This window comes from Leptonychotes weddellii, chromosome 4, assembly GCF_054177405.1.
Source record: "Leptonychotes weddellii isolate Sample4059 chromosome 4, ASM5417740v2, whole genome shotgun sequence".
Classification (NCBI taxonomy): Eukaryota; Metazoa; Chordata; class Mammalia; order Carnivora; family Phocidae; genus Leptonychotes; species Leptonychotes weddellii.
Window position 1 is genome coordinate 116,415 of NC_138372.1, and position 66,683 is coordinate 183,097.

The 66,683-nt window shown below is 59.6% G+C and overlaps 4 protein-coding genes across 19 annotated transcripts in view; 3 read left to right on the forward strand and 1 right to left on the reverse strand.

Moving 5' to 3' along the window:
* Positions 1-1,143: 1,143 nt before the first annotated feature.
* On the reverse strand, positions 1,144-6,060 carry HES4 (hes family bHLH transcription factor 4). 4 transcript variants are annotated; one of them, XR_004075368.2, is made up of 4 exons: positions 5,643-6,060; positions 5,452-5,539; positions 3,821-5,351; positions 1,144-1,359 (listed from the first exon to the last, which is right to left on the reverse strand). XR_004075368.2 is itself a non-coding variant. In XM_031027149.2 (4 exons), the coding sequence occupies exons 1-4, from the start codon at positions 5,925-5,927 to the stop codon at positions 4,966-4,968; spliced, it is 678 nt and encodes a 225-aa protein (XP_030883009.1). In that variant the 5' UTR covers positions 5,928-6,059; the 3' UTR covers positions 1,144-4,965. The 4 variants fall into 4 exon arrangements, 3 of the variants coding, with proteins under 3 accessions (XP_030883009.1, XP_081673358.1, XP_081673357.1); XM_031027149.2 differs by having other exon boundaries at positions 1,144-5,351; positions 5,643-5,738; positions 5,820-6,059; XM_081817232.1 differs by having other exon boundaries at positions 1,144-5,351; positions 5,643-5,750; positions 5,820-6,059.
* A 13,080-nt stretch (positions 6,061-19,140) lies between these two features.
* ISG15 (ISG15 ubiquitin like modifier) lies at positions 19,141-20,267 on the forward strand. The gene is made up of 2 exons (XM_006732425.3): positions 19,141-19,279; positions 19,702-20,267. The coding sequence occupies exons 1-2, from the start codon at positions 19,277-19,279 to the stop codon at positions 20,206-20,208; spliced, it is 510 nt and encodes a 169-aa protein (XP_006732488.1). The 5' UTR covers positions 19,141-19,276; the 3' UTR covers positions 20,209-20,267.
* A 2,212-nt stretch (positions 20,268-22,479) lies between these two features.
* AGRN (agrin) lies at positions 22,480-57,240 on the forward strand. Of its 9 annotated transcripts, none has more exons than XM_081817233.1 (38): positions 22,480-22,871; positions 25,042-25,303; positions 38,095-38,142; positions 42,474-42,689; positions 42,759-42,983; positions 43,072-43,296; positions 43,489-43,695; positions 44,866-45,084; positions 45,160-45,354; positions 45,440-45,640; positions 45,722-45,870; positions 45,950-46,055; positions 46,679-46,795; positions 46,878-47,042; positions 47,225-47,368; positions 47,473-47,597; positions 47,671-47,776; positions 47,857-48,204; positions 48,285-48,422; positions 48,837-48,964; positions 49,114-49,228; positions 49,313-49,432; positions 49,560-49,916; positions 50,191-50,383; positions 50,539-50,754; positions 51,192-51,421; positions 51,508-51,642; positions 51,858-51,954; positions 52,065-52,229; positions 52,349-52,460; positions 52,920-53,036; positions 53,209-53,401; positions 53,492-53,579; positions 53,797-53,820; positions 54,461-54,493; positions 54,739-54,963; positions 55,449-55,552; positions 55,924-57,240. In XM_081817233.1, the coding sequence occupies exons 1-38, from the start codon at positions 22,665-22,667 to the stop codon at positions 56,079-56,081; spliced, it is 6,213 nt and encodes a 2,070-aa protein (XP_081673359.1). In that variant the 5' UTR covers positions 22,480-22,664; the 3' UTR covers positions 56,082-57,240. The 9 variants fall into 9 exon arrangements, with proteins under 9 accessions (XP_081673359.1, XP_081673361.1, XP_081673364.1 ...); XM_081817234.1 differs by having other exon boundaries at positions 22,481-22,871; positions 47,875-48,204; XM_081817235.1 differs by lacking the exon at positions 54,461-54,493.
* A 2,535-nt stretch (positions 57,241-59,775) lies between these two features.
* The window catches only part of LOC102736656 (tyrosine-protein phosphatase non-receptor type 11-like), a 12,540-nt gene continuing 5,632 nt past the window's right edge, over positions 59,776-66,683 (forward strand). For 4 of the 5 annotated variants that reach the window (XM_081817241.1, XM_081817243.1, XM_081817244.1 and 1 more), the window contains exons 1-2: positions 59,776-59,856; positions 65,437-65,559. In XM_081817241.1, the coding sequence (XP_081673367.1) occupies positions 59,843-59,856; positions 65,437-65,559 (137 nt within the window). In that variant the 5' untranslated portion in view covers positions 59,776-59,842. Of the gene's footprint in view, positions 59,857-63,227; positions 63,414-65,436; positions 65,560-66,683 lie in introns of those variants that run through there. The other variant, XM_081817242.1, reaches the window with a different exon arrangement.

Consider the following 66,683-nt stretch of genomic DNA (forward strand, 5'->3'; position numbering starts at 1 on the left):
GCACCCATCCAGTTGGGGCTTGCTAGGAAACTGCTTCCAGGTCAAAGTCAGGCCAATCCACTCTCTTATGACAATAGTTGCAGGGACTATTTCTGGGGTTACTCTCACCAAGAGTCCAGTCCTCACCCCCACCTAACCTCTTCCACAATTCCATTCTCAGGAAGGCAGGTGGGGGCAACTGGTGACTATGGATACATTAGTTGTTTATTGCTATTGTTATTTAAGTTTTACAACTTATTGTCATTGTTATTTTACAACTTACTGTTATTTATTGCTGCCTAACAAATTAACCTACAGTTTAGCAGCTTAAAATGACAAAATGTTGCTTATCTCACACAGTTTCTGAGAGAGAGAAATCCAGGAGCTGCTCACCTGGGTGGTTCTGGCTCAGGATCTCTCCTGAAGTTGCTGTCAAGATGTTGACAGTGGCTGGGATCTCACCTGAAGGCTCAAGGAGTTGGAGAATCTACTTCCAAACTCACTCTCCCTCAGGTCCACACTGTTGGCCTCTCCATAGTAGAGACAGCTGGCCTCTCCCAAAGTGAATAATGTGACAGAAAGAGACACAGCAAGACGTACTTGCAAACTAACATTAAAGAGATATCACATCACCTCTACAGGGCCCAATCGGTCATGAGGGCCAACCTCAGCACATTTACAAAGCTGCAAACCAGAGGGGGATCGCTGGTGGCCTTCTAAGAAGCTGTCGACCCCAGGGCCTGTTTCCTTGACCATGGCACATCCCAGGATGGAAATAGTCCCCAGCGCTCTAGGGAGCAGCGACAGAGCACAGCTGTGGGACACTTTAGGTTCAGCTTCCTGCTCTGGAAAGCTTGCCAGGTGATGGGAGGAGGCTGTGGAGGCCTGGAGATAATCAGGGATCCACTGGAGCTTTGATCGGGGAGCTAACACAAACCAGGGCTCCAAACAGCCCAGCCCTCCCCCCACTCTGAATTTCCAATTGACCGCAGTTTCACGGGCCGACTTCTGTCACCATAGGGACCGATTCTTTCTCCAAATTTCTAACACCCATGATTTGCTGTCATTGTTCAGTCCCCAAGCCCTGGCCCCACAGGCAGATAGGACACAGACACACAGGGATCCCATACCCACAGAGGCAGGCAGTTCTGCTGACCATGCACATGAATTTAGCAAACATTTATTGGCTCTTGGTCTTTGCCAGGAACTGGGCTGGAAGGAGACCCCAGACACTGAACGAGACTCCACCTCCCGGTGGAGGGGAAATGATCAGGAGGCCTTCTAGCCTCCTCCCCAGGAGGAGGTCCTGATTCCTCCCCCACCCCTACCACATAGCCTTGACAGGAGAAGGTGCTTCATCTATTATTCAGCAGGAAGTGTCTGTAAGACAAAAGCCAAGATAAAAATAGCTGGGTGGGTGGCTCCGAGATCAGGGACAGGGAAATAACCAGGAGCCCGTCTTGGGGCAGTGAAGGAGAGGGGCGGAGCAGGAAATGGGTGGAAGAGTGGGGAGGGTAGGAAGGAGAACCCCTGGTGTGAGGGGGTTACTCCCACGTTTAGGCCAGAAATCTCCCCACTGAGGTCTGTAGGAAAGCACTTGAGGGGGTCCACTGGACTGGGTGTGGGGGGAGTTGGGGTTCCTTCCACAGCTGGAGACAAGGATGCTGTTTGTTTGTTTTAAGATTTTATTTATTTGACAGAGAGAGCAAGAGAGCACAAGCAGGGGGAACAGAAGAGGGAGAGGGAGAAGCAGGTTCCCCCACTGAGCAGGGAGAGGGTTGAGGGACTCGATACCAGGACTCTGGGATCATGACCCAAGCCGAATGCAGACAATTAACCATCTGAGCCACCCAGACGCTGAGGATGCTGTTCTGAAGACCCAGGTGCCCTCAGCTGCTAAAAAGGGGCAGCCTGGGGAGAAGGCCAGCTTCAGCCTGAGCTGTGCTTCCTCAGACCTCCCTAATCTAAACAAAAACGACACCCTTCTCAGCCAGAGGTGCCTGTGGTGGCTCAGTTGGTTGAGCGGTTAAGCAGCTGACTTTAGCTCAGTTCATGATCTCAGGGTCCTGGGGTGAAGCACCCCCACCTCCACCCCACGAGCCCTGAGTCAGGAGTCTGCTTGTCCCTCTGGCCCTCCTCTCTCTCTCTCACACACACACACACACGTGTGCACGCTCTCTCTCAAATAAAATAAAATCTTAAAAAAAAATAGACACCCCTCTCAGCCGCAAAAAACAATGGAATCTTGCCATTTATGACAACATAGATAGACCTAGAAGGTATTATGCTAAGTGAAATAATTCAGACAGAAAAAAATAAATACCATATGTTTCACTTATACGTGGAATCTATAAAACAAGACAAGCAAACAAACAAAAAATACTCTTGGGGTGCCTGGCTGACTTAGCTGGTGGAGCATACAACTCTTGATCTCGGGGTTGTGAGTTCGAGTCCCATCCTGGGTGTAGAGATTACTTAAAAATAAAATCTTAAAAAAAAAAAAATACTCCTAAATACATAGAACAAACTGGTGGTTCTCAGAGGAAAGGTGGATGGGGGATGGGTGAAACAGGCAAAGGGGATTAGAAGGTACAAACTTCCATGTATATAATAAATAAATCACAAAGATGAAAAATACAGAATAGGGAATATGGGCAATAATCCTGTACCCTGACAGATGGTGACCACTCTTATAGTGGTGAGCACGGTCTAAGGTATGCAATTGTCGAATCAGTGTGTTGTGCACCTGAAATTAATGTAACACTGTATATCCACTATACTTCAAAAACCCTTCCCAAACCTCCTGACTCCGTCTTTCATTCAGTTAATCAGGTCAGTATGAATCCAACTGTTCCGAGCAGGTGTTGGGGACAAAGTGAGTGACAGACATGGCCTTAGCCTCTGGAGCCCACAGAGCCTGGGATGGCTGCCTCCAGTGGGAAAGTGGGGAAAGAATTCCAGCGGGGAGGTTGAGTTCAAAGGGACAGACAGCAGGAGGGAGCTTGCCTGTCTGAGGAACTGTGTGTGGTCCCCCACAGGGCCTGAGAGGTCCTTCATGGGTCCTCATTCCAAAGCTCCCTTTGGCAAGTGTTGAGATTACCAGAAATAAGAAGTAAAATGCGGCACGGGAGTGGGGGTGGGAAGGACAGGAAGTAAGGCAGGGAGGGAATGGGAGCCCATGGATCTGGTCTAGAGTTATCACTGCCCTGTCATGGGAGGAGGGAGAGCATGATGGCCCAAGTTCCAGGTGATTTCCCCAGGTGGCCCTTTTTCCTTTAACCACACAGGCAGGGAGGTCCCTCTTTTTCCTGCAGGATGTGTGGGCCCCAGCTTTGTACAGACCCTAAACACCCCCCTACCCACCCCCCAGGCTTCACATCCCAAAGCACCCCCCCCAGCTTCTGCACTGAGGCCCTGAGCAGCTCCCCTTTCCCAGCCAAGCTGAGCTTCTAGCTTCAGCAACAGACTCTGTGCTAGTCTCCTGCCCAAGAGGGCTTCCCAGGCATGATCAACTATTCCTCCCCCACATTACTGCTGATGCCACAGCTCTGAAGAAAGAAGACCTTCCTTCAGAGTTCCCCTGGGCTCCCCCAGGGCCAGGATCACAGAGTGTGTCTATGTCCAAGGATACAGTACCTGGCCCATGTGGTTGCCACCATCTAGGACCACTGACCCAGGCCATTGAGTCTTGGGGTGATGGGCAAGGAAACCAGAGGGCAGGGGGTGACTTGCTTGGTGGGGATCTGGAGGTCCCCGCAGGAGAGCCCAGGTGAATCCTGCCTGTGACACAGCCATGGAAGCCACTGGAGGAGAAGCAGGCTAACCTCTAGCAGTGACTCACCCTCTTTCTCCTTGATGGGCCCTGGCCAGGCAGGCGGCCGGCAACCATCTGATGAATTCAGCTGCACTTGGGAAATAAGTCTTGGCTCAGCCTCAGATGGGCTCAGGATGAGACACTCCAGTCTCAGCTTGTATGATTCAGATCACCCCCTCATTACAACCGGAGTCCAGTGCCCAGCAGCAGCTCAGGGAGACCTGGGACCGCAGGACGGTGACTCCAGGGCTGATGTCCGATGCTGCTCAGCATTACTGCCCAGGACTGTAGGGCTGCCACACAGCGGGTGCTCAGAGCAGAGACATGGGCAGGACGACCCTCCAATCTTTCCCCACCAGGGGGGAGACCTCCCCTCCCAGGGCACACAGCAGGACTGGACTCTGGTAGGAGAGTTACCACCCCCCCCAAATCTTGGCACTAAGTGCTCTTGGCCAGTCTTGCCCCAGTTCCCTGTCCTCAGGACTCAGTCACCCTCTCCTGCTGGCACTCGTCTCCTGACCAGACACTGGCCTGGGGCAGGCTCAGTCCAGGCAGCTTTGTGTTGAACCATGAGAATAAAGTAGGAAGCGGACCAAGCCAGAACTGAAGCCTCAGGGCATGATCACCTCTCGCCATGCCCAGTGGCCCAGGACAAGAGTGTGACAATGTCTTCACCTTCCAAGGTCCACAGGAGTGGGAGTGGGATAAGGTACCTTAAAAAACAAACAAAAATCCTTGCCCAGTGATGCCACCAGACTGGTTTCCAACAATGGGATACGTTGTGGGAAATGTGATGACTGTCACTTTCCTGAGTGGCTTCCCACATCACCCACACTTCCAGGAGGGTGGCTGGCTACTGCACAGAGGCAGGTCCACCGACCAAGCCCTGGGCTAGAGGACCGGCCGGCACGGGGTCTTTACAAGAGCCTGGGGAAGGGCCACCCGCAGGCCCACCCCAGAAGTCCAGCACAACGCAACCAGCAGAGAGCCCCCCACCCCCACCCCAGAACTAAGGGCTGAAAGAAACGCCAGACTAAAGTCTTCACAAAGACAAAAAAATATCAAAACTCTCTCGACCTGGCCTCTGGAAACAAATATTCTCTGGTACACTCAGCAAAGGCCACGGCCCTAGAACGGGGTGCAGCCTCCGTTACAGTCTGAGGGTCGAGGCCTCACCGCAGCCACGGCCTCCATGGCGCGCCCCGGTTCTGCAGCCCCGCCCTAGGGGCGTTGGGGGGCTCCCCAGTCAGGCCTGGAGAGAGCCGCAACGCGAAGGCAGACCCAGGGCGCAGCAGGGGTAAGGGGCGGTCGAATGCCAGGAGCGGCGGGCAACCGGCGTAGAGCTCGGGCGCCCGGGCCTCCGCAGCGGGGGACGGTGGAGCCGGGCGGCGCGACGGCCCCAGCTGGCCCAGGCAGGCGGCCAGGTGGCCAAGCAGGCGAGAACGCACGTCGGCCGGGACGCCCTCGCAGCCGGCCAAGAAGCGATTCACCTCCGCTAGACACTCATTGAAGCCGGCGCGGTACTTGCCCAGGACGGCGGGGTCAGCGCTGAGCGCGGCTGCGGGGGCGGCAGGGGACAGGCGGTCGGTTCCCGCTCGGGTGGTCTTGTGCGCCTCCCGGTCACCCCCCCCCCCACGTCACTGCTGCCCTCGCCTCACCTGTCACCTGCACACGTCGCAGGCTCTGCAGGTGCCTCACGGTCATCTCCAGGATGTCTGCTTTCTCCAGCTTCGAATGGCGGGAACTCTGGGGGTAGGGCGGGTGGAGGAGGCTTGCAACCCATTAGTGCGCCAAGACTTCCGAGCTCCGCACCTCCGCCCCTCGACCTCACCTCCCGACCCCCACTTACATCCTTCCTGAAGGCGTCCAGGATGAGGGTCTTGAGCTGCGCGAGGCTTTCGTTGATGCGCGCTCGGCGCCGCTTCTCCATGACCGGCTTGGAGGACTGTGGGTCGGGCTGTGGCTGAGTCCCGCATCCGTCCGTCCCACCCCACGCCTCCCAACCCACGCCCCGCCAGGTCCCCACCTTTCGGTGCTCAGCCGCGCTTCGGGGCTTATTCGGGGTTCTGTTGGCGCTGGCCGGCGCTCCTGCCAGCGGCGAGGCTCTCGGCTTCCCTGGGGTGTCTGCAGGCATGGTGCGCCCCCGCGCCTCCGGAGCCAGGCGGACTGCGCCGCCGCGGGCTGGCGGGCGCGTGGCGTCCCCTGTTCTTCTCAATCAGGTCCCAGGCTGCAGGCCCGCGCGAAGACTTGCCAGCCGCTCGGCTATTTAAGGCCGCGCGGCCGCAGGGTGTGTGAACCCCGCTCGGCATTCTTTCCCACACTCTCGCCAGCCAATGAGAGGCTGCGCTCCGCCCGCCCGCCCCCGCCGCCCCCGCCCCCCCTCCCCCCCCCGGCCCGGGCCCTGCGCTGGGCCGCCCACCCCCGGCTGCCACCCCCGCCAAATGTCAGTCACGCCTAGGCTCCCTGCCCACCAACCCGGCCCGCGACAAAGGCAAGCAGAGGCGCCCTGCCCGCGCCCGCCTCTAGCTACGCCGGGACGAAGCGGGAAAATCGCCGGGCCCCCTCCTCTGCGGCCGCGTCCCGAGCTCTGCGCCGGGACGGGGCCTCTTTGGACTGCCCGGGGCAGCGCATCTCCCAGGCTGGGCGCGAGGCTCCCATTCAGACCCAACGGGGCCCGGGGTGGAGATGGGGCGCAGAGTTCGCGGCGGGCGGCGCGGGAAATCTGAAAGGAGAAGTCGCAAGGGGGAATTGGGTCAGGCGCCCCTGAGGAGTAGGCGAGGCTTGGCCCACGTGCCTCTACCGTTTTCCTCCGCAGTCGCGGGTCCCCGCTCGGGGCCAAGGGTCTCTGCACAGCCTCATCTGACCTGCCGCGTGCTCGGCCTCTCAGGACCCCCACCACCTGCACACCTACTCAAGGCCTATTACACAGTGAACGTGGAACACCAGCCTCTGGGCAGGAGAGAGGTCAGCTGGCTGAAGTCTTGAGGCAGGCAGGGTGGTGTCACAGGACAACTAAATTATGGCATAGAACGATGAGGGTGATATTGCAGGACAGGTAGAGCGATGTCACGGATCAGGCAGAAAGATGTCACGCAACAGAATGTAAGGGTATCACTGGCCAGGCTTGCAATGCCACCAGATAATCAGAGGTGACTTCTCAGGGTGAAGGGCAGTGATGATACAAGCCAGATGAGGTGATGTCACGGAGCCGCAGATATCCCACTCTTCTAGATCACACAATAGTGGGCTAAGTATCAGCAAAGTAGGGCTCACAAAAAATGAGCAGCAATTGTTAAAACCTGTTTATTTTGAAGTGGCACAGCGGGAGAAACAGGACTATATTATTTTCCTGTTCGATATTGTTTTCATTTTGAATTATGTCACAGGGCCATAGTCTTTTGAGTACTCAGGGTCCCCAGTCCACTGTGGCCTTGCAGCAGTGTGGCATCCATCCCATAGACATTTCCGGAGGCCCACTGTGGGCCTGGCCAGCCGCTGGAGCTGGGGAAGCCCCTCCTGGGGCTTCTAATCAGGTGCTGGGGGAGATGGCAAGCAAAAATAATCATTCTGTTATAAGTGATAGACATGGGTGGGCTGGGGCACCTGGGTGGCTCAGTTGGTTAAGCGACTGCCTTCGGCTCGGGTCATGATCCTGGAGTCCCGGGATCGAGTCCCATGTCGGGCTCCCTGCTCAGCAGGGGGTCTGCTTCTCCCTCTGCCCTCTTCCCTCTCGTGCTCTGTCTCTCATTCTCTCTCTCAAATAAATAAATAAAATCTTTAAAAAAAAAAAAAAAGAAAAGAAATGGGTGGGCTGCTGGGGGAGAGGAAACCCTTCTTTTGATGGGGTGTTCGGAAGTCTTCTCTGTGGTGGGATCTTCTGGGGAGAAGGCAGCTCTGCAAGGCCCCAGGGGGAGGGAATGGCATCCCCAGGGTGGCAAAGGGGCCATGGGGGCCGAGGGAGGTGGGGAAGGGGCAGGCAGAGGCACAGGGACCTGGAGGCTCCTGACCCCAGGAGTGGTCTGGGAGAGCCTTGGGGGGCTTTTCTGAGCAATGAAGTGAGCCGAATGGCGAGCCTCGATGGGTCAGCTCAACTGCTGTGGGTCTACATAGTGGGTGTCCACGGCTGGCCCCTGTCCCAATCGATACCCATTTCCGGGTCCCACTCTGGCCCCCACCAGAGGCCTTCTTTCCTTTCTGAGGCTGATTCTAGTGTAGTGTCAAGCGAAGTCCCCGCCTGCCCTCCACCGATGCCCCCCCTCCTCCGGCGCCGGGGCGGGGCATGGGGCAGCTCAGGTCCTCACCACCACACAATCACTTCTACACAGGCACCTAGATGAGGCTACCCATTTTTCCCCTTTCCCGCCTAGAGGAGCGTGCGGGGGAGTGGAGGGGCCTTGGAAAGCAGCTGGGGTCAGGAAGGAATCTGAGGAGGGGCCGCTGCTAGCACAAAGAGCCCTGGGAGCGCCGACCGGTCCAGTGCAGGGGCAGCTGGGACCAGTCCTGCTGTCCAGGAGGTCGCGGAGATTGCAGAGGACAGAAGCCCGCGAGCGCCCCCAGTGGCCACTGGAGACGACTCCTCCCCTTGGGAGTTGCCCGGTGCTGCTGGGCTCTGGGCGGCCCCCAGCCTTGCGCGCAGGTCAGACAGGCAGGAGTTCAGACGGAAAGGAGAGGCCTGAGGAACGACGTTCTTGCTATCCTTTCCCTGACTAGTTGTTAGATGGGATGACTTACCTTCCTGTACCTGCTTCCGCACCTGTAGAGTGGGTCATCTATTTATCCCAGGATTATTGGGAAGATAAATGAGATCTATTCTGAAGGTACCCAGCATGTAGTGAGAACTGGGTATATGTCAGCTACCTCGTTGTTACTGCCTCAGGGAAGCCGGGTGGGCTAGAACTGAACAGAGGGGAGACTGAGGCAGGGAGGAGATGCCTGTACTCAGCTTCATCATATGCCCCATAGTGCTCTCCACACTTTGAGCACCCCCTAGGCTCATCCTCAGAGGCCTGCCAGAAAGGAAAGGATGCTCCCCATCCAGGGTCTCCAGGGGCCTGTGTCTTGGCCTTCCCAGCCTCAGTCCCAGCAAGGAGCCCTCCAGAGGCAAGAGCAAGGTACGCTTTCCCAATATTGTAATCACCTACACCCCCACTGTGTCTTTCCCACAGGGCCACACCCCCACGGTCTGTATGGTCATGTCCCTCTGGGCCCTTGTCCCTCAAACTTTCTCTGTAAGGAAGCACAAACTGGCCCCATGGACAGGCCACAAGGAGAGGTCCCATGGAAAGGCCTTGTGTGGGTGTTGCAGCCAGCGGCCCAGTGGTCTCAGCTGCCACACACATTAGTGAAACACCTCCAAATGACCCTAACCTGAAGTTGCTGTCGCCACTCATTTCACATCTTCCCAGCTGCCCCTGCATGCTCTGTTCCAGTTCTGGATTCACAGAGTGGGACAGTTGTTTACTATGACATTTGTTACATAGCGGTAGTAACTGGAATAGCTGGGATGGACCAAGCCCTGGACCCAGGGACAGTGGCCTTTTCCTCCCACCCACCCCTTCTTCCCTGTCCTTTTTCCTTATTTTCTTTTTTTTTCCCCAGAGATTTTATTTGTTTCTTTGACAGAGAGAGACACAGCGAGAGAGGGAACACAAGCAGGGAGAGTGGGAGAGGGAGAAGCAGGCCTCCCACCGAGCAGGGAGCCCGATGCGGGGCTCGATCCCAGGACCCTGGGATCATGACCTGAGCCGAAGGCAGACACTTAACTGACTGAGCCACGCAGGCGCGCCTTTCCTTATTTTCTTTAGCATTTACAGATGCTCAGTGGCTTTGAACCGTGGCTTTCCATCTGATGAGATGCTTCTTGGGAGCCATCAAAGGCCTGTCTGTCTTCCTGGACCCAGGCCCGAGTGGGCCAAGCCCCAAAAGGCTGATGGCCCAGGGGGCATCTGCAGGGTCCACTGATGGCCATTGCGGGGGAGCAAAGCAGGAAAGTCAGTGGGGGAGTTTGTGAGGAAAGACAGAGGTGTCTTCTAGGCCAGACATGGGGCTCTAGCCTCGTGGGGGTGGAGGTCTCACATCTGGCCACTGAAACAGCATTCCACATGACAACATGCAACCCATGGCTTCGAGGGCTTGCGAAGTGCTGTTTGTGCACACCCCACCCCCCAACCTCTGACACGGGGATGCCAACTGCATTTACACCCTGGCCCTCACATTCCTCTGGCACATAGATTCCAGTACATCAGAGACACCATAGACCACCACCCGCCCCTGTCCCCCATGCACCCTTCTTAGAGTCTGCTCCCACCTCTCCTGCCAAGAGGCATCAGCCCATTGATTCAGGCAGCTGGGACCAGAGCTGTCAAGTGACCAGGCTAGAACCATTGTAGGTTCTCTCCTGCAAAGTGGCAGCTGGGGGCTAAGTCTTTCATCAGTGTTTGCTGGAGTCCAGCAAATGACAAAGGCCAGGGCTGATGGAAACCAGGATGCAAGGTAGCGACGAGGTAATCAAATGCCCAGGACCCAGGTAGAGGCCAGGAGCACAGCTTGCTGATGTTGAGGTTTGAGGTTCCAGGACAGTCCTCATCCTCCGTGGCCAAGAGGGTGTCTTCCACCCTTACAGGCTATGGACCTGACACAGCTTCCCTCAGCTACCCTGAATAGTGGGCAGGGAGAGCATTCGCTCCCCACCCAGCACATGCTGAGTGACAGCATCTTCCCCATGGTCTGGGCATTGTTAATATCTTTCTCCAAAATCTGAGTGCTGACACCTCTCCATATTTGGGAAGTCATATCTCTCCAACCTGGGAAATGACAGAATCTCCTCCCAATTCCTGTCTGCATAGGATGGCTCCTGTGGGTACTGCTGTTCACTGTTCTTGGACCACTGCACCTGGGGAAAGGTGAGCTTCCTTGTCCTTCCTCTTTGGAACTTCCAGACCAGTCTCTTCTCTACCACAAAAGCCCCAGCTTTCAACCTTGTATTATCACACCTTACCTTGTTGAAGTTGTCTCGGCGCCTGGGGGCCTTGTCTCATTTCCCATGTGTTTTAGTCCTGATTCCGTCACTTTCCCCACCCACTCCTACCATAGTTTCTGGTGATTTCAAAATCCACAAAGATGATTCTCCAACCTTCTGGACATCCTCCCCTTCAGCAGTCCTTTCACCTCTCCACTTGGCCACTCACTTCCCTGGCCAGGGTCCTTCTCACAACTGCAACCCTTCCACGGCCTAACCTCAAGGCTCACATTCCCTGACAACTTCCCAGCCTCGAAGCTCACGTCCTCCACCCCCCTTCATCCCCGCTGAAATCAGCAGTCCTTGGATAAGACCGAGGTTGGTGCTTCGTCATCCTCTGATGTCTTTTCCCCTGTCTGGATCAAGAGAAACGTATCTGGCCAGCCATCGTGCCTGCTCCCTAACCCTCCTCTTGCTTCATCATATTCACTTGGCCAAACCGTAACCTGTGTTAAATCCCAGCTATCTTCGTGGCTTGACAACCCCCTGCCGGTTCCTTTGCACAGTTGATGGATCTGGGTGGTGCTGGTGGCTTCCCCAGGGCCTCACTCATGCACCTGCTATCAGTTGAGGGTCAGCTGGGCTTCGAGGATGGAAGTGGCACCATGTATGGACACTAGAGTTGTGGTCACTGGACTTCTGGCTCTCTGCCATGTGGCCCCGTCCTGCACAAGCTGGACCAGCTTCCTCATATGGCTTGGCTAACATTTCAGAAGGGTGAAGTAGACACTCAGGGTCTCCTGAGGCCTGGGCTCCAGAACTGACACAGTGAAACTTCTGCCACATTTCATCAGCTGAAACAAGGCCAGCCAGATTCAAGAATAAGATGCCATGGTCATGCTTCTCTGTCAGTCATGTGAACCCTCTGGCATCCTGGAGCTGCCTGTGGCCAGAGATGCGCCGAGCCTCTGATCGTCCTTGCTTTACGCTCTGGACCATGGGCCTTAGGTGGCCCTGATGCTGCCCAGGCATCTCACATTTCCTGGCCACTCCCCACTGTGCTCCTGAACAACTCTAGCACACTTTTGGTCCCTCTCCTCGAGCCCACACTGCCTCCTCCTTGTCCTGCTCTCATCTGATGTAGAGCTGAGGCCGGCAAGTCATATTGTCCCCTGGTTGAGCCCCAGAGCTCTGCAGGCACGGGTGCCCCCTGCACTAGACAGGTACCTAGCACCCTCCCCTCTCTCCGCATCCTCAGTTCCTCTCCCTGTGAGTCCATGCCCATCATACTGCTCATGTTAGAAAAGCACGACACGACATCAACTTCTCAGGGCCCACTTGACTCTCCACCTCCCGCAGCTTCTCTGTGGCAAAGCTCCTGGAACAACCACCTACCATGTCAGCTGAGCTCCTCTCCTCCCTCTTGAACTCTCTGTCAGTCTGCCCCAAGACCATGGAGACCACGCTCAGCAACGTCACCAGGATGTCCCTATGGCTGGTCTAGTAGTGACCGGGTGGCTACACCCCCCTCACTGGCTTCTTAGACGTGTCAACCCAATTACCCTACTCCTGCATTTCTGATTTCTCCATGACTCCTCACCCTCTCTGTCTGTGCCCATTTCCTGACGCCCCGATTGGTATCCCCAGCCTGGACTTATTCATGAACCCCAGGCCATATTCCTTACCTGATTTTAAGTCTAATAGGCATTTCAGGTGCAATGTGTCCATAACCAAGTTCCTGATAGTGTCCCATGGTGTTGGGTTTTGACTGTTGCTCTCAGTTTCACACCCACCCTGGCCCCCCCACCCCATTCCCACCACCAGGAGGTCCTGACCACAGGGACACAGGTGGGGAGGTCAGGCTCCACCCTCCATAGCCCCATCCTCTTCTCTCCAGCCCAACCTCCTACCACCACTGACTCAGCAGTATCCCCATATTCTCCTATGACGTTCAGTCCTCTGAGACCTGGGGAACAAGTTTTTACACTAACTTTTCTGTTCAGATAACTGGGGCAGTCTCTGCCTGGCGAGTGGGCCTGACTGAGGCTCCTTGCCTCCTCTACATCTGACCTTTCTTGGAATTCTCAGACCAGCATTCAGCCACCACCCTTGACACTTGGAGTCCATGTTCCACCCTGGCCCATCGGGCCTCCTACAGCTCTAACTCCCTGATATCTCCAAACACCTACTTCTGACCCCTCGCTCCCCTTGACACCGACTCCATGCCACCACCTCCTTTGCCCTGAATTTTCAGAGAAGCTCCTGATTGGTCTCCAGCTCCCTTCCTGACCTGAGGCCTTTTACTTCCCACAGGTGTCCCGATGATCTTGTTAGGCCTAAGCAGAATCAGGTCAGGCCCCTCCTTGGGGAAAGCATAGTGTGTTCAGTGGCCATCCACACGCCCTGCTTCTCCGCACCCGCTCTTTGTTGTTAGCCTGTAAGGAGATGATAGACATTACTCTCCAGCCTCACTGCCCCCCACATGAGCAGACACACTCCTGCCTCAGGCCTTTTGCAGCACCTGTGTCTCTGCCTGGGACTCTTCAGGACATACATCCCCCTTTGCTGCTCTTTCTTCTGCATACTGGCAGCACATGCTTTTGTTTTCAGATTTTATTTTTAAGTAATCTCTACACCCAACATGGGGCTCAAACCTACAACCCCGAGGTCGAGAGTTGCCTGCTGTACTGGCTGAGACAGCCAGACATTCCGTGACACATGCCTTCTGTTCCAGCTTATCCCAGGCAACGTCTGTCTACCACATTTGAATGTGAATTCCATTTTGTCCAGGAGTAGCACCTGGCACACATAGTGTGTACTCTATAAAGACATGTTGACCAAATGAATGAGTAACAGAGATGGCACCTCCTCAACCTCCAGACAATGATACCATCTTTTTCCAAAATCAGTGGTGATAACATCCCACCAACATCCAAGCAATGGAGGCATATCTTCCAATATCTGATGTCAAAATGTGATTTTCAAGGCAAAAAAAAAAAAAAAACATGACTTCCATACAAATACAGAGTAAGCACATGTCAAGTGTTTCTTTAGCTCACCAATGGGGAAACCAGCAGGTTCTAAGAGGCTTTGAGGAAGGAATACAGGTCAGGTACAAAACTGGCAGATGTCACATGGGGCAGCAAGACCATGTTTCTCCAGGATGGAAGTCTCTATGTCTCGTAGGACAGATGTCTACACCACGTTAACCCGTAACTTCAAGAATATCAGCAAAGGCACCTCCAGGGAGACCTTCAAGGATAGGAAGGCTCCTTGTGCCTGATTTCCAAGTTTAGGATAATTTTCTTAACACTGGGGACTGATGGCCTCTTCCCCTCCATCTGGCAGTGGAAGCCTCTCCCCCAACCTTCCCTGAGTCTCCCCCTCCCCACTTGGGCCCCAAGGCCCAGATCCCAACCTGGTGAGGCGGGAGATTGGGGTGTGGCTCAAGGCAGGGGCTCTGGACTTCATGGGGTTGTCAGGGCTTTCTGTCCTGGGGAAGGGAGGATAAAGTAGCTGATCTTTCCTTCTCTTCCCCTCCCCACCTCTTTTTCTCCCCTCAATGGGTGCGCAGAGCAGGTGGGGCCTGCAGATGCAGCCCATCAGGTTTTCTCTGTTTTGTGTCCTCCACCATTAGCCTTGGGTGTGTCAGGTGTCTGCAGCTTCCCTGCTGGGTCTGGAATGAAAGGATGAAAGTGTCATTTAGTAGCAAGGGACTTTAGGGAGCCTGGTTGGGCACATTCTTCTAGCACAACTGGCCCTGGGTCTCCACACTGAAGACTCCAGAGCTTGTTCTCACGTGGGCCTGAACTCAGAAGACTTGTCCCTAACACACAGTGACCACATAGGATTATAGGGCAGGCCTGGCCCTTGAGCAACTGGCAGCCCTAGCACAAGGGCTGTGTGGGCCAGAGTCCAGCTGTGCTCCTTTATTGCCCTCACCAGATCCTGTGGGTTTGAACTAGGTTGAGTGCCCCCCATCTTGCTCCTCCCATACGACAGCTCCAACTCACTGCCTCCCCCAGGTTAGAATAGCCCTCCACATCTCAGGTCTGCCTTCTACTTCTCTCCCTCCCTATAAGCCATTCCTGCAGCAAGGGGACTCTTTCTCATCTGCAGACTACCTCCTGACTCCCCTGAGGGCCAAGCCCCCCAGCCCAGAGTCTGTTTTGGGGAGAACCAGACACAGGGCTGTTTGAATGGCCCTCTAAGCCTGCTGGACAGTGTGGGGACAGCAGGCTTATTTGCATTCCTGGTCTTCACTGAGTCCTGCATTCCCTAGACACCCATTACAAGGGGCTGTGGCTAGAAGAGGGATGTGCCCACCAGGTGGGTGGTGAGGTTCTGGCATGAGGAGGAATGGGGTCCTGGACAGTGAGACTGTGGCCCAGGTCGGGGGTGCTCAGCTTTCCTAGTGCTGGGTGGAAAAACAGAGTGACACTTCTCCCTTGGAGAACATGGAAAGGAGGGGGCTGCCAATTTAATGAGCCCAGCCAGCAGATATTTACAGCTAATTACACTTCAACAAAAATCTTCCTTAAGAAATTTGCCCACCCCCCTTCCAGGGTCTCTGATGACACTTTTTCTGGTCAGCCACAGTGACCTACAAGCTCTGTGCTACTTTCTCAGCAAGTCATGGTGTGCCTGTGACCTCCAACATCTGTCCATCAGGAGGTCTGTGGGGGCAGCCCACCCCCATCATTCCACAGTGGCCCAGGGTGACCTCAGATGTCATCCAGTATGATGGTCTCAGGAGCTGTGATTGGCCAGGTGGAAAGGTGGGGGAAAGGAATCAGATTTGAGTGAGAGCAGAGATGCTGTTGTGTCTTGTTGAAAGGTAAAAGTGGTAGATTTGCAGGGCGCCTGGGTGGCTCAGTCGTTAAGCATCTGCCTTCGGCTCAGGTCATGATCCCAGGGTCCTGGGATCGAGCCCCGCATCGGGCTCCCTGCTCGGCGGGCTCCCTGCTCGGCGGGCTCCCTGCTCGGCGGGGAGCCTGCTTCTCCTTCTCTCTCTGCCTGCCACTCTGCCTACTTGTGTTCTCTCTCTCTGTCAAATAAATAAATAAAATCTTTAAAAAAAAAAGTGGTAGATTTGCATCCAATAGAAGAATTGGGCTGTGAGACTAGTACCTCTGTGCAGTGTAAGTGATAAGGACTGTGGACACTCTTGGAAAGGTTTTTTGTTGTTGCAGTTATTAGATAGTCGAATGGCTTAAAAATAAAAATCAAGTATATTAAATGTTACAGATGCTGTTTTAAAGGTTTAAGGAAGTTTAAGTTAGTTTGTAAATGACATAAAATATTAACCAAAAGTCCCTTTATAGGTGGCTGTTATCATTTCATAAGTAGAATATTAATATTTGTGACTAGAGCTTATATATTTTGTGGCCATATTATTAGGTGCATACAAGTTTAAAATTATTTTATTTTACCAGTGAACTCAACTTTTTATTGTTACATGACATTTTGTGTCTCTGTAACACTTTGCCTATAAAATTTCTTTGTTCACATGTTAATAGAATTGTTAATATGGCCGTATTTGTTTCATTTGAATTAATAGCCATGTGGTATGTTTCTTTCCATCCTTCTACTTTCTGATTTCTTGTATCCTTGTATTTCAGATGATTCCCATCTTCTGCAAGCCAGATAAAATTAGATTATTTTTAACCAGTCTGACAATACTGGTCATTTAGTCCCCCTGGATTTCAGACCTCTTGCTAAGGTTTCAAGTCTCCAGTTTGTAGTAATTTGTTATGACAGTCCCAGGAAACTGTGACAGGTTCTGTCAGCTTGCTTCCTTAACGTGTTTGCATTTAGTTCCTCCTGACAAAAGCAGGAAGACAACTGGTGGCATGGGATGAAGTAACTAAAAGAAAATGAAGATTCTAGTACCATATGTCAGTATTAAGAAATCAGAAGACATCAATACCATGTTTAATAATGGCCATCTGGGGGAGATTGGCGGGGGGGGGATTTTCACATTCTGTATTCTTTATTTCAATAAACATTTGTGGTTTTCTTTTTATAATGGCAATATTATTTATACAAGGAATGAGTCGAGCTATACAGTTAAAATAATAAAAAGAAGGAAATTGAAACCCCTCTGTTTTTTGTGTGTTCACAATTTTGGAGCCCTATGAAATATTTTTTGGGGGTGGGGAAGTGAAATGGCCAAGATTCATATTCAAAAAATTTATTTTCCACCCTTTTACTTTTTTATTTCAAAATTATTTATTTACCTTCTTATTTATTTAAATTTTATTTATTTATTTTTAGCTAATGTATGCCTGTTATGTGCTATTTGTAATAGCAAAAAATTGGGAACAACCTAAATATTTAACAATATGGGATTGATTAAATTCCACTCTATACTATAACGGATTCACTATGCTATGGGGAACATATGCAGCCATTAAAAAAAACTTGCATAGAAGTATCTATTAATATGGAAAAATGTTTATGATATACTGTTATACTATTTTGAATGAAGAAGTTTACAACATGGTGAGAGTAGGTTGAGTTAATTTTTTTTGGCTTTGTTTTTATTGAGGTAAAATTAATATAACAAAATTTAACCATTTTAAAGTATATAATTCAGGGTCAGTTAGTATATTTACAACATTGTGCAACCATTACCTCTGTCTAGTTCCGACATGTTTTATCACCCTCAAAGGAAACCTCATATCCATAAAGCAATCACTCCCCATTCCCTGTCCCGACCAACACCAGGCAACCACTGCTGGATTCTATGGATTTGCCTATTGTGGATATTTTATATAAATAGAATCATGTAATATGTGTGGCCTTTTTTGTCTGGCTTCTTTCACTTAGCATAGTGTTTTCAAGGTTCATTCATGTTGTAGCAAGTATCAGTATTTCATTCCTTTCTATGGCTCAATAATATTCCATCATGAGGGTGTATCATATTTTGTTTATGCATCCATCTGTTGATGGATCTGGTTGTTCCTACAGTTTCTCCCTCTTGTCTATTGTAGTGCTGCTATGAATATTTGGGTACAAGTATTTGTTTGATAACCTGTGTTCAATTCTTTTGGGTATATACTTAGGAGTGGAATTGCTGGGTCATATGAAAATCCTGTTTAACTTTTTGAGGAGTGACTACACTGTTTTCCACAGTGACTGCACCATTTCACATTCTGATGAGCAATGCGTGAGGGTTCCAATTTCTGTACATCCTCAACACTTGTTATTGTCTTTTTTAATTATTTTATTATTATATTATACTAATATAATTATAGTCATGCTATAATAATGGGTGTGACATGGTATCTCATTGTGATTTTGATTTGAGTTTCCCTAATGACTAATGATGTTGAGCATCTTTTCATGAGGTTTTGGCCATTTATGTATTTACTACAGAGAAATATCTATTCAAACATTTGCCCAATTTTTAAAAAAGACTTATTTATTTGAGAGAGAGAGAACAGGGGAGAGGGAGAGAGAAACCCAAGAAGACTCCAGACTGAGCGCAGAGCCCAACATGCGGCTTGACCTCACAACCTGAGATCACAACCTGAACTGAAACCAAAAGTTGGCTGCTTAACCGACTGCGCTATCTAGGTGCCCCATTTGCCCAATTTTAAATTGAATTGTTTATCTTTTTATAGTTGAGTTCTAAGAGCTCTTTATATGTTATGGACACTAGACCCTTATCTGACATATGATTTGCAAATATTTTCTTCCGTTTTGAGAATAGTCTTTTCACTTTCTGGATAGTGGGCATGAGTTCATTTTTATAGAAAATAAGAGATACATCTCTTTCATTTAAAAAAAAAAAACCAACAATCTGGGGTGCCTGGGTGGCTCCAGTCATTAAGCGTCTGCCTTCAGCTCAGGTCATGATCCCAGGGTCCTGGGATCGAGCCCCACATCAGGCTCCCTGCTCCGCAGGAAGCCTGCTTCTCCCTCTCCCACTCCCCCTGCTTGTGTTCCCTCTCTCGCTGTGTCTCTCTCTGTCAAATAAATAAAATCTTAAAAAACAAAATAAAATAAAATAAAAAAACCAACAATCTGAATAAATACCGTCTTAAACCAAAGGTGATTATCTCTGGGTAGTTTGGATTGTCACTATTTTGTTATTTCTGAATTATTGAGGCAATGTTTTCCTAGCTTACTAATTCTGCAGATTGGAAAATGGAAAGTGAAAGTTTCCAATCGTTAGTTCATGTTATTATGACTTCCGTGCATCTTGTAAAGAATCTGAAGTGCTGGACATTTAGGGGGTTTCTGGGGCAAGGTGTTGTCCTGAGTCCCTGGGAACGTGGATAGTCCCGGCTCTTATCCTTGTCATTCTGTTTTGTTTTTCCTACTCACTGGGGCACACCTTGGGAAAAGGAAACTGAAACTGAAGCTAAATTCAGCCACTAGTGAGGCTCTCTCCCGGACACTCCCCCTGACGTGCACGGCTCAGGTTCATAAAAGGGCCGAGCAGGAGAAGAGCTGGAAGCTGAGAGGCAGCCCACTCGTCTGTGCCTGTGGAAGATCCGGTGCCAGAGACCACAGTCATGGTGAGGGGTGTTTGATAGGTGGGGGCAGGTGGGCTCTGTACCAGTCTATTTTCCTACTTCACTGCTGGGGTCATCCAGGGGGGAACACCCACTGTGTGCCAGGCGAGTGGAGTTGCTTGGAGCTCCCCCAGGTCCCTAAGCATGAGGGGAGGGACAGGTCTCTTTCTGATGTCGGGTTGGGGTCTGGATCTTGGAAAGCACGTTCTGCCCAGTGTTTAACCCTGAGATCCCCTTGGCATTGGCACAGAGGGGCATCTTAGTGAGTTAGGGGAGGTGAGATGATGGTTGTGGGTGGCTGGCCTTTCTTCTGGATACGCTCCCTGCTTGCCTCCAGCCCCTGGGGTCCCTTTCCTGGAGGGTGGGGAGGAAAGAGCAGCATTCCCAGGACCGATGCCGAGTTCTGAGTCTGTGTGATCCCACAGGCGGGGACCCTGAAGGTGAAGATGCTGGGGGGTGAGGAGTTCCTGGTACTCCTGAGGGACTCCATGCTGGCCCTGGAGCTGAAGCAGCAGATAGCCCAGAAATCCGGCGTGCCTGTGTTCCAGCAGCGCCTGGTTACCCACCCTGCCGGCGAAGTGCTGAAGGATGGGGTCCCCCTTGACAGCCAGGGCCTGTGCCCTGGCAGCACGGTCCTGCTGGTGGTACAGAGCTGTGACAACCCGCTGAGCATCCTGGTGAGAAACGACAAGGGTCGCAATACCGCCTACGAGGTCCGGCTGACGCAGACTGTGGCTGAGCTCAAGCAGCAGGTGTGCCGGCAGGAGCATGTACAAGCTGACCTGTTCTGGCTGAGTTTCCAGGGGAAACCCATGGACGACCAGCACCAGCTGGGGGACTATGGCCTCACACCCCAGTGCACTGTGTTCATGAATTTACGCCTGCGGGGGGGTGGGGGTGGGGAGTGGGCAGGACCAAGAGGGCAGCGCTGAGGGCCACCCGCCCGAGTCCCTGATCAAGTGTGGGTAATAAAAGTTGATGCAAAATTAAATGGCACCTCACGTTTGGTCCTTCCCCCAGCACCCCTGGCTTCTGCATCCCTGCTGTTGAGGCTGGGGGAGGGACAGAGGAGGAAGTGGGATAAGGAGACCCAGGGTCACTGGGTGGTCACTAGGCTGGGGTTGCCAAGTTAAGGGACAAGTCTAATTTTAGTATATGTGCTGCCGAAGCGAGCACAAGGGACAAGTCTAGTGAGATCAAAACAGTGATCCACTCCCACCCACCCCTTGGACAAATTGATGATGTCCCCACACCTTTGGGAAATTAACTTCTAGAGAAAGAAAAGAGGCACCTCTGCTGGAGCCCACCCCTAGCTCCATCCAGACTGAGCCCTAGTCAGCCTCTGCACAGCTGGTTCCCAACCCCCACGTCTGGGTCAGCAGACAGTACCGGGAGGGGAAGATGTGGACAGGATCCTGCTGGGACCAGCACCCCTGGAAGTGGGGAGAGGATGAGGTCCCAGGGCCTGACTGGGTGGGCTGTGAGGTAGGCTCCTCCACACCAATCAGGGCCTTGGGGCCTCTTGGCCCTCCAGGACGCATCAGCCTGCCTTGTCCAGTCTGCATTGGTCTAGGGAGGGGTGGGGGCAGGGCCTTGAACACACATCACCATGGAGCAAGCTGCTGAATGGAGACTATTCTCCAACAGACACACCTGCCTTCAGGGCTTCACGTAATGGAGAGGCCTCCAAGAATGAAGGGTGCCTCCAGTCCATGTGGAAGAGCTTGTCCCAGATGGGGGCACCTAATTTGGCAAAATCTACAACTGCTTTCACACAGAATGCTTCTTTCTATACCAATTTCCCCAGAGCTCCATGGGAGCCAGATGGAGTCAGTCTTGGACACAGGCAAGATGGGGGTGGTGGGCAGGGCGGGGTGGAGGGGGGAGATGGGAGACACAGAACATACACTTCTTTGGGCTAAAGTCCATGACTCTGGGGACACTCAGATTTCAGCTTTCAGACTGTTCAGGGTAATTTGGCTGGAGACCCAGAAGCCCATTTCTGGTCTGCGGGGGTCTGTATCTAGGCTGAGGGACTTCTAGGTCTGGCTTATCTGTGACCAATAGGTGTAGACAGGCAGCTGTATGTGTGTGGGAGGGGTGCTCCCCTGGTTCCAGCTTCATTTCCTGGGTCCCCACCCTCACTTCTTTGTCATACTACAAATTAGCAAGTGAGAGCACCTCCCCTTGGAGGGGAGGTAAGGTCCTCCTCCAGAAGGGCCTCTTCTACCACTCACCCTCCATTGCTTCAGAGATCTGTGGCTGGCTTGGAGTGAGGGGGTGTGCCGCAGACCCAGCCCTGGAGGGACAGAAGGGGTCTCCTCTCCCTTCCCCTCAATCTTCAGCTAAGCTAGGCTCTGATTTGTACCCTCTGGATCTCAGTTCTCCCCCGCTCCCCGCCCCGGTACCTAGACCGGCTGGCTGGAGATGAGCCCACCTCGGGGCTGAGGAGGGGGCGTGGCTGGCCGTCCACCGCGAACCCGACATTGTCTCAGCTGGACTGCAGAGGGAGCCCTCCACTCTGCAGTGAGGCCCGAGCTGACCCGGGAACGGGAGGTGGGCGGGCCTGCGCTCCGTTCTGACCAATCACCACAGCCCCCAGACCACATTGGTCCTAGCCAGCCGGGGGAGCGGCCTGCAGGGGCCGCCTACTCGCCTGAACTGGCTGGGGGTCCCGGGCTCGGGCGAGTTTCCGTCCCCAGTTTCCTAAGAGAGGCTGTAGTTCCCCCATCAGGTTCTTCCCCCTAGGGGAGGGGCGCAGCCCTGCAGGGCTCGAGGGACGGCGGGGTCCCAGGATTTGGCAGCCCCTTCCCGCGGCCGGGAAGCTCCCGCAGCATAGCCTGGAACCCCTTGGAAGTCCCGTCACGTCGCCTCCAGATTATGCATTAACCCGATTGCAGCCGCATTTCCTGGGCGGGGTGGGGGGAATGGGGTGGGGTGGGGGAGAGACGTCCGCGCGAGAGGGGGAGGGGAGTCCGTGGTGGTGCGCCGCAGAAGAGAGCACCCCCCCCGGGCCCGCCCACCCCCCTGCTCGGTCCGCCCTCCGCCCTGGCAAGTCCCACCACCACCCACCTTGGCCCGACCCAGTCCGGCCCCCTCCCTCCCACCAGCCCGGCCTCCGCCCGGCGCCGCTGTCCCGACGCTTTGTTCGCGGCCGGCGCGGGTCGCAGGGCGCCGGGCGGGCCGAGGACCGGCGCGGGCAGGGGAGCTGGGTTGGGGGGAGGTGGGGAGGCGGGGAGGGGGCGGGGCTGCCCCGGGTCCCGCCCCCGCGCCGCCCGCGCTCCCACCGCCTCCCGGGAGCTGCGTCCCGTCCTGTCTAGTGCCGTTCCCGGCGCGGCCAGGCCCGCGCGCTTGCTCTGGCCGCCTTCCGCCGTCCTCGGCCCGCGCCATGGCCAGCCTGCGGCCGTCCGGCTCGGCCCCGCTGCAGCCGCTACTGCTGCTCCTGGTGGTGGCCGCGCGCGCCCTGCCCCGCGCCGACGGGACGTGCCCGGAACGCGCGCTGGAGCGGCGGGAGGAGGAGGCGAATGTGGTGCTCACCGGCACCGTGGAGGAGATTCTCAACGTGGACCCGGTGCAGCACACGTACTCGTGCAAGGTGGGCCCCCGCCGGGACCCTGAAACCCTCCCCCCCAAAAAACTCTCCTGGAAGCCTGGGCTGGGGGGTCTCTTCCCCCGCCATCCTGGACGCCTAGCCCGGAGGCCCTCCCTTCGAGTAACTGGCCGCCCCACTGAGACCCCCGCCCCAGGCCGTGGGAACGGGCACCAGACGCTCTGCAGCTCCCGCTCCCGCTCCCTTGGCGACCGCCGAGCCCCCGGGTGGGGCGCTGGGTCCCGGAAAACTCGCGAGTGCCAGAGGGAAAGTTCCTGCGGTACCGCTGCAGTCCCACCTCGCGGTGCCCAGGCCCGGGAGACCCGATCATGTCTGCCCCAGCCCCCATCCCAGGCCCACTACCTTATTGCAGACAAGTGCACCGCCCCCCAGGGAAACTGGATGGCTACCGCACCCCTCCCCAATAGTTAAAGAAAAGAATGGGATTGAGAGGAGGTGACGCCTTCTGCTTGGAGTGAAAGTGGGGATTCGGCCTATGGTCAGTGCTGTCACCCCTTCCCAGAGGCCTTTACTAAGGCAAGAGGGGGTGGTCAGGAGAGAGAGTGGGGTGCACATCTAATCTCCCAACCCCAGGGATCCTTGGGGGTGGGGCTGCAGTGACTAAGTGCGGGAGACAGGAGCAGAGAAGTGGGCGGGACCGTTGCTCAGCCTCAAATGCGGGGACAGGTGCCCCATCCTGCTTCTAGGAGAACTAGATCCCCCTGGCCACAGGAGAGGGGGCTTGCCCAACCTCTCCCTCAGTTGGATCTTGGAGCCCCCCCTGGGATAGGTTTGGTGGTTTGTTTGTTTGTTTGTTTTTCCCACAGTATGTTCCTATGGAGGGCTCAGGGGACCTGGGCCCTTCCCCACTCTGGCCCCTAAAACCACCTCCCTGACCAGAAATCGGATCATTCCTTCTCCATGGAGATGGGGAGGGGTGGCAGCTTCTTTCAGATTGGCCTGTGCAGGCTACAGCTGGGATCCCCAGCCCAGCCCCCTCCCCTCCACCACGCCAGGGCACTTTGCCAAGTCCCTGCAGGATTTTCCCGACTTCCTCCCCGCTGCTCCTGGGTGTGGCTGGGGTGGGGGGAGGCGATGAAAGCGGCCCAGCCCTCTCCCTGCTGGTTATCATCCTTCTAGAGCCTACTATGTGTCTGGGGTTGGGAGGGATAAGGTTGGACAAGGCTTACCCCCCAGCTGGGCCACTGGAAGGTGGAGGGGCTCCCTACAGAAGCTGCAGTTCCAAGCCTCCCAGCAGGGACCTGGCAGGTGGGGAGGCCACCATTGTCTTTGATCATCCATTCCAGAAGTCTCAGCTCCCCAGAGCTCCTGAAGAAAGCGATTTCTTCTCAGAGAGTGTGGGGCTCATGCCCCCTGGGCATATGTCCCCATGGACATCCCAGTATAGCCTGCAGCTCCCGCAACCCTCCTGCCCCCCCAACCCCCCCACCCCAGCTGTGGGTGTCTCAGGGCTTGGTTTGTCAGAGCAGGTACCCTCAGGGCCCCAGGAGTGAGAGTGTGTAGGGTGGGGCCGCCCTGTGCTGCCCAAACTTGATTTTGTGGTTCCAAGTCTGCCTTGACTACATTCACTGTAGGAGCCTGGCAGGAGGAGGGGTCTTTCACCTCTTGGGGGGGGGTGTCTTAGCCCACCCACAGGGCTGCAAGGAGCCAAGCTGACCCAGAGCCCTAAGCTCAGAGCCCATTGCCCTGAAACTCCATTGTCCATGTTAGGTGCCCCTGGCTCTTAGTGGGTGGGTTGATGGGGAAAGCAGGGACATGGAGGGCGGGAACCTAGACCAGGTGGATCCCCTTCCCATATCCAGCCTGAGCTGAGATGGACATTACTGGAGGTGGCTGGGGTCAGTTAGACCTGGGGGGTGGGAAGTTGTGTGTTCACAGGCTGCATGTTCTTCTGTGTGACACACACAGGCAGTGGCATCCATCACGTGTGTGTGCTTCCCTGCAGCCTCCTCCTGGGGGGCTGACCCAAAGATCTCCATACATCTCTGCCCCGGGGTTTGAGTCTACTCTGGGCATCCAACCTGAGCAACTGAGGTGGGAAGAGAAGAAAAAGCCCAGGTGCCCAGTCTGGTGCTTGTCCCTGAACTCTTTGGCCTCATCTCCCCAGTGGAAAGAGGGCCACTGATATCTGTCCCCCCCACCATGTCCACCCCAGGTTCGAGTCTGGCGGTACTTGAAGGGCAAAGACGTGGTGACCCAAGAGAGCCTGCTTGACGGTGGCAACAAGGTGGTGATTGGCGGCTTTGGAGACCCCCTCATCTGTGACAACCAGGTGTCCACTGGGGACACCAGGATCTTCTTTGTGAACCCTGCACCCCCATACCTGTGGCCAGCCCATAAAAATGAGCTGATGCTCAATTCCAGCCTCATGCGCATCACCCTGCGGAATCTGGAGGAAGTGGAGCACTGTGTAGAAGGTATTTAGGGACTCACCAGGGGAAGAGGGTGACTGAAGTGGGCAGGCTTGGAGGAGCTCCATCATGCCCTGGGGGGCAGAGGAGAGTTCACTGTAGGCTAGAGCACATGTGTCTTGTGGTGGTCTGATCTCCTTCCTATCTCCCTGATCTCCCAGTTGAGTCTGGCCATCTCAAGGTCAGCTCCATTCTCTGACATTAGCAGGGATTCCCACTATCCACCCCCCACACCCACCCTACAATGCCACTGTCTGCTCTCTTGGAGCCAAGCAAGTCCCAGTCCTGCAAAGGGACAGGCTTCCCCCTCTTCTGCTTACCCCCCGACCCCCCACCAGCTCCACACCCCCTCCTGGAGGGTCCTTTAGTGAGTGAGAGGCGGGGACCAGGTGAATGAACACCAGCTGTTTATATTCCTGCAGAAGCCCAAACATCTGTCTGGACAGGTCCCAGATGTTGAGCAAACCCCTCGGAGTGGGGCATAGGGATTGGAGGAGGGGATGCCCCCTTATGTGTTCCAAGAGGCCTGTCATTTCTGAAACGGGGGAGTTTTGTGGGGTGGGTGTGGAAGACAACAGACAACTCCCTAACTGAGTTGTCTGTTGTCCACACAGCACATGTCTATTCTGGATGGCCCAAGAGCACCCCTCCCCCAGCCCAGCCTCTGTGAGGTGAGCTGGAATCACATGACCATGGCTTCCCTGCCGCCCCCCCCCCCTTGCCCCAGGAGAGTCCCAGTTGGGGGCTGAGATCCTTTGCTGGGGAATGTGGCAGGGAGAATGTAGGAACTGCCCCTCGCCCCCACATCCTGTCTGTCCCCTCCTAGCTGCCTGGGAAGGGATGCATTGGAAGGGGGCGGTGGGGAGGGGGAGTGGAAAGAACATTTCCTCCTCAGGGCAGTGGGAAGGGTCTGTGACTTCCTTTCTCTGGAAGGCAGCTCTGTCCCTCTGTCTCCTTTTGGCCAGCAGGGAAGTCCCACCTTCTATCTAGCTTGGGCTGTGATGCCGGCTTTGTTTTTGTGGGATCCTGGATGGTGGTCTGAGAGGGACTGTGCAGGAGTAGGGGCAGGAGCTGAAACGGGGAGCCCTGTGGCATTCTGCCCAGCCTATTGTGATCTGTTCCTGGGGCTGCACAGAGATGCCAGCAGGTCCCGTCCCTGCAGTGGCTCAGATGAGGGGTCCCAGCCTAGCCCTCACACCGAGCAAGGACTTGAGACACTGGCCCTGCTCTGGACAGGTCTAGGGGAAAGATGGGAGGGCGGCATGGCAATGGGGCAGTCTGTGGGATGGTGCTGCCAAGTTTTGGGGATGAGTTGGGGGGGGTCTAAGGAGAAGCTGTAGAAGAAGAGTCAGGGTACAGAAAGTCCCCTGTCCCTATAGGAGAATGAATTATCAACTCTACAGCTGGGCAGGTCCAGCCTGAGGGTCTGTGACTCAGTAACTGGCCTTCTGTGGGGTCAGAGGGCATGTGGCGGGAGGGCCACCCTGGACAGAACAAGGTTTGGCATCTTGCCAAAGCCTGTTCTATATATATCATGCCAGCCCCTGGCTCTGGATATGCCAGGCTGGGCACAGGGACAGCTAGAAAGGAGGATACCTAGGGAGAGCCCCCCCCCCAAGCCAGGACTGGGTGAGACCTGGCCTACTGTGTGCCCTGGGCAGCCAGCACTCAGGTACTAGGCTAGGACCCGAGCTCCAAGAGGAGGTAGGGTGGTGCTGGACATACAGGCCAGTGTACAGCAATGGTGTGAGCACCCAGGAGGGGCTGAGGCATTGGACTCTCCTGGGCTGGGCCTGCTGGGGAGGATGGTTTTGGGGAGAGGGGATGCAGAGAAAGGCATTAGCCATGACTGGCTTGGGGCCTTGCAGGTGGAGCCAGGTGGAGGAGAAGCACCTTTTGGGGAGGGTGCTTCCCTCCCCAAAGGGAAGGGAGGAGTTCAGCCTCCACTGTGAGGTGCCTGGAAGTGTTGAGCTGGGTGACATAGATCTCTGCTTTGAAAGCAAACCAGGGTGCCATGGGGGGTGGGCTGGGAGGCCTGGGTTCTAGGACAGGGTTGATGTACTCCAAAGGCCCAGGGTGAGGGGGGTACCTCCCACTTGAGGCTCCCTGAGACCTGAGGCACAAGATCCCCCTAGAGCTAGGACCAAGCTTGGGGAGGGAATAATTCTGTGCCCACCTTCCCAAGCTGGGTGAGGGTGGGAGGATGTCCTCCTCCTATTCTGCAGGAGATAAGGACCTCAGACCCCACCCCAGGACTCCATCCTAGGCTCTCTGGGAGCCAAGGCCTCACCCTAGTGAGGGGGACAGATGGACAGTGCTTGAGCTAAGCTGACTCTTCCCCATCTGACTCTGACCCCATTCTTTTCCCAGGGGCTCCATAGTTGTCTGAGCCCCACAGGGCCGAGGGAAGCCTGGGCAGCCCACGTCACCCTGAGACCACTAGGTCCCACTGTGTGCAGGAAATCCCTGTCCCTAGCACACTTCCCTCCCCAGGCCCCCCCATTCCTAAAGGCCCAGAGCAGCCAAGGTGGGGGGCATGTTCTCCCAGGCCTACCTCCTGGGGTGCACCCTTGGTCTGCTCCCTCCTCATCCCTGCCTAGGCACTCCTCCCTGCAGTGTCCTGAAGGGACACCTGCTGCCAGGCTGCACAGGCAGTCCCTCCCCCCAGGGCCTACAGGGTCTTCCTTCCCCAGCCTCCAGCCTCCAGCCCCCAGGAAGCCTCCTCCCCCTCCTCCTCCTCCTCTTCTTCCTCCCCCTCCTCCCCCTCCTCCTCCTCCCCCTGGGGAACCACATTCCTGGCATAACTGAGACAGGTATGTGTCCCTCCCTCTGCGCCACCTTTGGGTGAGGGAGGCCTGCTGCTCTGGGGCAGCCTCTACCAGAAGGAGACCCCCACCCCCTGCTTCGTCAGGGAAGTAGCCTGGCCTCTTCCAGTACCAGCTGCCCACGCACTGTGAGCCTGTCCAGGCTGGCAGCTGAGCGGGCATTTCCTCCAGCCCTCAGCCCCCACGCTCCCACCACCCTCCCCACCCTCCCCTCATGAAGACTGGTCCTAGGGCTTCTCCTGTAGCCCCCAGAAGGGACGTGGGCCTGGCTGAAGTCCTGGGGCCCTTCCCTCCGCACTAGGAGCCAGAAGCAGAGAAAGGAAGTGTTGTCTGCCCTCAACTGGGGCCTGGCACAGGGACGGGGTCAGAGTGAGTCTGGCACTGGCCCATCCCAGCCCTGCCCAGCCCTGGAGGGGGTCCTGGCAGGCCCGATTCTAGCGAGTTCCCTCCATGCCTCCCTGCCAGGCCAGCTGTCTAGGACCTGAAGGAGGGCAGTGCTGCAGGTCAGGATGGAGAGACAATAGGTCCTGAGCCCCTTGACTTCTTTCAGGCCCTACAGGCGTTGGAGCTGGGTGTGGGTGGCAGACACACCCAGACAGGGACCAGCTCCCCACAGTATGGGGGCAGGGAGATGTCCAGGGAGGTTTCTGGGCTCTTCCCTCTGTTGCCTGGCACTTAGCTTCTGTACTCCCTCCATTCCTGCCCTACTGCCCTGCTCCCCCCACATGCCTCCCTGCTGAAGTGGGAGGTAGGTAGCTTCTCCCTGTTCCCTCTTCTACCCTCTTCTAGACTGTGGGTTCTCACCCCACCCCTTTGCAGACCCCACCCAGTGTCCTCCTGGGCCCCTCCCCCAGGCAGGTCAGCCAGGAGGGCTGAGGGAAGGCAGGCCCAGACTCGAGGTTGCCTGCCCCACTCTCTCTCCTTCCCTTCGCTGGGGGAGGGAGTCTGCCCAGGTGGGGCATGACCCCCCACTGTGCTGGCCTGTCCCCGCCCGGGGAGTCCTTGGCTGAAAGTCAGGTGCTTCCAGGGCACCTGCTGGCTTTGGCTTTGATTTTGGTGTGCATTTGCTGGGGCAGCCCCAGGGTGGGGGGCTTTGCTAGCTGAAACCAAAGGGCTTGCTCTCATGTCACTTCCCTGGGGATGTCTTCCCTTTGGGCAGGGCTAAGCTAGTAGAAACAGCTCTTGGCTTTTTCCAGACCCCACCTACCCCCTCGCTCCCCAGCCCCTGCAGATTGGAAATGGAAAGAAAGGTTGTTTTGGAACTGTCCTCCCTCTCCCTCTGTCTTTGCTGGCCACCCCGAGCTGTGCTGGGCAGAACACGTTCCGGTGGGGCTGGCTCTGCCCTTGCAGCCCCTCTGTGGGTGCTGGGACCACACTGCACAGATGAGGTTACGGGAGATCTTCTGCTCAACACTAGCTGCCCTCACCCTGCCAGTCCTCACAGGCTGGGGGGCAAGGGTGACAGGATGGGATGGGGCTGCCCCAGGGAAGTCAGTGGGACAGACGCCCAGGCCTCGGGGCCAAGGGTCTAGCACAGCCTCCTCCATCGAGGTTGTGTTGCTTCCTTCCTGAAGGGTTAATCCCCCCCAACCCCATGAGAATCAAAGCCTGCCGCCATCACCACAGGAGGGTGGAAAACAGCTGCAGAAACAGGCCTCCTTCCCACCCCCCACCCTTTGCCTCTGCCTGTGGGACCCAGGCCAGTTGCACCCCGTCTCCCCCTCGCCCAGCAAGTTCCACCCTTGCTCAGAGACCGGGGGGTAGGGTACAGAGGGACCCCCTTTCCTGCTCTGCCCTCCTGGCCCTAGCGCTCCCCTTGCCGCTGGGACAGGGAAATCAAGGCTCCGCACTGCGGCCTGGCTGGGGCCGGGCTGGGGCTGTAAGTGCAGTCTCCACAGTAGCCCACATGGTGCTATACACCCCGGAGTCCCAGGAGGCACCCACTGGAAGTGCTCACTGATAAGGTAAAGGGGGCTGAGAACCGAGGCGGCCGCAGTGGCAGGTACCCTAACGATAGTGGCGCAGTTCGGTGAAGGGGGGCAGTGTGCCCCCACGGGTCTCTACTGGGGCTTAGGAGGGGTGATGTTCAAGGCCTAGGCTGTGGTCAGGATCTGGAGAGGGGGTGACCTGGGCCTCTGGAGGGGCATTCAGTGGGGAGAGAAGCTCCCCGCAAAGGGGCCTCTCTCCCCCCAGAGCTGATCCTGAGAACTTCCTCTGAGGAAGACCCCCTGCCAGGGGCTGCCTCCAGCTGGACCTGGGAAGGGGAAGATGGCCCCTCCTAGTCCCCCCTCCCCCTCCCCCGTGGAGCAGAGGCTCCGGAGAGGGGGAGCTTTCTGTCCTCGCAAGGAGCCAGCGGCTTCCGGCTGTGTGGCCCGCACACGTGTGTGCACGTGTCTGTACGCACGTGTGCATGGTGCCCGTGGCCTCAGATGTACTGACCTGTGCCCATGACCGTTCTGGTCAGCCCCGGCCGGTGGCCTGTGCTTTCTGCCACCCTAGTTTCCCTGGGCTTGGCCTGGGACAGGGGCCCTGCAGGGGCTCTGACAGCGGGGTCCTGGCCTCTGCTTGCTATGGGTTGTTCCATTTCCCGCCTGTTGCCCACCCTGGGCCTGGCACAGGGCTGGGCACCTCCTCCTGCAGGCTCTGCCTCTGGGCGTGACCACAGTGGTTTCTCAGCACTGAGATGAAAGGGCTGTGGTGACAGGACAGAGTCCCTGGGGGCCACTCAGGTTCACTATCCCAGCATGTGCCTGTGGGACCCTGAGTCTGACACAGGGCTCTGGGAGCGGCAGGGCAGTTAGGGAGTCACGCTGGGCAGGTCCGGAGAGGTGGGTCTGAGCCTTCCCTGCTCCTCTCCTTAGTAGCTTCCTCTCAGTCACCCCACTCCTGCCCTGGGAGAAGCAGGCAGCCTGGTGTGGCTGCTGGAGGCACCTGCCCTTCTCTCCGTAGATAGGAGGCTCCCGTGCACATCTGGGAGAAATAAAAGCACAAACATCTGGGCCAGACTGTGGCCTGCCCTAGCCTTCTGGAAAAGAGAGCTTGTGTGCCCAACTTCTCTTCCCGGAGGGGGAGGTGGTGAGGCTGGGTCCATTCACTGCTTCATCCAGTGGCTCCTTCCTCAGCCACACATCCATTCACAGCCCAGCGCCAGATCCTCACCAGAAATGGGGTCACCTGCACAGAGGCCTGCCAGGGTCCTGGATGGGCTTCTCAAGGAAGCCAGGTGTGAACTATGTGTTGAGGGATGACGGCAAAGGGGGAGGGGTGTTCTGGCCAGAAAAGACCGCACAGGGTCTAACGGGTACAGGGAACAGCAGGTGTCCCCGTAGCTTGGCTGAGCGGTGGGAGAAAGCTGCTCTGGGCATGGTGCAGGACAATGAGCTGGAAAACCAGAAACAATTGCTATAACCCGCTGACTGAGAGAGCAGGCTGATCCTCACCCTGGGACCCTCCACCTTCCCACCGGATGACAGCACCCTCTATGCTAGTCCCATTGCTCTCCCCCTGGGGAGAAGGTCCCCCTACAGACTCCAGGGCTGCCTCCATTTTCTGTCTGCAGCTCTCTCCTCTGGGTTTCTGTCTCTCCGCCCCTTTGTTTTCTGAACCTCCGCCCTCCGAGTCCCAGTGAGCGTCTGTCTGCCGACACCCACCCAGTCATCACCTGCATCGAGCATCCCCATTCAGACCTCGGTGCCAGTGTGTGCATCCCTCATTGCCTCCCCAAGGTGCCCAGCTCAACACAGTCAGGCCCTCGGCAGTAACACAGCGTGTCCTGGTTCTCCAGGCACTGCCCACACCTCGGTGCCTCCCTGGCTCTCCCAGCTCTCTCTTCCTCCTGGAGATGGGCAGGGCCGGATGGAGAAAGAGGTGGAGTTGGGGCTGTCCTGGAGAAGAGGGACAGAGGGTACGGATCAGCCCCACTCCACCCCTGCTTCTTCCTCCAGGCACCTACTCTCCTCCTCCTCTGTTCAGATGGCTCCCCCTGGTGGCTACAGCCGGTGTCCTGGCCGGTGTCCAGGCCCTGAACTGGGCTCCCTCTCCCAGGGCTCCCCAGGCCTGCGGATCTGCATCCCCTGGCTCCTCATGTCTTACTCCTAACCCTTGTCACCTTCAGGCCTCACCACGCTGGCATCACCTGGCTTCCTGCAGTCCCCTGAGACTTTGTAGTTGTGTCCGTCTGGAACACATCCGATCTGTGCACCCGCTTCTCGTTACCCAGGTCTCTGCCACAGTGTAACCTCCCTGTGGGCAGACAGTTTATCTGACTCAGGACCCACTTAGCCTGCCCAATGGAGGAGCTCAGACAGGCTAGTGAGACAGGGCCGGAGGGACCCTCGACACCAGTGGGCGATAGGTAAGGAGTGAGGGACAGGTGCGCAGGCCGGTGTTCAGGCCCCTGGCATCCAAGCATCCAGCCTTGCTGAGCTGCTCCTCAAAGCTGTCATTTAATCCCACCACCCTGCAGCGTGGACTAACAGGCAGAAGTATGGGCCTTGCCTGCTGGCCAGGCGGGTGGGCACACAGCCTACAGTCAAACGTGGCTACGTCCTGGCCTCACCTGAGGTGAGAACTGGAGGCTTGGGCCTGACGTGGCCTCCTTCCCAGTGGCTGGCCCTGGGCCAGCAGCAACCTCCCGCTGTGAAATGCCCATTGTCTGCTGAGGCCCAGAGAAAGGGAATGGCTGCAGCTAGAGAACAGATACCAGGAGACTGGGGACTGGGGGTGGGGGCTGCTCTGTCTGGTCCTCTTCCCCTCCCCCACCAGGGCAGCCTGAGACTCTGGGCCAGCTAGGTAGCCTACGCTTGACTGACCCACGCCAGGGCAGCCGCGTTTTCTATCCTCATGGTGTGCGCCTCAAGATCCCCAGAGAATGGGGGGGCAGACAGACTGGAGGTGGCTCTGGCCAGGGGAGGCCCCAGCATCAGAGGTGTGTGTGGGCATGTGCACTGTGACTATGCCGAGGGGAAGGTGGTGCCACCCCACCTCCACCCCGTCCTTTCTTGGGTAGCTGGGCCCAGGTCCCTCCAGAGTGAGGAAGGGGTCATCTGCACAAGAAAGCGGCCATCAGGTTGCTGGTGGGCTGGATACCTCATCTTCTCCAGACCCCATCCCCCACCTTCCTTCTCAGGTCCGAAGAAGTACCTGGAGATACCCAACCAGAGCCTTCATGTGTGCACGTGGGTGTACGTGGGGGCAAACCCAACGTGCGTTGTGTGGGTGAGGGACAATGTGTGCGAGGTGAGTGTGCGCGCGCGCGTGTGTGTGTGTGTGTGATGAGGCCTGAAGGTGAGTGTGTGTGTGTGTGTGTGTGTGATGAGGCCTGAAGGTGAGAGTGTGTGTGTGTGTGTGTGTGATGAGGCCTGAAGGTGAGAGTGTGTGTGTGTGTGTGTGTGTGTGATGAGGCCTGAAGGTGAGAGTGTGTGTGTGTGTGATGAGGCCTGAAGGTGAGAGTGTGTGTGTGTGTGTGTGTGTGTGTGATGAGGCCTGAAGGTGAGAGTGTGTGTGTGTGTGTGTGTGTGTGTGTGTGTGCATTCACGCCAGTGAGTGAGGAAGGAGTGTGGAACAGCCAGTGCTGGTGCAAACTTGGGTGTCTGCATCGGAACACCTGGGACGCTGAATGTGCGTGTGTACATCTGTGTAGTCACATGTTGCTGAGTGTGAGCCCAGAGACCAGAGGGGCTAATTTCTGGCTCAGAATATCCTCTGTTCCTTCCTAGGGCATGCGCCTGCATGGGCTGGTCAGGGCTGAATGATTTTGAGTCTGAAGATCCCAAAATAGCTCTGGTAGCCTGTGTTCCCCTCCCCCTGCTGGGCCTGGGGCCTCAATGGCCCTTTGTCTCTCTGAAGGCCTGGAGCCCCTGTCGGGGGCTCAGACTCTGACTGGGGCCGGGAAGGACAGGCTGCCTGTGGGTTCGCCTCCTCCAAGCCAGGCCCTAAGCCCCACCCCCGTGTCGGCCGACGGGCCAGTCTTCCCCTCCACGTGAGCAGCTGAAGGCAAGCCCGTTTGCCCACAGAGACGATCCTCTGCCAGCCCCCACCCCACCCCACCCAGGGATCAGACTCACGCTGATCCCTGGGCATGCCCCTCCCACACCCTGGTTCCTTTACCCGCTCCTCCTGCAGAGCCTACCTGTGATGCTGTGGCAGCAGCAGACAGGGCCCATGTGCGTGGGCATGTGAGCACTGCCTGGGGTTTGACCCCTGGCACTGTCCATGGGGCCCTCTCTGAGCCAAGGGATGTGGATCTGCAGTGGGACTGCAGTGACAAGGAAATGGGAAACTGTGAACCGCCTGGGCTCACCACACGGTCTCTGGGCTCTGAGCCAAGCCCTGCCCCAAGAAGATACAATGTCAGACCCTGCCCTGGGTGCTCCCAGTCCAGGGTGGCGCCCTGGGGAGCTGCCGGCACTCTCTGTGTGGTGTGGGCAGTGCCAAGGTCCAATGAGGTGAGGTAGAGGATGGGAGGCACCCCTGAGAAGGTGAGGCTGACCAGGGGCCAGGGTGTCCAGGTGGTTTGGTGGACTGCTGCTCTGGGTCCATTGCAGTGCGAGGCGAGGGAACCACGTTGTTTATTGGTTTTTCCTGCAAAGTTTCGTTAGGTTTCATTAGAACCTCAGGTTCCAGGCTCTCAGAAGTTTGAAGACCTCCGCTGTGGGTGATGGGGGACCCTGACAGGATGGGCTAACCCTGAGTGGGATGTGGCCCTAGCGTGCCTGGCCACGGGATGGAAAGGAGTCAAAGGAGATGGACCTCCTAGAACTGGGCCCTGGCTGGCTGGCAGGTGGCTGCTCTGGCAGAGGAAGTGGGGGGACGGGCAGAAGGTTGTGGGGGGAGCGTGGAGGAGCCTACCTGACCAGGAAGGTGGGGAGCTCTAGGGACATGTTTGTGACATAGCTGAATACGGCATAGGGTGGAGGGACCTTAGGGAGAGTCCAGCTGGATGCTTGGTGGGAGTTGAGCACTAAGACGTCTGTTGGTGCCTTGAGGTGCCGTCACTGTGGGCGAGTGGAGAGTTGGCACCAGGAAGGGCTTGTGCCAGGGCAGAGCCGCCGCACAGACCTGAGGGAGGAACTGCAGGAAGGGGGTGTGGTCCGTGCTTCTTTCCCAAGGTGGACTGAGACGAGACCTCAGAGGGACCAGGGGTGGCTCTGGTGACTGTGGTAATAGCAGTGTGGCTGAAAGGGGGACCTGCTGACCACGCGTGCAGAGAGTCCTCCGGAGGCCTGAGAGCAGCGAGTCTGAGTGAGTGGATGGCCGTGTGTCTGTTGAGTGTGGGATTGTGTGTAGATGGGCATGACTGAGCATGTATGGGGGTGTGGGCAGCGGGGCAATTAACGTCTTTTCAGCTGGGGTGGGGAGTTGGTCAGCAGTCCTGGGACGGGGCTGGGTGGGCCCTGATCCCAAGGAGAAGAGGGATCCCCTGTGCCTTGGAGGCCAAGCTTCCTCTCCCTGTCTCTCCAGAAAGGGCTGGCCGACTCTAAGAGGGACAGGCAGAGGTCACTGCAGGGCCTCGAAGGCCTGTGACCAGGTCCAGGCTGGAAGCGGCCAGACGTGGTGGGTGTGGCGGTAGGCGCTTAGGGGTCCCTCCCAAAGGACTGTGGGCGGTGGAGGGATGGGGCTGCAGGGGAGTGAAGGTGTTAGTCATAGAGATGGCCACCTAGGGGATCCTGGCTGCAGAGGGTGCGACGTGACCGGTGTGGATGATGGGGACGGTGCACGAGCCTCGCCCTACCCCCAAGCCGGCAGGAGCTAGGGATGTGGAGAGGCCTGGCTCCGGCCCGCCGGGATGGGCCACGCGCCCCGGCCCGGCTGTGACGTCACGGCCCCGACGCTCCCGGTGGCCTCTTGGGGGCGCTCCAGGCTCGCGGGACCGTGCTGGGAGTACCGCGACTATTTACATAATGATTCTTTACAAGGAACTCATTTGCATGTTCTTCTCGCCGTCCCAAGGGGAGGTGGGAAGTACGCGGGTGGTTTGAGGTGTTGCCATCAATTCCTAGGTGGGGGCGGGCCTGTCTCTCCGCCTCCACCCTCCGTGTTGGACCCAGCCCGCTCACCACCTGTGTGTGTACCTGGGGGGCCCTTCCCCCCACATGCACACTGCCAGGGCGGGGCCAGCAGGAGCACACACGGTGACACGCACACACAAGCACACGCACACCGCAGCCTAGAATGGAGTCCTGCAGACGGGCCCGAGCCCCATTGCGGGGAATCGGAATGACCCTCCGGCCCTCCGCCGCGGCCGCGGACACACTCAGTCCGGCCCAGCTCCGCCGGGTGGGCGCGGTAGGGGACCCGCCCAGCCCCTGACCCCGCCCCACCCTTTCTCCCTCCGCCCACGCCGTTCCTAGCCCCCCACCCCCCCAGCACCTGCCTCCACTCCCCTCCCTCCCCCCCGCGCCCACCCGCCCCACGACCCCCGTTCCTTTCCCAGCCCCGGCTCCCACCTCATCCCGCGCCCCCACCCCTGCTGCTGCCCTCGTCTGCCCCTGCGTCCCCTTTTGTGCCGCCGCCCTCCCGTCCTCTTCCGCCCGGTCCTCTGCGCCGCGAGCCCCGACTCCCCGCGGACACCGGGGTCCCCGGAGGCGTCTTCCTTTGTCTCTGCTCCCCGCCCTCCTCCCGCGGCGCCCCTCGCCCCTCACTCACCGCCTCAGCCCTGGCGAGGGCGACGCGAGCTGGCGCTGCTCGCCCAGAGGCGGGAGCCGAGGCGCGGCCCTCCGAGGGCCGGCTCTTTCTTCTCTCCCTTCCGACGCGCGCGCGCGCGCTCCTGCTGCTCGCTGCCATCGCCGCTCCCGCCTGTGCTGGGGACTGGAGACCCTCCGCGCCGGCACCCCGCCGCGCCTCCCCTCGGCGCCAGTGCCCCTCGGACCGGCCCCTCCAGGGTAGCCAGGCGGCCGGGAACCGGGGCTCCGGAGCCCCGCGGAGAGCTACTGGCACCTACGGCTACCGGGCTGTGGACACGAGGGGTGGCCGCTGGCTGGCCCGTGGTCTCTCCTCCTCTTCCTTCTGAGAATTCTGCACACCTCCCATTATGAGCCTCGGGGGCTGCGGTGGGGTCCCGGTGCTCTCGGGGCAGTGACTGGCACTGAACTTTGAGAACACAGCTGCTGTCAGCTGCCCTAGGGGTCCCAGAATGGGAGGAGTTGCCCCGAAGAGGCCCAAGGGCACCCCTTGAGGAACCCCCACACCCTGAGAGTGGGGACTGAGGAACCCAGGGCCATGCCTCCGCTACCTCTGGAGAGGGACCCCCGGCAGCAGCGCGGGGTCTCCCTGCTGGTGCGATATTTTATGATCCCCTGCAACGTCTGCCTGATCCTGCTGGCCACTTCCACGCTGGGATTCGCGGTGCTGCTTTTCCTCAACAACTGTACGTGGTTGCAGTCCTGAGCCAGGCTCATCTGACCCTCCTGCTGGCTGAGTTCCCCTGCCTCAGCCACCACGAACTGGGGGACAGGCAGGGTCACATAGAGGCTACCAGCTGAGATGTGGCTCAGATGGGCCACCTGCATCTTCTGGGGACAGGATGGGCCATTCTCTGGATCCCTGGGCCCCTCAAAGCTTATCCTTGGGCTCCTATGGGGCTGACCCTCATCGTGAGCTGCAGAGACAACTTTCTCTGGGAGCTGGGGAGGAATGGAGCAGCTGACTACACCGAAGTGGGGGCTTTGGCAGGGCCTGGGGCTGGGCTCATCTAGGGAATAGGTGGCTGCCCCCACCCTGCCTGACAGGTGTCAGGCCATGACCATACAGCTGGAAGGGCAGAGAGAAGCAAGGGCCTCTGCTTTGACTACCCACAGGCTTTGGCCAATCCTCAGGGCTCAGGGTGGGGCCAAGGAAGGGATGGGGTTGGGCACTGGTATAGGGGGCAGGTGTGGGAGGGCAGAGGTGGCTCCTCCAGACTGGGCAAAGGGACGGGCTATGGAAAGGCCTGCTCAGAGAGGACTAACTTAGATATTTGTGGTTTTTTTCCAGACAAACCTGGGACCCACTTCACACCAGCGCCCCCCACGCCTCCAGATGGTGAGTTGAGCGGGGGGCCTCAGGTGGTGACAGGCTGTACTTGGGAAACCGTGCCTGGAGGGGGCAGTGGCACTCTTGGCCATTCTTGGAGTGTGCACACCAGACATATTGGGTGTATCTGGAGCAGAGAGGAGGCTGGATGACGGAGCCTGGGTCCTTCCTGGGATGTCCACAGTGGTGGACAAGCAGAGGGCCTGTGGGGTCCTTGGGCCTGGGCCTGAACCTGTGTTGGCCATGGGCCATTGCACACAAGCATGGCTCCAACTTCTCTGGGCCTTGGCCTTCTTGGCCGAAAAATTGGGAATAAGTCCTGGGGCCTGCAAGTTGTAAGATGGGTCAGACGATATGTGCGAGCGTGGGGGGTCATGAAGGACCAATGACTGAGGAGGGATTGGAGAGCCTGTCCCTGGACCGAACAGCCTGGGGTTGGCCTTCGTGACCCACTTTGTGCGCTGGGACCTCGCCTCCCTGAGGGGCCTGCTGGTCTGTGGGCCACTGTAATTAAGCTAATGTGATGAGGGAGGGGATGAAGCTGTTAGTGCCACAGGAAAGGGCAGTTTGGGGTTCTCTCCTTGGGCAAGGACAGTGAGAGCTTCCAGCTTTGTGCTCAGTACCTGGGCCCCCTGCTGGGTGGGTACCTGCTCAAGTTCACAGAAGTCACTTATGGAAGGCTATCCATATATGGGATCAAGGCTATAGTGGGCTTGGGGCTGGAGACCAGACTGAGTCTCCCACAGGCTGTGGGCAAGAGGCCTAGGGCTGACTGGATTTAAAGACTGTCCTCAGCCTCCTCTCCTGAAGCCTAAAAGCCTGGAGCATCTCCTTTGCTTTACATACCTACCGGTCTTCCCTGCAGCTGCACATGTGGGCCCCCACACCCGCATTCTGATCGTACTGCACACTGGGGGACAGCTCCATGCCATAGCCGTCATCATCCCTTGAGGCATACACACTGTGTATTTGTGGCCACGGGCAGGGCTTGGGGTATCCATTCCATCCCCCAGCTCAGTCGAGACCAGGAGGGGAGTTAAATATACCCACGCCAGCCGGTGGCTATAAAAACCACTGCTGCCTCCAGCATGGCACATTGTGAGGGGGCCCCTGGGCACGCGGAGAGTAAGACTGTGCAGGGGAGCTGAGTGGCCGGAGAAGGCCTCCTGTAGGAGTCGGAGCTGGGCAAGCGTGGCAGAGCGCGTGGCTCATGGGCATGTGGGTGCTCTCCCTGCATTTATGAGGGGCAGTGTACGTATGATTAAGGGCTGATACAGGTGTGAGACTGGTGGTGCCTGGCACGTGCTGGGCATGTGCTTGCATGCCTGTGAGTGCCTGTGTACTTGTGCATGTTTTATGTCCAGTCAAGAAACTCGTCTTGAGCCTCGGTGATTCCCTAGTCCTGGGGGGAGCGGAGAGCACACATGTAGACAGGCAGTTGTGAAGCGGGCATCAAGACTGTGCATGGGAGCAGCCCTCCCCTGACCTCACAGCCTGAGCGTGGCTCTGGGGAAGGAACCCATTTCAGCCTGGACAGGGGATGAGCACCATGTACTCCAAGCTTCTGCTTTGCCTACGTTGCGTCACCAAATGCTGTAGCTGCCCTGGGAGCCATGAGATCTTCCCCCGCTTTAGAGCCAGGAGGCTGCCCCTTGGGAACTGCCGCTCTGACGGGGGTGCAGGCTCCGCAAAGTGGTAGGAAGTGGAAGGGCTTGGACCTGGACCCACCTGTCTGACTTGGGAGTCAGTGTGGGGGCCTCAGCTTGATGGCCCCCAGAGGCACCCTGGCCTCTCCTCTGCCCTCAGCCACCTTCAGTCCAACAGCTAGTCCCAAGGAACCTGTCCGCAAGATGTTTCTGGTCTCCTGCCCCCAGCCCCTCCCCTTGCAGTCCACCTTCCATACACCTGACCCAGTGCTCCAGGCTCGCTTATCACAGGTTAGCTGTCCATCGTCATCATCACTGTCCTTCCCTAGTTTTTGTCTTGAGGGGGACAAAGCAGAACCCTGGGCTGTGGAGGGAGAGTGCAAGTCTTGGTGGGCAAGGAACATGCTAGTCATCCAGGAGTAGATGTCTTTGTCCGAGGGGTCTGGCTGGACAGAGGTGAGCAGAAGGAGAGTGGCCTGAATCCAAGGGCACAGACACTCTGCCACCAGCCCAGGAGCCTGAGGTGTAATGAGAGAAAGACCAAGTCTTTGGCCGTGGGGTCAGGACTCTGGGAGGGACCTTGGTCAGCAGCTCCAGTTGAAGCCAGATAGAGGAATCAGCTGGATATCAGCAAGTGCCCGTGAATTTGGCCTGGGGGTCCCAGGGGCCTTGGGCAAGGAAGACGAGAAGAAAGTGCTGAGGGGAGAGGAGAGGGGGACAGAGGGAGATGGAGGGAGACAGAAGCACGAAGAGGCCTCACAGTGGACAGGCTTTGAGTTTGGTCTGAGCCGGGACAGAGGGGAGACCAACGTAATGACAGCTCTTGTTCCTGTTATTACTGGGGCAGCTGACACTCCGCCCAGAGCTGCATGCTGGGCACCCTGCAAGCCTCTGCGGGTATTGGCCCACTCAGCCCCACGGTAACCCTGGGAAGTAGGTCCCACCGTCCCCACTCACAGAAAGAGGTACTGCAGCATGATGGGGCGGTAACTTGCCCACGCTCACCGGGCAGGTGAAGGCAGAGCTGGTGGTGGCCTGGCTCTGGGATCTGCAGGAGCAGGGACACAGGGGAGCTAGGGAGGAGGAAGGCAGGAGCCTTGGTGGCAGGCACTTCAGGCTGGGGTGTCCACACCGGCCCCACCCTTGCCTCAGGCCCCTGTGCACTCAACCTGTGTGGGGTGGGGGTAGGGGTGGCCAATCAGACCTGGAGGAGCCTGAGGTGGGTCGTTGCTGTGGCAACAGCTAGCTTCAGCTCCCTTGGGGGCCCTGCCCTCCCCCAGACGGAGGTGCTTTCTCCCTCCTGCCCCACTTCCTGAGCCTGCTGGGAGGCAATGGGGGGAGCCACCCCGCTCTCTCCACCATAACTTATTAATGATAATTAGACCCAATTAAACATGTATTAGATGTAGACAGCTGCAGCCTGTAATGGGCCCACGCGCCTGTGGGTGTGCAGTCCTGGTGGGGGTCCTAAGGAGTCAGCCTGCCTCTCTTCAGGAGCGGCTATCCCTGACAGCTCTGGGTTTAAATGTCTGAGAGCCTTCCGCATTTCTCCAATCCACAGGACTGTGGTCCCTCACCGGTGGGGGTCAGGAGCAGCCACTTCCTTGGGATGTGCTGGGCACGCGGCAGTTTTTAACTGCAGAGTTAGAAACTAAAATGTTTAAAGAGGAAAATGACGGGTCTGCGGAGCCCCTGTGCTCAGCCTCCCAGAGGAGGTCGCTCTTGAGTGTGAGGTGGGGCAGCAGGACTGGGGAGGAGGTGTGGGGAGGTGAGGACATTTACTGAGGTGGGGGCTCCGGAGGATAGGTGGGGAGGTGGAGGCATGTGAGAGCCTGAGGGGCCTCAGAGAGAGATGCCCCATCAGCTTTCACTTGGGGAGACCTGGGAGGGCTGGAGGACCAGGAACGTTCAAGAAGGCCACATCAAGAAAGCCACAGCTGAGGGACCTGGGGGAGATGCAGGAGGTGAGGGGGCCAGGCAGAGAAAAGCCCCAAGAGGCAGGGCCCACATAGAAAAGATGTGGGAAGAAAAGAGGAACATGGGGGGAGGCCTGGGGTTAGGGTGCCGAGGAGGGGCCCAGAGCCAGAGGTGGAGCATGTGACCTGGATCCACGGACCGCCCACCCATCTGCTCTACAACCGTCTGACCTCAGACCAGAGGTGGTGGGGGTGGGGCTGGTGTTGGACCCTGGAGCAGCTCCCAGGAAGGAGCCGGGGCCAGGGCTCTGGGGGCGTAGGTCAGGGGTCGGATGAGGGGCTTTGATTCTGATTTGAGGAGAGGGTGGGCCCCTAAGCAAGGTGGGGCAGATTCCCTGCGATAGAGTTGGCCTGAGGGTTGGTTTCTTGCTCTGTGTGGGGGGCTCATGACTCCCTGGCGCTGGTGCACCGTCTGGGAGACGACCCCCTCCACAGCTGAGCCGCTTCTACCATGAGCAAAAGTGCCGGGGCTGGCGGGGTTTGAGAGGGGGGGAAGGGGCCGGGCCCTGTCCGCATGCGCGGGGGCGTGTGGTCGCGGCCTCGGCGGGCACACGCATGTTCCTGCGAGTGCCCAGCACAGAATGCGTGGCCATGCGCGGCGTGGGTGGAGGTGTCCCCGGGGTTAGTGGACGGACACGGTGCGTGGACAGCCGTGCGGACGCAGGGCCGGGGGGCAAGCGGGCTGGGCCCTGACCCTCCCTTCTCCCGCCCCGCCCAGCATGCCGAGGAATGCTGTGTGGCTTCGGCGCCGTGTGCCAGCCCAGCGCAGAGGGCTCCGGCCGAGCCTCCTGCGTGTGCAAGAAGAGCGCCTGCCCCGCCCTGGTGGCCCCCGTGTGCGGTTCCGACGCCTCCACCTACAGCAGCGAGTGCGAGCTGCGGCGGGCACAGTGTAGCCGGCAGCGCCGCATCCGCCTCCTCAGCCGTGGGCCCTGCGGTGAGTGCGGGCACAGGCGGGCACCCGGAGGCGGGGGGACGGCTTCGTGACCCCAGCCTGCCCCTCCAGGGTCCCGGGACCCCTGCTCCAACGTGACCTGCAGCTTCGGCAGCACCTGTGTGCGCTCGGCAGATGGGCACACGGCCACGTGCCTGTGCCCGGCCACCTGCCAGGGGCCCCCCGACGGCCCCGTGTGCGGCAGCGACGGGGCGGACTACCCCAGCGAGTGCCAGCTCCTGCGCGACGCGTGCGCCCGCCAGGAGAACGTCTCCAAGAAGTTCGACGGCCCTTGTGGTGAGCCGTGCCCCCTGCACGATGCACGGCCTCTGCGTGTGCGTGCCCGCCTGGCCCCGCGCCCTGACCCCTGCCCTCCACCTTCTAGACCCCTGCCAGGGTGCCCGCGGCGACCCGAGCCGTGTCTGCCGCGTGAACCCACGCACGCGGCGCCCCGAGATGCTCCTGCGGCCAGAGAGCTGTCCTCCTCGGCACGCTCCCGTGTGCGGGGATGACGGGGTCACCTACGACAACGACTGCATAATGGGCCGCACGGGCGCTGCCCGCGGCCTCCTCCTCCAGAAAGTGCGCTCTGGCCGGTGCCAGCCTCAAGGTGGGTGGCTCCTGGGGGAGGCCCAGCCCTGCCACGCAGAGTGGGCTCCGGGCCTGCCTGTGCCCACACTGTCCTGCGCTCCTCCCCGGCGCCCGCTCGCCACCCCGTGCGCCCGTGGATGCCCTGTGAGCCCCGAGGTGGGGGCTGGCGGGGCTCCCTGGGCCGTCTGATCTCCTCGCTTCGCCCTCCCAGACCAGTGCGCAGACGTGTGCAGGTTCGGGGCCGTGTGCCTGTCCCGCCGAGGCCGTGCCCGCTGCTCCTGCGACCGCGTCGTCTGTGACGGGGCTTACCGGCCCGTGTGCGCGCTCGACGGGCACACGTATGACAGCGACTGCTGGCGCCAGCGGGCTGAGTGTCAGCAGCAGCGTGCCGTCCCCGCCAAGCACCAGGGCCCGTGTGGTGAGCACCGGGGGGCGGTGGGCCGCCCGTGCCGGCCGCGGGCCGGCCCTGCGTCGCTCCCTGCTGCCTGTTATCACTTACCATCTCCATCCTGACTCATGCTTCTCCTGGGGCCCTGGGGAGGCCGCAGGGCTGCTGTGCCTCCGCAGGCTCTGGGGCAGTGGGTTCTGTCAGGGGGTGCCTGCAGCCCCCGGGGGCCTGGCAGAGACGGGGGTCCTTGTGCAGGCTCCCCGGTGCCCGCGTGAGGCCGTCTTGCCCCGTCAGCCTCCAGGCCCCTGGGCCCCCCACTCTGGGGACGCCAGGGCCCCCACAGAGGCAAAGTCTCAGTCAGGCTCAGTGTGGGGATGGGGCGTGCAGTGGCCCTGCCAGCCCCCCACTGTGTGTCCGTCCGTCGGTCGTCTGTCCGTCCTTCCACCTCTCTCTCCGCGTCTGTATTTTCTCCTCTGTCCTTCCTTCCCTCTCTGCTCCGCCTCTTGTGTCTTCCAGCCTGACCTGCTGGCAGGATGAGGTACCGCGCCTGCCGCCAGGAGCCCACGGCCCGAGGTCTGCCCCCAGCTCAGCGGGGGGGTTGGCTCGCTGCTGCCTGGCCTTGCGGTCCTCAGAGCAAGTGGACAGACACCTCCTCCCCTTGGTGGCCCTGGGTGTGACCGCGGGCCACGACTCCTCCCCTACACGTTCGGGTGTGCCAGGGCTGCTGGTGGCCAGTGGTCAGTGGCCCGGGTGGCTGCAGAAGCCTGGCCCTCCCGCAGCCCACTGTGGGCAGCCGGGAAGTTCCTGTGTCGTGGGGGCAGCCCCTGCCCGCACTCAGGCAGGGGGCTGAGGCTGCTGGGGTCTGTGTCCCTGTCTGCGTCCGTCGTGTGTCCGTCCCTTTCTCTGCTGTGTCCTGAGCATTCGGCTCTTCTCCCCGTCCACTTTCCCTCTGCTGCCCCCACCCTGGGAGAGGGTCTGCTGCTCTTCTCCCCGTCCACTTTCCCTCTGCTGCCCCCACCCTGGGAGAGGGTCTGCTGCTCTTCTCCCCGTCCACTTTCCCTCTGCTGCCCCCACCCTGGGAGAGGGTCTGCTGCTCTTCTCCCCGTCCACTTTCCCTCTGCTGCCCCCACCCTGGGAGAGGGTCTGCTGCGTGGCCTGGGGGAGCAGGAAGAGCCCCCTGAGTGCCCTTGTTCTCCCCAGACCAGCCCCCGTCCCCGTGCCTTGGGGTGCAGTGCCCGTTTGGGGCGTCGTGTGCTGTGAAGAATGGGGAAGCGGGGTGCGTGTGCCTGCAGGCGTGTCCGGGCGTCTACGACCCTGTGTGTGGCAGCGATGGCGTCACGTACGGCAGCGCGTGCGAGCTGGAGGCCACGGCCTGCGCCCTCGGACGGGAGATCCGGGTGGCCCGCAGAGGACCCTGTGGTCAGTGGTGGGCGGGCGAGTCTTGCCGGGGGGTGGCGAGCCCCGACCGCCATGCTGATGGGGCCTCTTCCTCAGACCGCTGCGGGCAGTGCCGCTTTGGAGCTCTGTGTGAGGCCGAGAGTGGGCGCTGCGTGTGCCCCTCCGAGTGCGTGGCCTCGGCTCAGCCCGTGTGCGGTTCGGACGGGCACACGTACGCCAGCGAGTGTGAGCTGCACGTCCACGCCTGCACGCAGCAGACCAGCCTGCACGTGGTCTCAGCCGGGCACTGCCGTGAGTGGGGCTGTGGGGCGGGCAGGTGGGGCCCCGCGCCGCCCGGCTGGGGCTGCCCTGATCCCCGCCTGGCTCTGCCCCCCAGAGGCCTGCGGGGACGCGGTGTGCGCCTTCGGGGCGGTGTGCTCGGCCGGGCGGTGTGTGTGTCCCCGGTGCGAGCGGCCCCCACCCGGCCCCGTGTGCGGCAGCGACGGTGTGACCTACGACAGCGCCTGTCACCTCCGGGAGGCAGCCTGCCGGCAGCAGATGCACATCCAGGAGGCCCGGGCGGGGCCCTGTGAGCAGGGTAGGCTTGGGCGGCTGGCCTGGGCTGCTGCGCGCCGGCCTCGGACAGGACGCCGCGGGTGACCCAGCCCCCTCCCCTCAGCTGAGTGCGGCTCTGGGGGCTCCGGCTCTGGAGAGGACGGTGAGTGTGAGCAGGAGCTGTGCCGGCAGCGAGGCGGTGTCTGGGACGAGGACTCGGAGGACGGGCCATGCGTCTGCGACTTCAGCTGCCACGGCGTCCCCCGGGGCCCGGTGAGCCCCCACCTCCCCCCGGCTCTGGGTGGGCGGCGAGGAAGTGGCTGTGGCCACCCACACTGACCCCGCCCTCCAGGTGTGTGGCTCGGACGGGGTCACCTACGGCACCGAGTGTGAGCTGAAGAAGGCCAGGTGTGAGTCGCAGCGAGAGCTGTTCGTCACAGCTCAGGGAGCCTGCCGCGGTGAGCGGGCCTTGTGCCTGCGCGCGTCTCTCCTTCTCGGGGGTCCGTGTGTGCCGTGGGGGCAGGGAGCACGTGGGGTTCGAGGGGCACGGTGCGTGTTCGCGCGGCTGCAAGCTGTGGGAACGAGTGCCTCCAAGCAGCAGGGGTGCGTGAAGCACCAGCCTGCGGTGCACCGGCGAGGCCTCCCCTCTGGACACCCTTTCTTCGGGGGGACCGGGGTGGCGGTCCAGCAGATACGCTGCATTTACCAGACTTCCACGTGTGCGTGGGTGCTCGTGTGGGTACGTGGACCTGGGGGTGTGTTTGATGTGTGCGGTTGGGGAGGAACGTGGGTAGATGTGTCTACGTGTGTGTTTTGTATGTGTGTGGGCCAGCTTGTAAGAACATACCAACCAAGCACGCTTGGTCCTGGCCGTATGTGTACGTACGCGGCGGCGTGTTCGCGATCTTTGGGGGTCCGGCATGTTTCGGCACTACATGACAGATGTGCTTTTGTAAGCGGTGTGGGGTCCTCACCTGTGACCCAAGCTCCAGGTACCAGGGCCCGACAGCCAGGGGAGGTTGTGGTGGAGTGGCCAGGCCCAAGGTGGGCATGTGGCACTGCGTGTCGCCCCTCCCTGCAGGCCCCACCTTGGCCCCGCTGCCACCCGCAGCCCCCCCGCACTGCACCCAGACCCCCTACGGCTGCTGCCAGGACAACATCACTGCGGCCCGCGGTGTGGGCCTGGCCGGCTGCCCCAGTGAGTACTCACGCCCAGCCCCAGCCCGCAGCCCGCTGGGGCCGTGTGGCTGCCGTGACCCTACCCCGCCCTGGCCTTGCAGGCTCCTGCCATTGCAACCCGCATGGGTCCTACAGTGGTACCTGTGACCCAGCCACGGGTCAGTGCTCCTGCCGCCCGGGCGTCGGGGGCCTCAAGTGTGACCGCTGTGAGCCTGGCTTCTGGAACTTCCGTGGCATTGTCACTGATGGCCGGAGCGGCTGCACCCGTGAGTGACAGGGGCCATGGTCAGTCCCCAGCCGAGCACTCGCACCTGTCCGTCTTGTCACCTGCTCCTTGTCTCACCTGCTCAGACCCTGGCCTGACCCACACCAGGCAGGAACTGGGCCGGGCCCTGGAGCCCGTGGGGAGGCCAGGCGCAGAGCTCAGGTTCTTCCCCCTGCCTCCCAGCCTGCAGCTGTGACCCCCGGGGCGCGGTGCGGGACGACTGTGAGCAGATGACCGGGCTGTGCTCATGTAAGCCCGGGGTGGCCGGGCCCAAGTGCGGGCAGTGTCCTGAAGGCCACGCCCTGGGCCCCGGAGGCTGTGAAACAGGTGAGAGCCAAGCCTGGCGCTGACCTTGGCTCCCCGTGCCAGGAGTGGGGCCGTCATAGGGGTGAGGCCTCTGGAGCCAGCAGGGTCTGCCATGTCTGCCCCAGATTCCTTGGCGCCTGAGACGTGTGCTGAGATGCGCTGTGAGTTTGGGGCGTCCTGTGTGGAGGAGGCTGGCTCCGCACACTGTGTGTGCCCAACATCCACCTGTCCGGAGGCCAATGCTACCAAGGTGAGGGCTGGGGCATGTGGAGGGCGGTGGGGTGGGGAGGGGCCTCCCCCCAGCAACCTTGCCCTGTGCCCAGGTCTGTGGGTCGGACGGAGTGACCTACGGCAACGAGTGCCAGCTGAGGACCATCGCCTGCCGCCAGGGCTTGCACATCTCCATCCAGAGCCTTGGCCCGTGCCGGGGTAAGGCCCCACCCACCGCCTGAGAGCTGACCGAGAGGGCCTGACTCTGGGCTGACTGCCTGACCTGGCCCTCCACTCAGACTCTGTTCCTCCTGCAGAGGCTGCTGGTCCTGGTGCACCCCCAACACCTGGACCCGTGGCCACGTCAGGGCTCAACGTGAGCAAGGCGCTGCCATCCCCCCCCGGCGCCCTGCCCCGGGCTCCCAGCAGTACCCCTCCCAGCCAGCCCACGCCTCGACCCTCACCGGGGCCGTGGACCCCTGCCGGCATCCCCAGGACGACCCCGAGGCCCGTGCTGACCATGCCCCCCACGGCCGCTGCCACGGCTAGCCTCGCCACGTCGGCCTTTGGCGAATCTGGCAGTGCTGACGGGAGCGGTGATGAGGGACTGAGCGGTGACCTGGAGGCCAGTGGGACTGGCTCAGGGGGTGAGCATGGGCTCAGGGATGTGCGGGACGGGGCCCAGGGAGGCTACCTCTCGGGCCAGGCTTAGACTGCACCTCCCCAGGACTCGAGCCCCCTGACGGTGGCGGTGCTGCGACCCCTGGGCCACCCGTGGAGAGGGCTTCTTGCTACAACGCACCTTTGGGCTGCTGCTCAGACGGCAAGACGCCCTCGCTGGACACAGAGGGTTCCAACTGTCCTGGTGAGTGGGTAGCCGGTGGCTGGGGTGGCACGTGAACCGTGGCCTGGACACGCCAGGAACGCTGTCTGCCCTCCCAGGCAGGAGGCCTGCCCGGCAGGTGGGCACTCAGGGCTTACGGTTTTCTGATTTTGGCACACGCACGTGCGTGGTCTTGGGCATTCAGCATGGGCATGCACACGTGTGGGTGCCCAGGCCCTGCAGCTAACTTGTCTTTCCTGTTGCAAGCCGGCCTGGAGCTCTGCTCCAAGACGTCTGGTAACTGATACCGGCCCCACCCCAAGACCCCACTAACCTCATGACCATCTGACTAACCTGCCCTGCACCCCGTGTGGCTTGCTGCTGGGGTCTGTGCCTGTGGCCCACCCAGAGGCCAGGCAGGTGCCGGGCAGGGCCTCACTGCCCCCTCCCCCACAGCCACCAAGGCGTTCCAGGGTGTGCTGGAGCTTGAGGGGGTCGAGGGGCAAGAGCTGTTCTACACACCGGAGATGGCCGACCCCAAGTCAGAGCTTTTTGGGGAGACCGCTAGGAGCATCGAGAGCACAGTACGTGCAGGGCCCACAGGGCAGGGGTGCGGCCCTGCCCAGCCACTGGCTTCCCCCCCCAGGACAGGCCCAGAGAGGCGCTGGAGAGGGAGGGCCTGACAGCCTGGCCTGGGCAGCTCCGCAGAGCCCTCACCACTGCCCACCCACAGCTGGATGACCTCTTCCGGAACTCAGATGTTAAGAAGGACTTCCGAAGTGTCCGCCTGCGGGACTTGGGGCCTGGCAGCTCAGTCCGAGCCATTGTGGACGTGCACTTCGACCCTGGTGAGTCCCCTACCCCCGGCCCTCCCAGGAGGTGGTAGGCGTCTGTGCGGGGCTCCCCCATGCTCCGTGTCCCCTCCTTCTCAGCCACAACCTTTAGGGCGTCTGATGTGGGCCAGGCCCTGCTCCGGCAGATACAGGCGTCCCGACGCCGGTCCCTGGGGGTACGGCGGCCCCTGCAGGAGCACGTACGCTTTATGGACTTTGGTGAGTGCCCAGTCTGGCCAAGGGCTGCAGCTAGCCTGCCCTCCCCCGCTACCCACAGGACCCCTGCCCCGGCTGGCCCTCGCTGTGCTCTGCTTTCTGTGGGTCCTGACTGTCTCTCTACCCTCAGACTGGTTTCCCGCGTTCTTCCTGGGAGCCACCACAGGAGCTGCACCTGCTGCAGCCACGGCCAGAGCGACCACTATGGCCCACGTGCCTTCTGCTGTGACCCAGCGGGCCCTCCACCCCAGCCACACAAGCCGGCCTGTTGGCAGGACCACGGCCCTGCCCACCACACGCCAGCCCCCCACCACTGCCCCCCGTCGCGTGCCTGGACGCCGGCCCTTGCCCTCAGGCCCCCAGCAGCCGCCAAAGCCCTGTGACTCCCAGCCCTGCCTCCACGGGGGAACCTGCCAGGACCAGGACTCGGCTGGAGGCTTCACCTGCAGCTGCCCAGTGGGCAGGAGGGGTGCCGTCTGCGAGAAGGGTAAAGGTCATCCATGCCGGAGAGAGGCGGGGAGGCAGATGGACGGGAGGGGGCAAGGGTCGGGGCCAGGCCAGGCCAAGCCACGGTGGAGAGCTGGGGACTAGGCAGAGGGGGCCCAGGTTGGGGTGAGGGGCACGTTGGATTCCCTGCCCCAGAGCTGGGGCCAGGGCCAGCTTGGGGATTCAGGGCTGGGGCTTTCAGGCTGGAGGAGAACCCCGAGCGGGGCCGGGCTCCTCCGTGCCCCTCCAGCGGGTCCCTCCCTGTCTCCCTGCAGCACTGCACCCCTCTGTGCCAGCCTTCGGGGGCCACTCCTTCCTGGCCTTCCCCACCCTCCGTGCCTACCACACACTGCGCCTGGCACTGGAGTTCCGGGCGCTAGAGCCCCAGGGACTCCTACTCTATAACGGCAATGCCCAGGGCAAGGACTTCCTGGCACTGACTCTGCTGGGGGGCCGTGTGCAGCTCCGGTGAGTGGCCAGGGCGGGCCAGGCGGAGGGGGCTGTGGGGTAGGGGGCGGTCAGGAATGGGGCCAAGGCGGGTGAGGGGTGAGGGCGGGAGGCTGAGGTTGGGTGGTGGTCCTGGGCCCCTCCGGCTGTCCTGAGGGCCTGCTCCCATCCCCCAGGTTTGACACCGGCTCAGGGCCCGCAGTGCTGACCAGCTCGGTGCCCATAGAGCCCGGCCGCTGGTACCGCTTGGAGCTGTCTCGGCATTGGCGCCGGGGCTCGCTCTCAGTGGACGGGGAGACCCCTGTTCTGGGCCATAGCCCCAGCGGGACTGATGGTCTCAACCTGGACACAGACCTCTTTGTGGGCGGCGTCCCGGCGGACCAGGCTGCCGTGTGAGCACCAAGGAGGGTGGGGCACCCCAGACCCTGGGCCCCTGACCTTGGTCCTGACCCCTGACTCTTGTGGGCGGCATCCAGGAGGCCCAAGCGACTTCTGAATCGCAGAGTGGGTGCAAGGATGAGTGTGGATGATGGCAGTGACCCTGATTTGATCCCGATCCTGATTCTGTCTCCTGGGTGGCATCCCTCAGCCCCAGGCTGCCGTGTTACCACCAAGGAGGGGCTGGGCTGGCCCTGACCTTCAGTCCTGAGCCTTGACCCTCAACCCACTTCTTGGTTCTGTCCTGTTTGTGGGACTGGCCATCCTGGGAGCACCAAAAGTGGGGAGCAGCCCTGATCCTGGCTGGTTGGGGGGTGCAGTGTTAGAGCTGGCTGTGAGAGGGGGCCTGTGGTTTCTGGCCTCTGGTGCCTGACCCTCCTCCTGGTGGCAGGGTGCTCGAAAGGACCTCCATTCGTGTTGGCCTCAGGGGCTGCATCCGCCTGCTGGACGTCAATAATCAGCGGTTGGAGCTCAGCAGCTGGCAGGGGGCTGTAACCCGAAGCTCCGGTGTGGGCGAGTGCGGGGACCACCCCTGCCTGCCCAACCCCTGCCTCGGCGGGGCCCCGTGCCAGGCCCTGGAGGCTGGCATGTTCCACTGTCAGTGCCCACCTGGCCGCTTTGGTGAGGGTGGAGCCTGGGCTGGGCGCAGGGGTGGGGGGCATGCCTGTGTGTCTGTGGGCATGGGACCCCATCGTGTCTCCTTCCAGGTCCAACCTGTAGCGTTGACAAGAACCCCTGTGAGCCCAACCCCTGCCATGGGGCAGCCCCCTGCCGCGTGTTGCCTGAGGGGGAGGCCAAGTGCGAATGCCCCCAGGGACGGGGGGGCACCATCTGCCAGACAGGTGGGGGCATTGGGCTGTCAGTACAGGGAGGAGGGTGGGGATGAGGAAGTCGGGGTTAAGCATTAGGGTGTGGGTTCTGGTTGGGGTTAGGATCGGGGTTCAGGCTAGCGTTAGGGCTTGAGTTCAGCCTGGGGCTGGCAGGTCAGTGGAGTTACAGGGAACCCCAGGGGTCAGGGCCCGGCCCTCCCATGTGACTGCTGTCTTGTCCTCCACAGTCTCTGAGCGGGATCATTCCCAGCCCTTCCTGGCTGACTTCAGCGGCTTCTCCTACCTGGAGCTGAAAGGCTTGCACACCTTTGAGCGGGACCTAGGGTCAGTAGGACAGAGGCGGGGGATGAGAGGAAGCATCCCCCCAACCCCTGTCCAGCCTCTGGGGTAAGGGGCCATTGAGAGGCCCCCATCTGACCGCACCGGACCCCCAGGGAGAAGATGGTGCTGGAGGTGGTGTTCTTGGCACGTGGCCCCAACGGCCTGCTCCTCTTCAACGGGCAGAAGACAGACGGCAAGGGGGACTTCGTGTCCCTGGCCTTGCGTGACCGCTTCCTGGAGTTCCGCTACGACCTGGGCAAGGGGGCGGCGGTCATCAGGTGCGCCCTCACCTGTGGGCATGGGGTGGGGCTGGGGGCACTTGGCTGTGTCACCCAGGCTCCTGGGTGGGCACTCTGGCAGGGCCCAGAACCTGCTCATGGCACCCCCTGCTCGCCAGGAGCAAGGAGCCAGTGGCCCTGGACACCTGGACCAGGGTCTTACTGGAGCGCAACGGTCGCAAGGGCGCCATGCGGGTCAGTGACGGGCCGCGCGTGCTGGGGGAGTCCCCGGTGAGTGTCCCCAAGGCCGTGGGCCTCCCACCAACTCCCCTGCCTCCTTCCTCCTCCCTCTCCTCCTGGGAGGCACGGCAGCCCCCACCCCACAGCTGGCTCTCACTGAACTGTTTTCTCCCCCGTCTGTCCTGTGCCTCTGTCTGTCTGTCTGCTCTCTGCCCCCACTGCTCTCTGGCCCTTGCTCTGCAACCCCCACCCTGCTCTTCGGACGTCAGAAATCCCGCAAGGTACCGGTCTCTGCTCTCATTCTACTCATTCATCTTCTAGAGTAGCTCCTGCCCCCACTAAGTCTCCACATTGGCCACGTTTGTGTGATTAACTCTGCCTCCTAGATAGGCTGGTGGGCGAGGGGGTGGGCCCCTGCGGGCCAGTGGGGCCGCTGATCTGGGGCCCAGCGTCCTTGTCTCTGCTCAGTGAGCAGGCTCCACAGCCCCCTCACCCGGCCTCTCCCCCCAGGTGCCACACACTGTCCTCAATCTGAAGGAGCCGCTGTATGTGGGAGGGGCCCCTGACTTCAGCAAGCTGGCCCGGGCAGCCGCAGTGTCCTCCGGCTTCGATGGCGTCATCCAGCGGGTACCTGGGGCAGGGGTGGGGCCCATCCCAGCCAGGGGCTCTCTGCAGTGTCAGGGGTGGTAGAGTCTCAAGGGAGGGCCCATCCCAGAGGGGCCTCTGTCCTGGGGTGGGGGCTACTGTGGTAGGGAGGACAGCAGGCCAGACAAAGGTTCTCTACCTCTTATGCCCCCAGGTCTCCTTGAAAGGCCAGGAGCTGCTGACCCAGGAGCACGTGGTTCGGTCCGTGGATGTCTCGTCTTTTGCCCACCACCCTTGTACCCAGGCCTCAGGCCACCCGTGCCTCAATGGGGCCTCCTGCCTCCCTCGGGAGGCCTCCTACGAGTGCCTGTGTCCCGGGGGCTTCTCCGGGCTTCACTGCGAGAAGGGTAAGAAGGGTGAGCGGTGCCTGGCACCTGGCTGAGGCTGGCTGGGCTGGAGCCCCACCCGAGGCAGCCCTCACCCCCACTATCTCTCAGGGCTGATTGAGAAGTCAGCAGGGGATGTGGACGCCCTGGCCTTTGACGGACAAACCTACATCGAATACCTCAATGCTGTGACTGAGAGGTAACATGCCACCTGGGAGTTGGGCGCCCCCTCCGCCCTCTACCGTCTGTCTGGCCCTATCTGTGCATGCTGTGCAGGGTAAGACGCCGGACCCTCCACACCCACCCTCTGCTTTGTGGCCGGGAGGGGAAGGCCCAGGGTCCACCCAGCTCGGCCCGGCCCACCACCCGCCTCCACCCTCCTTCCTTCTCACCACCTCTGTCTCTTTGTTTCCAAGCGAACTGACCAATGAGATCCCAGCGTAAGTAGCACCTCGGCCCCCACCCCCACCTTCACTCTCCGCCATTCCCAGCTCCTCATCCACGGCAGCACATCCCGAGCCTCACCCCACCCCCACGGAGGGTGAAACTTTCCACCCCGGTGGAGGAGAGTGGGCTTAGGGGTTTGTCTGTGCGCTGTGAGGCTTAGTTTCCTAGCTTGGGAGCGGGGAGCCGTCACCCCATGCCCCCCGGAGCCCCTGCCTCGACACGAGGCACCAGCATTGCGTGTGTGCATGTGGGCAGGCGTGCATTAGAGTGCGGGCGTGTCTGAGCGTGTGGATGCACGTGCGTCTGTGTGCGTGCACATGTATGTCATGTGCGTGCGTGTGTACCCACATGCACACGTGTGTTCAGACATCCAGGGGCCTCTCCCAGGCAGGCGAGCCCTCAGCTTCGCCTCTCGATCTCTTCACTTGGCCCGGGTCATGCCCACCGGCCCTGTGGATACACACATGTCGTGCCCCGGGGTCCTGTGTATCTTCTGTGGGTGCTTGCTCTCTCACTCTCCATTGCTGGAAAGGGGACGTGGGGAAGGGCTGCCGGGTACCCCCACCCTCCGACCCTACACTACAGCCTGTCTGTCCCCTGCTCACCTGCTTCCCCTCTCTTCCGGCTTCTAAGTCCTGATGCTCCGGATTCCGGGGCCCTTCCCAGGTGAGCAGTGGCACCCAACCCCCGCTGTCTGTCTGCTTCATTCGTCCGCCCGTGTGTCCGCCGTCTGGTCCCACCTCCTGCCATCCATCTCTCGGCCTATGTGTCCCATGTGGGTGTCCACCCACCTGCCCATCCAGTCTCCCCGGGTCTCATCACAGCTGCCGTCATGGCCCTTGCCCTCCCACCACCCGCACGCCGTCCCTGGCTGCCCTCCTGGAGGCCCTGACCGGCTCTCTACCCCGCAGTGAGAAGGCCCTGCAGGGCAACCACTTTGAGCTGAGTCTGCGCACGGAGGCCACCCAGGGGCTGGTGCTGTGGAGTGGCAAGGCCACGGAGCGGGCGGACTACCTCGCGCTGGCCATCGTGGATGGGCGCCTGCAGCTGACCTACGACTTGGGCTCCCAGCCCGTGGTGCTACACTCCACCGTGCCGGTCAACACCAACCGCTGGTTGCGGGTCAGGGCACATAGGTCAGTGGGGAGCCCAGGGCACACCAAGAATAGCGGCGGGTGGTGCCTGGACTTGCCCAGCCAGGGCGTGCCCGGTCACTTGTAGCTAGGGCCCAGGTTTGAGGTGGGGGCAGGGCGAAGTGCCCGACTCGAGGCCACTGCCAGTGATGGGGGAGGGACAAGAGGACAAAGGAGAAGCAGTTATGGCCAGGGGCTTCCTGATCTGAAAAGGGAGTCCTTGCTCTGCCCGCACGCTGTTTGGAGACCTGTCCATGGCGTCTGAGCCTGGTCACCCCCTACAGCAAAGTTTAACCCACGTGAGTTCCCCCTGCCCTAGCCACCGGGTGCTCTCCTGGGCATCAGTGCCACCTCATTCTGGCCCCCAGGCGTGATGGTGGTGGGCCCCAGGGTGGGACTTCTGGGAGGGATGTGGGGCTCAGGATCTGGGGGTGGCAGCGGTGCCTCTGGAACCACCTGATGATGGCCTCATCCCACCCCACCCCCAGGGAACAGAGGGAAGGTTCCCTTCAGGTGGGCAACGAGGCCCCTGTGACTGGCTCTTCCCCACTGGGTGCCACACAGCTAGACACAGACGGAGCCCTATGGCTGGGTGAGTGTTTGGGGGAAGGCCAGGGGAGGGGTACCCAAGGGTCTCAGAATCTCTGGGGGACAGACCCTGTCCCCTGGGGCTGCAAACTGGGAGTGCCACCTGAGTCACCCCGTCCAGGACAGCAGCCCAGCTGGCCAGGGTAGGGCCCTGTCCCCTCCTGTCTTAGGCCCCGCTCTTCCCTGGGCGACTGTGGGGCCAGGGGGCCGGAGCATGTCTCCTGGTCACGTGGTCTCCCCCTCCCCCCAGGGCACTGACAGGCTTCAGGTAACTCACTTGGTCTCTCAAGTACCTGTGGGTCTCTCTGCTGGCTAGTGCCCCAGATTGCCCATCCCTGAGTCACAGCCGGTGGCCTTCCTTCTGTCTTCCTGCAGGTGGCCTGGAGAAGCTGCCCACGGGCCAGGCCCTGCCCAAGGCCTACAGCACAGGCTTTGTGGGCTGCCTGCGGGACGTGGTGGTGGGTCAGCGCCCGCTGCACCTGCTGGAGGACGCTGTCACCAAGCCGGAGCTTCGGCCCTGCGCCACCCCATGAGACACACCACAGCCCACCACCCACCCTGTTGTCATTATTTTCTATTTTCGTAAACTCATGGCTTTTTTGATATGGTTTTCTTGCCTGTGTGTTGGCCAGAGGGACTGCTGGACCAGCCTCCCTACCGTCCAAGCAGACAAGCTACAGAGACAAACTCTGTGTCACGGGACTTGCAGGGGGAGATGACGCGGGCAGCATGGAGGGCTTGACTCCAGCGGCAGCCTCAGGATGTGTCCCTATGCCTTGGGCCACTGTGTCTCGGCCCCTCGTGCTGTGCCTCCCCCGTGTGTCCACCCGTGCTGGGCCTGTGTCCCCAGAGCAGGAAGGCACTGCTGGGGCTTGAGGGGGCCCTTCCTCCATGCAAGCCCTCAGGGGCCTTTCTGGGTTCCCACTTGAGCTGCTCCTCCTCCCTGGGTGTGCTGTAGGCCAGGGCTAGCCTCGAGCCCAGACTGGCCCCTCCCAGGCCTCCTGTGCCAATGTGGTGACTTCACAGCAACGTTACTGTCGGGGCTCTACTGTACCCCTCCCTTCAACCGTGTCCACCAGTCCCAGAGCGCTGGAGAACAGAGGCCAGGCCCAGGCCCGGTCAGGGCACCTTGGCCCTTCGCTAGCCCTGCCTGTCTACCCAGCCACCCTGGACATAGCTGTGCCCCCCCTTGATACCCCAGCTCTCATTAGCAGTCCCAAGAGGGAGCAGGGCTGCTGTGGGATGCGGTGGATGCCCACTGCCTCCTTGCTTGGGTAGCTGGCACCCCCTCTCAAGGATGGATGTCTGACCACCAACCTTTCTGCATTGATTTTAGTTGATACCTGGGGTGACAGGGCCATCATCCCTCCTGTCCTGGCCCAAGGGCAGCTGAGCACACCATACAGCAAACTCTCTCTCTGGTTCTGGTGTGAGGGGTGTCATTGTCCAAGACCAAGGCCAAGGGGTGGGTGTAGAGGCAGCAGAGAAAACTGCAATATTACACCCCATCCCACCTGCCCCCCCCACACACCCTGCCCTCCTGTGGGGATGGCAGCCCTAACCCTCCCACAGCTGGGAATGGGCCATTGAGCCCAAAGGCTGGAGGGAACCCCGTATGTCATGTTACTAACTCCAGTCTGTGTCTGTGTCTGTGTCAATCACCGTGAAATAAAGTCTGAACACTTTAAAAGAGGTGCTGGCATCCGTCTACACCAGACACCATCCCCGAGCCCTGCCTGGCCCAGGGACCACCCACCTTGCTGGCTCCTCTCCTGTGGCTTCTTGCTCAAGTTTGTGATACAGCAGAGGCTTTAAGCTCCCTTAGGAAGCTCTGGATGGAGAAAAGGGCCTTGCACTGGGGGGTAGGGCTGCTTTTTTGCAGAGTGCACACTGTTATGCACTGGGGGAGGGCCCGTGGAGGCGGCACACCAGGTGGCCTTGCAGGTGACTGGTCTTGCCGGCAGCAACTCCCATGAGTGCATGTGCATGTGTGTGTTTGCACACGTGTCTTCTACATCAGTATGTGAGCACAGGATGGGAAAGGGGGCTGTGAGGAGAGTGGGAAGATTGTAGTAAGGGCAGGGGGTTTGGGGGCAGGGTAGGTGGGGGTAGGAGGGCCTGGGGGTGCAGCCAGGGTGAGTGGGGCGGGCAGCCTTTTTCATTGGCCCAGGTAGGAGGGCGACTGTTGGCTCTGCTGGGAGACCAGCAGCAGGAAGCCCTGAGATGGGCTGGCCCCGAGGAGCTGTGACCGACCAGCCCCACAGCAGCTGTGAGCCTCTAACAAGGAACAGGGGAAGAAGGGAGAGTGGGTGGCCTCCTCCCTGGAACTCCTGACTTTTATAAAGGATAACTGTTCTTTTTTTGGTTTCTTTTGTTAATAGAAAAAAAGCAGAAAATGAATATAAGAAAACAAAAATACCCATACACTCAGCACCCGGGTGACCTGTTAGCCCATGGGCATTCACATTTTCATCCATTATTCTTTAACTTGTTTGTTCAGGCGATGTGTGTGGAATGGATGCTGTCAGCTGTCAGGTGCTGTGGATGGGGGAGGAGCGTGGCCCTAAACGCCAAGGTGCTAAGGAGAGATAAACAGGTGATGATGCAGGGTACAAGCGGCAGGACTAGCCTGAGGCTCCAGGAATACCTGGTACTCGACCGAGACCTGAGGGTAAGCAAGTTGCTGGAGCAAGGGTGTGAAGACCTGCGGTGGGGCAGGAGGTATCTACATCCGAGCAAGTGCCCTGCGGCTGGGAGGTGCTCTGAGCAGAAAGAGGAAGTGCAGGCCCAGCCCAAACAGCTGGAGGCCTGGTAGGAGCAGGCAAAGGTGGGCAGGACGGATCCTGTGGGACCCAGCTAGGCTGGGGATCTGTCTGAAGAGCTGCAGGGAGCTCCTGGAGGGGTTTGAGCCAGAGTCGGTCAGACTTCATGAGATGTCCTGCTGTGTAGGACAGAGTGCTGGGGCCCAAGTACTAATAAAGACGAGAGGATTTTGGAGCAGAGTGGATAGGCCTCTGCGGGGCTGGGCGGTGGGGTCCTGATGAAGGCACTGGAGCACCTGGGTGTACCACCCTAATGCATCTGGAGGGGCTGGGCTTGAGGAGCTGAGAGCCAACTCACCAGAGACCAGGAAGCCATGTAGTACCAAGCGGAGGGGACGCTGAACATAAGGGAGCCAGCAAGTGGGCTGCTCTGGGAGTCAAGTGAGGGGAGACGAGGCTCTCACACTGGGAGGTCATGGAGAAGGTGAGCCAGTGGGGCCAGGAGTGTCTGGGAGTTGATGGTTCCAGAAGGAGGGGGCTCTCAGGGCAATTGCCGCTGAGGCTCAGGACCGGCAGGTGGCTAGTGAGGTGACCCAGGTGAGTGGGAGAGGAAGGAAGCAGGGCAGTCAGTCAGCACTGACCCGCTCTCCACAGCGGTGGGTGGGGATCTGGGCTCCAGGGTTGGAACTTCAGGAGAAGTTTCCATGCCTTGGTGTACCACTCCTGGAAAGGTAGAGAGGAGTTGGACGGGAGAGGGCCCTGAAGTTCCTAACCAGGGATCTCAAGGTTGAGACCCAGATGAATTAGGGTGCTGCTCCCCAGAAACTGGCTTATGAAAGGTGGTTTGGCCAGTGAAGGACAGGAAACAAGCAGATGGGGGGCAGCTGTAGCAGGAGCAAAGGTGAAGAGGGGTCAGCATCACTTAGGAAGGGAGGGCACTGTCTAGTGTGGGTGGCCGAGGTGGGGAGGAAAAGAGGGAAGCCCCCAAGGTAGAAAAGTAAGAGGTGGTTACCTGGTCATCGCATTGCGACGGCAGCACGTCCTCCCACCTCCGTCCCCCAGGGGTCTCCTCCTCTAGCTCCGAATTCCCCCACCTCCCCGTGAAGAGAGCGCAGCCCCTCACCGCCCTCCTCCCATTAAGGAGGCAATGCGGAAAGGCCTGCGGGCTCTGGGACAGCGCGCGGTGGGACTGATGTGCCGTTTATCACATTTAGGCGCCGCTGTGCGGAGGCGGCCGGCCAGGCTGGGGGCCGCTCGGTCCCGGCTGCCCCGCGCCCTCGCCCTCCGAGCCCGGGACGCCCGCGCGAATCTCTTGGTTCTGAAGTTTGGCGCCCTCGAAAACTGTTGTTTTTATCGCAACTTCTCCTACGCGGTGGTGAGACGTGTGGACACGGCTCCTTTAAGGAAGCTCCCGGACAAGGCTCTGGGTGGGCGGGGCCCTGAGTGGGCGGGGCCCTAGGGGGCGGGGCCTTCTCGAAGTGGCCCGAGGGCGCGGCCGCCTGGACCCGCCAAGCGCCCAGCGCGGAGCAGACATGACCTCGCGCAGGTGAGCCAGGGCCTTTAGGTGGCTGGACTCCGCGACCCCTGGAGATGTGCTTCGGGCCCGATGGGCACCGACGGGTAGCGCCGAGACATGCCCCCAGTCCTCACCTCCTGGCACAGACCTCTCTCCACAGCCAGGGCTTGATGCCCGGGGTCCCAGGCCCACGAGGCCGGGCCTCACCCAGGCGGTTGAATCTTTCTAATGGGGGTGGGAGGTGCCATGGTGGAGGTCAGAGGTACCCTAACCGTAAGGAACAGAATATGCCCTGCAGGTGGTGGGTGGCAGTGGTTGGAGCCTAGAATGGGCAGCAGGTGTCAGGACAAAGCCAGACCCTCCCACTCTCCCTCCCCTGGACGCCTTGCCCTGCTCCAGGCTCCCTTCTGGCCACTGGATTTGTGTTCTGCCAGGTGCGGGGTAACTCTTGCTTCCCTAGGACCCCTCAGGGCAGGGTCTAGTCTCCTCTGCTCTAGTCTTGGTCCCTTGACGCTAACTACAAGGACCAGCCCTCTCTAGATGGGCTCATCTTTCCTCCAGACCCTCTTAAGGGCCAGGTTTAGGGGACAAGCTCCCTGGTAGGGACGTGAGAGCCTAGGCAGCTGCAGGTCAAACCAGCTTCCTGCCTCCATGGGGAGGGAAAATGGGAAGTGTGACAGGAACTGGGCCCTTCCTGCCCTTTCTGCTGGATCCCTGCTCTCTGGGTATGAGCACACACACGTGTGAGCTCAGACTCTAGCATGCATGTGGATGTCCATGGGGGGTCATACAGGTGTGAGACACATATCACTGGGGGCTTGGTGAGGCAGGAGTTCACAGGAGGGGTCATGCTATGACCCTGAGTGACTTCCTAGATCAGTGAGGGGCTGGACAAGGTCTGATCTTCAGGGTCCCCAGGGTGTCTCTGGACCCAAGGAGCAAGGTCCTTAGCCCCAGGCAGAGACCCCTGCCTCCCCCATCTCCCACCAGCAGCACCTCAGTGATGAGGGTCCCAGGATCCCTAGGAGGGATGTAGTGAGGAAGCAACTAGGCACAGTGGCCTCCATCAAGGTCACAGGCCCTCTTAGCTCAGGAATGGTGGAAATCAGTTGGATCTCAGGAACTTGTCTGTGATAACAGTCCAAATTCAGGGAGGAGGGGGTTTTGAGGTTTGGTTGGATGACCCCTCAGACTCCCCTCAGCTTCACTCTTAATTGTCCCCCAGGCAAGTTCTGGTCCTCAGAGAAGGCCATGTCTGTGTCATGTGCACGTGACCTTGCTCCAGCCTGGGAAAGCCCCCGGTGAGGCTCTGCCTGCCCTTGCCAACCCCTCTCTGCCCCACCCTGTGCTGACCATCTGGACTGTCACTCCTCTGAGGCCTGGGCAGTAAAGCCTATCCCCCTGTGTCCATCCCCACCTCAAGTCCCCTTCCTGTGGCCCTGTGGTCTGTGGGTCAATGGGCACTTCCATCGGCACTGTCTCCCAGGGGCCTCCGGCACTGTGGGGCAGGGCTGGGTGCACGTGCATTGATACTGATGCCTGGGGGATGGCTGGGTCCCATGGTGGGGTGGTGGGCATGCAGAGCCCCCTCAGACTCACCCTCTGTTCCAGGGGTTGGAGAGGACAGCATATCTCTGGTTAATTTGGTTCTATATAGACAGGTGGCCCTTGGTTTGGGCCAAGGTTTGGGCCAGAAGGGTCAGGGCCTGGGGCCTGGGGGCAGGGAGATGGAGAAGGACACTGCCTGTGCTCTGGGGTCCTCAGGCCTGGAATTCCAACCGGGAACCCTTCTCCACTGGTCTGTGGATTCCCCATCATCACAACAGTGTCTGTCCTGCAGGAGTCTACAGCCCCTGTATCACGGGCGTAGGCATGTTGACTCCCCGGTTCCAGGGTTGGAGCAAGGCCACACAGGGAGCTAGGCCAGCCAGTGGCCAGTATGGGTTCAGGCTGATTGGTTAGGTGGGCTGTTCCTGGGCTCCTGAGCACTGACTGGGTTCAGTTGGGCCTTGAAGGGCCGAAACCATGAGACCTGTTGGGAGCCTAGTACGCCCTGTTCACCCTACCTGTCTTCCTTCCCTGGGACTGCAAGGCCGTGTCGCCAAGGCAGAGCTGAGTCATTGACCCATCACAGAACAGGGAGCTCTTTGGCACAGAGGTGACCCTGGGCTCTGGCACAGAGGGGTATGGGGATTGGAGATGGGGACCTGTAGCCTCCCTACCTCCTCCCACCCCCTCAGCCAGGGGCAGCAAGCCTCACTGGCCTACTGGGCTCTCAGCTCCACCTCAGGCCTGGTTGGGGGGATGTGAGGCCCTGCGTCAGCCTGGGATTCTGGAGGGTGGTGGTGTGAGTGACTGCAACCTCTCAGGATGCCCCACCCTGGAGATTTCCACCTGATAGACCCAGTGGCAGTTTGTGGGGAGGAGAGGGGGATGGAAAGTATGATTGAGAGTCCCTGAAAGGACAACAAGGTGCCCTTCACCCCTCTCTGTGGCTTTGATTATGGGCCTCCACCCTCTACCCCTGCCCCCACACTCTGGGCATTGCCCATCTTGAACTGGAATCTGAGGCTACTGGGGCTGGGGAGGCAGGGGCATCTGGGCACAGGATGTGGTTCAGCAGAGTAGGTGGCCCATGGTGGAGGGGGAGTTGGAAGCTTTCTTCTGGGTTCCACTCCCCGCCACCCACCCACCCCCCGCTCCTGTCCCACACTGTCTCATCATGGGTCCAGGGACAGCATGAAGCCCTTGCCCTTTTCCTGGAGGCCTCGCCTACTCTCCTGTGACTGGCTCTGGAGGTCACTATGCGGCCTCTCCTCCTCTAGGAAACCTTCCCTGGCAGCCTTACTTGCTGGACCACTTGACCAAAAATTGCCCCCAGGTCTGGCTCCGCTACAAGCCAGCATGGGAGAGGGCTCAAGACACTAGGCTCAGAACATGCCCAGGAAGGGCCTGGATGACGGTAACCCCGATTCCCCCAGGGAAAGTGTGAGCAGGCTGGGTGGCCCCGGGGAGGTCGTCTGAGGTTCCAGGCCTCTCTGGACCAACACATGGACCCTGGGGAGCCATCAGCATCAGATCTGAGCCTGCCCTCAGTGAAAACACAGGGTGACAAACACAAAAGTATGTGTGTGTCTATGGGCTGTTAACACAGTAGGGGCAGCAGTGGGGTTGCTGGGAAATGCAGGGAATGTGAGCCATGCCCAGCAAAAGGGGTTGGTTCTGGGTGCATTTGGAAGGTAGGACACAAGGTTGCTGGAAAAGAGAGCGCCGAGGGCCTGCAGGCTGGTGACCTGAGCTACGCCTGAGCAGTGGCCCCCTTCATGGAGTGGGGACCGGGTAAAAGAGCAGGGCTTTCTGAGTGTGTCCAGGAGTTCTAAATTTTGCAAATGTTAAGATAGAAATGTTGTTACCTTTCCAAATAGAGGTGCCAAGAAGAGAAGCATCTGCGAGTTTGAAGCTCAGATCCCAGGTGAGGCTAGAGGTGTAGAAGGCACATGGCCGTGTAGACACACGGCCAGCACGGGTGAGGAGCTCTGACATTGAGAGGTCAGAAAGAGGAGGGCCCAGCAAAGGATCCTGACCAGGTGAGGCAGAAAACCAGGGGAGTGTGGAATTCTGGAGAAGGGCCGAGTGGAGGCATGGGTCAGTCAGATGCTGCTGAGGACTGAGGCCTGGCCACAGGCCCCGGAGACGGATGAGCACCCTGAGAGCAGAGGTCTCTATGGGGCTGGAGGGCAGAGGGAAACAGATCTGTGAGGACTCAGGCAAGGACGGGCAGTGTAGGCCAGCGCAGACCAGAACTTTCCGTGGTGATGGAAATGTTTCCTACCTGCACTGTCAACAGTCTGCTAGCCTCACGTGGCTCTCAGCAGTAAAACGTGGCAGTGTGGCCAAGGAATTGGGTTTTGATTCTGTTGAATATTAATTCATTTACATTCACATTTCACACATGCTATAGACTGCTGTGTTGGACACGCAGGGATAGACTACGAGCACAGATGGTCCTTGGAGGAGAAAGGACAGGCTGAAGGCCTGGGGCAGAAGGAGGCCTGAAAGAAGAGAAGGACCTGGAGGGAGAAGCATCCAGGCTGGCGTTAGACACGTGATCTGAGTTCCATTCTAGAAAGAGCTCTACAGGGCGGGATCATCCTTCCTCCTATCTCTTGGGTCAGATTTAAACCTGGGCCAGAAATTCCTGCCCTAATAGAGGAAGCAAAAGCTACGAGGGGAAAGAACCCAGCAGTTATGATCTTGGACATGGGCTCATGCACAACCCTGAGTGAGGGCCCTCCTGGCCAGTCCCTCCAGGAACCTGGGGCTGTCCCCCACCTCATGGGGGAGGCTGTGAAGAAGGACAGTCCCAGGGAGGCAGGGCTGGGGACAGAGGCAGGGTTGCAGTCCCTCTTAGCTTGCAGCCCCCCCTCTAGTCCTTCAGCAACAGGATTCAGCCTGTGTCGAGCCCCACAGTTGGCAGAACCTGCCAGCCACCCTGGTACCTGTACCCCCACCATCCATTCACTTATTCATTCGCTTTTTTTTTTTTTAAGATTTTTTGTGTTTATTTTAGACAGCGTGAGCGTAAGTGGGGGGAGGGGCAGAGGGAGAGAGAAAATCTCAAGCGGACTCCCCACTGAGCACAGAGCCCAGCACTGGGCTCAGTCTCACCACCCTGAGATCATGACCTGAGCCGAAATCAAGAGTCAGAAGCTTAACAAACTGAGCCACCCAGGTGCCCCCTTATTCATCCACTTCTTAATTAATACCCAGGCGCTGTTTTCGTCCGTGGGATACTGCATAACACAGAACAGGGTCTGCCCTTGGGAGCTCAGATCCTTGAGTGGGAGATAGACAGTAAGCCTACAGTATATCATATAGGTCAAGGAGGCAAATACTATGAAGAGAAGTAAAGCCGAGTAAGGGATAAAAGAATGAGAAGTGAGAGGGGTGTCCCAGCCATACGAAGTGGGCCAGGGGAGCAGAGAATAGCTAGTACAATGGGTCTGTGGTGAATGAGCTCCTGTGGGTGTGGAGCAGGGCTGGGGACAGTGGTCCGGGTGGGACGTAGAGCTGAACCCGTAGATGTGCTCTTGTTCTGGGAGGGCGAAGTGACTAACACATTATGGGGGGCGGGGCGGTCCCTGGGCTTGCAGCACATGCCCCATGAGAGAAGGTGGTGGCCGACACCACACCAGGAGGGGTAGAACGGGGTCTGCTGACGGGGCTCTGAGGGCAGGCAGGAGGCCCTGGGTGACCCTGGGGCACCCCGAGTACTTTTGGCCAAGCTGCGATGCCCTGGCAGGGCCAGAGGGACCAGGCACAGAGTGTGAGGTGAGGTTCCTGATGGTGGCTGTGCGGGGGTGCTGGAGGGTGTCTGTCCCACTCACCCCCACCCACCCCCCCAGTGGCAGGAAAGTTTCTGCTCATCTGTGTCCCCACCTCCTTCCCCACAGACCTCAGACCCAGTGGTCACTGCCCATGGCAGGTTGTAAGCATGGGGCCTACAACAGGCACCATGGGTGGAGGTTGGGTGTGGGCCAGGACTTTGGGTGGGGGAGCTCAGTGTCACCCCAGCTCTCTGGGATTGCCAGCTTGTGGTCCTCATTCCAGGTGGTTTCACCCCAACATGAGCGGAGCTGAGGCCGAGAAGCTTCTCCTGTCCAGGGGCCAGCATGGGAGCTTCCTGGCAAGACCCAGCAAGAGCTGCCCAGGGGGCTTCACACTGTCTGTCAGGTGGGTGAAGGGGGGTGGGTGCTGCGGCCAGGTGTGAACAGGCCTGAGGCTCCACCCTAGGCTGGGGGACAGGTGGGGATCGGTCTTCCCTGTCTTCCCAGAGGGGTGTGGGGCATTGTCTTGGGAAGTGAGGATCCCCGCTGGGGGCTGGACATCTAAGAATCTGGGTTTTGTGAGGGGTGGGGAGCCAACAGGTTGGCAAGGGTGGGTGGAAATCTGGCATTCCTGACCAAGTGGCTTCTGGACAGGAGGGAGTCATTTAGAAGGGCTCAGTGAGGTAGGGAGTTGGCAGGACCTCCCTCCTGCACTCTGAGAAGTCTGGTGTGGTGGACAGGGGGCCTCAACGGCTGTCATTAGGATCCCATCTCCTGGGGATGTTGCCCACTGGGGGTCTGGCCTGAGGCCATGAAAGGGCCATTGTGTGGGGAGGAGGAATGGGGAGGGGCTGCAACCAGCAGAGTAGACAGCCAGATCTGTGTCAGCCCTAGATGGGAAGGGGTCAGCCTGTGAGAAAGAGTGGTGATCTGGGGAGGGGGCTTTCAAAAGGTCTCTAGATCCTTTCAGTCTCTCTGCTAAAGCTGAGGCAGCAGGTGGAACTGAGGGTACCTCTCAGGATGGACTTCTCTCACATTGGAGAGGCTGAGGTCCTCCCCTGGGGCTTTCCTGATAGCTTCCCATGCTGTGAGGCCTGGGGAAGCTGTCTTGAGGGCCCTTTTGCTGGTCGTCAGGAGCTCCCAGGCGGGTGGTCTGGGGTGAGGCGGAGCCCATCATGGAGGGCTGCTTCGGCGTCTGCCTCCAGGCCAATGGAGAGTCAGGCCTGTGGTCTGCAAGCCCAGTCCTGACTTCACAGGGGGAGCAGTGGGGGTGGGATGCCCACCGCCCAGGGTGGGACTCTCACACTGGCTGATGGGGAAGGGCCTTGGCTGCTCTTGGCAGGGGAAGGGCAGAGGCAGAGACTGGCTGATGGGGAAGGGCCTTGGCTGCTCTTGGCAGGGGAAGGGCAGAGGCAGAGACTGGCTGATGGGGAAGGGCCTTGGCTGCTCTTGGCAGGGGAAGGGCAGAGGCAGAGACATCAGGGCAGGAAAAGCTCTGGGACTGTTCTGGAAACTGCGGATGGTGATGGG

Excerpts from the sequence above, each read along its gene's own strand:
- AGRN (XM_081817233.1), top strand. The coding sequence starts at position 22,665 with ATGGCCAGCCTGCGGCCGTCCGGCTCGGCCCCGCTGCAGCCGCTACTG. Across the intron at positions 53,402-53,491 it reads CGGGCTTCACTGCGAGAAGG|GGCTGATTGAGAAGTCAGCA; the intron begins GTAAGAAGGGTG and ends ACTATCTCTCAG. Across the intron at positions 54,494-54,738 it reads GATTCCGGGGCCCTTCCCAG|TGAGAAGGCCCTGCAGGGCA; the intron begins GTGAGCAGTGGC and ends TCTACCCCGCAG.
- HES4 (XM_081817231.1), bottom strand. The coding sequence starts at position 5,927 with ATGCCTGCAGACACCCCAGGGAAGCCGAGAGCCTCGCCGCTGGCAGGA. Across the intron at positions 5,540-5,642 it reads TGGACGCCTTCAGGAAGGAT|AGTTCCCGCCATTCGAAGCT; the intron begins GTAAGTGGGGGT and ends CCCTACCCCCAG. Across the intron at positions 5,352-5,451 it reads GCGACGTGTGCAGGTGACAG|CCGCGCTCAGCGCTGACCCC; the intron begins GTGAGGCGAGGG and ends CCGCCCCCGCAG.